The 70333-nt window shown below is 47.9% G+C and overlaps 3 protein-coding genes across 8 annotated transcripts; all 3 read left to right on the forward strand.

The window, feature by feature from the left end:
* The first annotated feature begins 16158 nt into the window (after positions 1 to 16158).
* Positions 16159 to 47696, forward strand: LOC105185010 (lachesin). 3 transcript variants are annotated; one of them, XM_025302047.1, is made up of 9 exons: positions 16160 to 16974; positions 40554 to 40669; positions 42209 to 42497; positions 43397 to 43558; positions 45778 to 45927; positions 46538 to 46691; positions 46871 to 47019; positions 47118 to 47180; positions 47443 to 47694. In XM_025302047.1, the coding sequence occupies exons 1-9, from the start codon at positions 16839 to 16841 to the stop codon at positions 47565 to 47567; spliced, it is 1344 nt and encodes a 447-aa protein (XP_025157832.1). In that variant the 5' UTR covers positions 16160 to 16838; the 3' UTR covers positions 47568 to 47694. The 3 variants fall into 3 exon arrangements, with proteins under 3 accessions (XP_025157834.1, XP_025157832.1, XP_025157833.1); XM_025302048.1 differs by lacking the exon at positions 16160 to 16974 and adding an exon at positions 25954 to 26172 and having other exon boundaries at positions 47443 to 47696; XM_025302049.1 differs by lacking the exon at positions 43397 to 43558 and having other exon boundaries at positions 16159 to 16974; positions 47443 to 47696.
* Positions 47697 to 52285: 4589 nt separating this feature from the next.
* On the forward strand, positions 52286 to 54338 carry LOC105185009 (SAP domain-containing ribonucleoprotein). 2 transcript variants are annotated; one of them, XM_025302067.1, is made up of 8 exons: positions 52286 to 52492; positions 52963 to 53059; positions 53146 to 53207; positions 53363 to 53447; positions 53547 to 53602; positions 53768 to 53896; positions 54001 to 54072; positions 54144 to 54338. In XM_025302067.1, the coding sequence occupies exons 1-8, from the start codon at positions 52442 to 52444 to the stop codon at positions 54240 to 54242; spliced, it is 651 nt and encodes a 216-aa protein (XP_025157852.1). In that variant the 5' UTR covers positions 52286 to 52441; the 3' UTR covers positions 54243 to 54338. The 2 variants fall into 2 exon arrangements, with proteins under 2 accessions (XP_025157852.1, XP_011142494.1); XM_011144192.3 differs by having other exon boundaries at positions 53363 to 53602.
* A 576-nt stretch (positions 54339 to 54914) lies between these two features.
* LOC105185035 (chloride channel CLIC-like protein 1) lies at positions 54915 to 58555 on the forward strand. Of its 3 annotated transcripts, XM_025302065.1 has the most exons (11): positions 54918 to 55044; positions 55192 to 55233; positions 55677 to 55739; positions 55847 to 55988; positions 56109 to 56342; positions 56467 to 56613; positions 56769 to 56877; positions 56962 to 57120; positions 57208 to 57398; positions 57662 to 57725; positions 57833 to 58555. In XM_025302065.1, exons 4-11 carry the CDS (start codon positions 55866 to 55868, stop codon positions 57931 to 57933), a joined length of 1128 nt encoding a protein of 375 aa, XP_025157850.1. In that variant the 5' UTR covers positions 54918 to 55044; positions 55192 to 55233; positions 55677 to 55739; positions 55847 to 55865; the 3' UTR covers positions 57934 to 58555. The 3 variants fall into 3 exon arrangements, with proteins under 3 accessions (XP_011142550.1, XP_025157850.1, XP_025157851.1); XM_011144248.2 differs by having other exon boundaries at positions 54915 to 55233; XM_025302066.1 differs by lacking the exon at positions 54918 to 55044 and having other exon boundaries at positions 55177 to 55233; positions 55677 to 55758.
* Positions 58556 to 70333: the final 11778 nt, after the last annotated feature.

Below are 70333 nucleotides of genomic sequence, written 5' to 3' on the forward strand. Positions count from 1 at the left end.
ATTTTAATTAACGCCGGTGCATCACGCCGGTCGATCATAAGTTTCGCGAACTTTGTAAATACATTAGAAGCCTCTAATTGGATTAATTAAATCCAATCTTACCGATATAAGCGGCACAAGGAGAAGGAGAAAGGGGAAAGCGAGAGGGACACCTTTTGCCTTCCTTCCTTCCTCTTCCTCGCCTCGTCTCTGTTTATTTTACTTCTGCGCCGCATTTTACTCTCGCATCGTCTGTTTCTCTCGTCTTTCGAGATCGTCAAATTAATGTCGCCCGAGATCGTCCGTCGAACAACCGGCCACTCTCGGTCCTTCGTCTCGTTTTCGTATCGGCCCTCGTCTCCTACAAGGGTTTGGCCATCGATAGGGGTCGCAACAGCGGAGTGTTTCGCGCCCCGATATCGACGGTAATGGCTTTTCGGACGTCGCGGGAAACGACATTGCGGGATAATAATTTATATTCCGCGCGAGCTATCGCGGATGTATATCGTCCCCGTGCCACGCCTGGTGGCGTTATTTTTTCCTCTTGCAAAATAGTTGGGATAGTTTGGGGTTGAGCCCGGGTGGGGGGGAAGAGAAGAGAGAAGAGAAGCGAAGCTAGAGGAGGAGGAGGAGGAGGAGGAGCAGTAGGAGTAGGAGGCGAATAAACGATCGTATCGTCCGGGGGTGGCTTTCCGACGGCGCGGAAGATACATTCAGCGGTGAGCGTGAAGAAATACGTCGATCGATACATCGGCCCGGCCGGCTTCCGCTTCGAAAACGCCGCGTTCCCTTTGATCGCGGTTGAATCTGACCGACCGATACGAGTGCCGCGGGAAGGGAATCGGAATGCTTTAAAGCTTTCTCGTCTTGCTTGAGGAACAGCCGGGGCATTGCCACCATTGTTATCGAAGTGACTGTACACAGAACGCGAGGTTCTAATATATTTCTCTCTCTCTCTCTCTCTCTCTCCCTCTCTCTCTCTCTCTCTCTCTCTCTCTCTCTCTCTCTCTCTCTCTCTCTCTTTCCTTCTCCGCTTGCTCTCCTCACTTTGACTCCTTCGGTCTTATCCTTCTCGCTCTCCTCCTTGACGCGTTAATACATCTTTTATGTTCCCGAGATTTTTCAGCTTTCCGAGTCTCTCGGCAGCTCCGAAATCTTACTCGCTTTCTTCGCGCCCGCGTCTTTCCTCTCTTTCTCTTCCCTCTCATCTCTCTCTCTCTCTCTCTCTCTCATCTCTCTCTCTCTCTCTCTCTCTCTATTTCCTTCTTACCGAGGAACGGTCAAAATATCGCCGCGCTTATGATCTCGGTCTTCCTCGACGCAACGCGATTCCCCTGATCGTACATCTTCCTCCGTTCTGTCATTTCCTTCATTTCGAGCTTCGTTTCGCACGTTTCGCCGGCCTTATTCCGGTCACTCCCTCGGTCGTTTCTTTCTCTCTTTCTCCTTCTCCTCGCTTTCTCGATTTTTGCCAAATATTCCTCCTTCGCGACTCACTCCTCGAGAGACAACGCAGCCTTTTAATCGCGTTGCTCTAGCGCTCGCTCGCGCTACGTTCGTCCGTTACTTGCCGGTTCCTCCGACTTTCTTACTGTTCGTTTCCTCCTTCCGTATCCGCCGCTTGCTTTCCACTCTCGTCGTACCCCGCCACTCTCCCCCTATCCACTCGGCGAGTTATACTCCGTAAATCGTGGTAGTTTGTTGGTCACGGTGTGCAATCTCACAGAGGACCAGACGAAGCGTGACTCTACCTACCTACCCTACCCACCGCCCTCCTCTCACCAGCGGCCCCTGTTACCTCCCCTTACTCCACCGAGCACCGCCATATGCGTCTGCGGAAAATGCACACACAGGTGGGAAAAGCGCGTCTGGCTACGTCGCTGTGAGACAAAAGAAAGACATGAGCTTATATCGTCATTACGGTGAACGCGATATTTCGCGCGCAAACATCAAGCGGCTCCTTTTTACGTCGTTTAGAAAATTCGACTCTCTTTTCCTCTCCTTCTCTCCTTGCCCTTGCTCTCTTCCTCCCTCCCTCTCTCTCTCTCTCTCTCTCTCTTTCTCTCTCGCACACTTCGTGTTATTAATATTTTAACTTCAACGAGTATCGATCGCACTCGGAAGATTAACGAAACTATTTACCAAGAGGATTATGCAGGGACACGGGAAGGGAGAGAAAGCGAGAGAAAGGGACAAAGAATAAAAGTATATAAATACAAATAATCACAGGTAAACAAAGTGACAGGTAGATATGTGGAACCCGTGCTAAAAAGGTGAATTTAAGAGATAAAACGGGAGCACCGAATATACATCTTCTTTTCCTTAAAATATTTCATTCGGATAATGACAGTTACCGTGAATATTCGCGCGCGCGCACTTTCTGATCTCGTATTCGTTCCATACTTATCAAATCTTACGGTCATATTGGTCAATAGCCGATGATAAAATTACGCGGAGTATATATCTGTCGAATTTTTCGCCATCGATCGTAAGACCTTTGACGAGTCGAGAAGCGACGTTCGAAGCTGACGTTAAAATTATGATTGTGTAACACAAAGCGTAACGCTTCTCTCTTCTCTGCCCGATTTTTCTCCGCTGCTGCTGCGAATAAGTCATCGGGACGGTGGCGGCGGTGTGACTCACGAGACAAATGAAATAATCGGAATGAATTCGCGGGGAGCACCGGCAAGAAGAACGAGGTCGAGCAGGTAGAAAGAACGAGAGTCCTATCTACCTGTTGACGCCGAGCGTTTGTGACGTCCGCCGGTCTCTTCATATTGCGATAATCCCGCAACGGCCAGGCTCCACCTGCAATATTCACTTTCGAGGGCGAACAGAAACCTCTACTCTTTCTCACTCTCTCCCTTTTTCCCTGTCCCGTCCACTTGAACCTTTCACGAAGATTATCACGTATCCATTAATCGCCGATGCGTACCTAATTTACGCCGCGAGATTAACGATCGGCTTAACGGGTTAAACGCGAAATTTCGTTGGCGCGCGTGATACATGGTCTTCTATCGTATCTATTTAATTCTCTGGACGATATCTTTTCGCCATCGCTATCGTCGTCGTCGTCGTCATCCTCGTCCTCGTCATCGTCGTCCTCGTCGTCGTTCTTGTCGTCGTCCTCGTCCTCGTCCTCGTCCTCGTCGTCGTCGTCGTCGTCGTCGTCGTCGTCCTCGTCCTCGTCCTCGTCGTCGTCGTCGTCGTCGTCGTCGTCGTCGTCGTCGTCGTCGTCGTCGTCGTCGTCATCGTCGTCGTCCTCGTCCTCGTCGTCGTCGTCGTCGTCGTCGTCGTCGTCGTCGTCGTCGTCGTCGTCGTCGTCGTCGTCGTCGTCGTCATTGTCGTCATCGTCCTCGTCCTCGTTCTCGTCGTCGTCGTCGTCGTCGTCGTCGTCGTTTTTGTGCCGTGCGTCTAATTTGCGTGATTAACGATCGGCTTAACCGCGGCGCGTGGTACGTCAAACGCGAAATCCCGTTCATGTTCGCGCGCGCCGCTCTCCGGACGCGCGTCTGATCGGAAACGTAACGCGCTCGTTTCGGCAGATTTTTCCCCGCGATATTCGGAGGACATTACGTACCGCATAGCGCGCGTGAGTTAATCCACTCGGCTCGCCGGATTTACCACCGCGAGAGCCTGGGCAAACGGAGCCGGTTCGATTGCTCGATACGCCGGCGAGATTCGCCGGCCGCGGTGCGCGACTTCCCGCCGCTCTCCTGTTTTTAGGTCAGCCCGGCGCTTTTTTCCGCCCTCCTCTGTACAAACAGAGGGTCGGGGAGAAGGATAGAAAAAGAGAGAGAGAGAGAGAGAAAAAGAGAGCAGCAGGGAGAGAAGGAGGACCGGCTGCGGAAATAGCGCCCGGGAAGTGGAGGATCGTCGACGATTACATTTAGCAGCGTCGCGAGAATACACGGCGCGGATAAAACGACGACGCAAAAATATCCGCGAGTGTTTAAGGTTACCGGACCCGAGGCACGCATCGACGAAAAATCACACGATGTGAATCTTTCCCCGTCCCTCCGAGAAACGAGAGCAACCTCCATCGGCCGGACGTGAATCCCGCGTCGTTTGACGGGCGGCAAAATGTGGCTCGAGCAAAACGCCCGGAGCCTTCCGGCGTTTTTGCGCCGAGATGAGCCTCAGCGCGCTCAGGAAAACGTTGTCGCGTTTTCCTGAGCGCGCGTCGCTATCGAATTATTCTCACGAGCGTTTCTTCGTCCACTAACATACGTACGCGTGCGACGTGTGCGTACATCACGGCGAGAATGTTTCGCGTTACTTCGCGGGGAATAGTCGAGATTGCATCCATCCACCCCGCGGTGGGCTCGAACGGCGACGGACGCGGTCACGGCACGGTGTGTCTCGCCTAATTAAAACGGACGGCGACCGGTTCTCGCCTCGCGCCTCCCCGGTTTGCTCTTTGCCTTGCGGTGTTTGCGGATCGCATTCGCGCGGCTCGTAGATATCAATTTTTCCTTTCACCAACAGAGCCGCCGCCGGGCCGCAGCACTCGCGGCCTCGCGACGCGCTGAAATCGCGCTTGTTCGCGCGGCCGCGCTACACACGCATTGCTTCCTCAAACTCGCCCCGCCGCGTCGCTTGATTGTGTTTACCGTCGTTAGAGTCGAAATTTGCGTCCTTTCCGCGCCCTCCCGCCGCGGATTTTACGCCCGTCATCGAGCACGTTAATTCGTTGGCCGCGCAAGCGGGCCGGGCACACTCTCCGAGGTCTTTTTTCCAGTCGGCTGGCCCGCTAATTTCAATCCAATTTCCCGGCTGCTCTTCATTTTTCCTTGCCGTTCGCGAGCTCGCGAGCGATGCGCGACTTTTCGTATGATTACGCACGTCGTACATATCGTAACAACATTGCGAGCCGGGGGTGAGGAGAGGCGAGAGGAAGAAGGGAGAGTGAAAATAAAGATAGCTTCGTAAGCGTGTACACACAAATACAACGAGAAGCGGGAATAGGAGGAGGAGAAGCCCGCATCGAGAAAAGCTCCTTCGCTGTGTCGTCGTCGTAGTAAACAGCAAATTTTCCGCTACCTCCGTTACGTCCAGATGGCTCCTTTGATGGCGATGCGCATATCAGCAGTCGTATAGCGTAGTCTCTCGTTTGTGTTCGCGTTCGAGTTCGAGTTCGAGTTCGAGTTCACGAGGTCGAGCTTTCACAGGGGATGCGCGGAGACCAGATCGAACCGCGAGACGACTCGCTTCATCGCGGAGCTCTTCGCTGTTCGACGCCGGGATGCTTTCACGGCTCTCTACGGCTGTATATCGTGACGAAGCCGTGGTAGCATAATCGCAGTTCGCAGGGAATTGACCTAAAACGCACCGACTACGTTGATTCGCATGGTTACGGTTTCGGCCTCCGCGAACGCGAACGCGGGCGGAGATGAATTTACTCGGAAGCGAATGCCGACCAGAGAGCCGGCTCATTCGCCGATTGAACGAAAATGAAAGCCAGCGCTGCGGTGTCTCGTCAATGAGAATCGTCGACCGAAAATACAATGTAACGCGCGGCTAAACTCATTGTCGAAAAAAAGGTATTGTCAATCGCGGCGACGAACCCACCGGCGGTTTGCGTGCCCCGACGAGCTAGATGGATCACGATATATCGTGCGAGCGTTCCCTCCCTCTCTCTCTCTCTCTCTCTCTCTCTTTCTCTCCCTCTCTCACAGATCGCCGGAGAGCATCGAATATCCCGCCAATGAGATCACCCCGCGAGTGCACAGTGTCTCGTTTTATCGTCTCGCTCGTCGACGATTTGTAGTCGCGATAATTGACCTCCAAACTATTTGCAGCGCGCGCTCAGCGACCCTCTGACGCATTCTCTCCCTTCGTCTGCTCTTTCGGACAACAGCCCTTGTTCGCGCTCGTACATTTCGGCCGAAAATAGCGCGGATAAGAAACGGACGGCCGCGGACGGTCATATTGTAAGAAATTCGACATCGGGAACTTTTAACGAGACTCCCGAACAGATGTCGGTCGAACATTATACGTGTGTATGAGGGATCGAGGGGACGGCCGGTAACAGTTAAAACGGCGGAGGCGGCACGTATACGGAAAGTGAAGCGTCCTAAATCTTGCAAAGGGGTCACCTCTCGCAGGATGAAAACGCGCGACGGTCGACTGGAGATATTCGCCTTACCGCGCGTCTTCTTCTTCTGCGCTCTCGTTCGCATCTCTTGGCAGTATTTGCGAAGCGGCGGAGTTTGCGTATTAGCGCGCACATTGGCTTAGCGAATTGGCACGCGTTGGCTCGCCGTCGTCGGCCACGTTCAATTTCTCGCGAAAGTCCAGCTTGAAAGCGAAGTTCGCGGAGTCCCTTCGGATCTTCGCTTCGCTTCCCGCGAAGTTGAGCCAAGGAAGATAGGGCGGAGGGGGGGGGGGAGAGGCTGCGATTATCCGACATTCACCCCGAAATTCCGGGGTGGTTTGAAACCGCGGTGAGGACGAGGTTTAGGTTCGTTCGTTCGGTCGGTCGATCGATCGGTCGGTCGGTCGGTCGGTCGCGCGATCGGTCGGCGACTCTTGTCGATAAATCGAAGAATGGAACTCATTTTCGCGGTGGCGAGGAGACGACCGAGGAAAACCAAGCTTGGTTTCCCTCAGCGACCAGCCGCTTTCCGTGGCCGATGGATAGCGACGGCTGTGAGAGTAAGAGCGAGCGAGAGAGAGAGAGAGAGGGAAAGAGAGGGAAAGAACCTTAAAGCCTGTTTCGATCCTTGAAGATGTGGGGCCCTCCTTCTCCTTGTGCGTATGTTGTCCCTTTGTTCAGTGTCCAGAATACGTGCGTGTTTTATTCTTTAGACGCGTTATTTCTGTCATTCGTCCCGACACGTGTCTGAAACATAAAACAGGGACTCGTGTTGCGCGCGATTCACTCTATAATCAATAACTGCGATAATTGCCGGAGCGAATAGACGGCTCTCGACGCAAAGTGCGCTCCCGTTCGCTCCGCGAAGAAACCTCCCCGTAAGAAACGAAGGGCGAACGTAAGAAGATCGAAAGACGATGCATCCGAGAGTCGAGAAGCGCTGAAAATAGTTTAGAGGCCAATTACCGTTGGAATTTTTACGGGCGATTTAACGCCGTTCGCTTTCGTTCTACGGCGAGTCTTCGTAGTGCTCTCTTCACGGTCATTGACCGAGGAGGGGAGGGAAATGGCGAGAAAATGAAGCGGGAGCGAGAGAGTGAGAGAGAGAGAGAGCGAGAAAAGGAGAAACAGAGAGAGAGAGAGAGAGAGAGAGAGAGAGAGAGAGAGAGAGAGAAAGAGGCGGAGCGAGAGCGCGAGGAAAAAAATTAACTCGAAATTAGCTTGGCGAAGTCGTATCTCGTTATTTCCATGTGAACTCCCGCCGCAGGATTTAGTGGCGACTTAGAACTCGCGGGTAAAAAAGAGAGAAGCAGATAGGAACTGTTCTCGCGACATACGGAAATCCATGACGGATGAAACGCAATTTCCAGAATAAAGCATAGAGTGGAAAATTTAAGCATTGGAAAGCGGATAAACGTCGGCTGGGTATTTTATTAAAAGAACGCGTCGTCAGAGTTGCCGACAATTCGATCGCACGCGCGCGTGCGCGCGCGAATTCCTTTAGAGGAGCCGGGGAATGATCGGGGGACCGCTCGGGCTTCTGCAGATCGTTTTCGAGCAGCGTAGCGGTGTATAACATTTATAAATTTCCACGTGCGCGGAAGGCGGAAGAAAGTCGCGGAGACGAGAAACGGCAATGCAAAGCCGTCTCGACAAGTCGCGCGGTGAATGTTTCACGAGAAATAGGGTTAAAGCTGGTGTAATGTAACGTAAACGTAACCCGGATGGACAGGAACGAGGGATGCATTAGACATAGAGGATGAGAAAAAATTAATCTCGGTCCCGCGAGAGTGTGTCCCGGAGACTCTGCCGGGCGTTTCTATGCGGGCTCTCTCGATGCGTGCTGTTTCGAGGAAGAAGAGGACGAGGATACCGCGCCGTCTCCGGAGCGGAGAATGAGCCCGACGATGGTGCTGGTGACTTGGCTCGGCGACTTACTTACTTACTTACTTACCTTCCGGTGTGGGGAGAAAAAAATGCGGGCTTACTCGATACTGGAAAATATAGTAAGACAAAACAGCGATGTAAATGGTGCGATTCCACGACGCCGCGCGTCGAGGTTCGCTTCGCCATCCTCTCGATCCCGATCTGTCGTGCGAGCTCTTATTAGAGGAATCCAGAAAGGAAGCGAGCGAGAGAGCGCAACGCTCTAGAGGAACGGGCGAAGTTGAGCTTCGCTTCTTCGTCTGCGAAGCCCAAAGAAATTCGACTAAGCGGGGGAGGAGGAGGAGGAGGAGGAGGAGGAGGAGGAAGAGGAAGAAGAGGTAGAGGAATAAGACGAGGGAGAACGTGAGCGAAGGAGAGCTCGGTCGCGTCGGAAACGTAATAGATAATTTAAGGCGAGTAAACGCGCGGGGAATAAAAACGAACGTGAATCGGACGGGGCTGGCCGGCCGGTCGAGTGGAGTTCGGTCGCCAAGGTCATGCCCCGAAGAGAATGACGAGAACGAGGACCGGTGCACCGCCGGAGGGACGAACGACGTCGGACTTGTCAGCATCCGGGACGTTTTCGCTCGACGAACAAGAGATCGACGGTTTTCACTATCGCCGCCGCTGCCAACGCCGCCGCCGCCGCCGCTGCCGCCGCCGACGCCGACGAGATTATCCGGGAAACCGCCCTCGATAGGATTCACCACGTAACGGCGGAAAATCGTTCGCCGCGTTACCTCGAGAACGCCCGCGGTGTCGGGAATTAAAGGGGATTTGTATACGTAACATCGGTGGTCCAAGGCTTTGAATGGATGCTGATGAATCAATAATTTTCATGAATAGTGAACACGTCAGACGTTTCTTTAAACTCCGCTGTCCTCGCGGGATGACTTAAGTTTGTAACGCGAGCGTCGTCGTCGTCGTCGTCGTCGTCGTCGCCTCCTCGTTACGAATTCTCGAGCGCATTTCTGAAGATCGAGCTACCGCTCGAGCGGCGTGTATTATCGCGCGTTCGATAGTTTTTCGATTCGTTCACCCCGACCGTGCGCCGCGAATACGAAAAAAGCAAGTTATTTGTGGAGAATCGACGGAGACGGCGGCGGCGCAAAGCCGGTGTAACGCGACATCGAAATTTCATTTCGCCCGGCGTGCGATTAACGCGCGAGCGAGCGCTCGCTCGCGAGAAAACGATTTGGCGCGGGTTGCTTTTTTATAGAATTACGGAATTATTATGTCGCGAAATATAGAATCGCGCGCGGACGAATGGAAATCGAAGGACGACGAATTGCGCGTCGCCGTCGCGCCCGTTTCACGCCCAACCGCGCGATTTTTTGCGCCGACTCTCCTTCTCCGCTCGCCCTCCATTTCGCGCACAGATCCATGAAATTTGGCGAAAACCGCAGGCCTCGATCGTTCCAGTCTTGTTCTGCTGTCCCCCGCTCGTCGCTCTTCGTCCTCGCGATCGTAATTGTAAATATGTTTGTCAGAAGCGCATGATTCACCGCGACGGCGACGGCGACGGCGACGGCGACGGTGAGCGACAATGCCGAGAGGGGACGATCTCTCGAGTCGACTTGAATTTTAAAGGACGTTCGCGTACCTTCGGCAAAGGAGGATCTCACCTCCGTTCCTTTCAGAGCTCGAAACGAGAGAGTCCGATCGGCATGGGGAGAAACCAAGCCTTGAGCGCTCTGTCGCGCTCACCCGCTCGACAATGACTTCCAATCTTCGATTTACCGACGAGAGTCCGCCGCCTTTCCACCTCGGTCCGGTCCTTTTTCACCGAACGCTCCCGCCCTCCTCGGCTTCCGTTTTTCTCGCACACCGGTCCTCCGTTTACGCGGTTCCGATTATCCCAATATAATAATCCTTCCTGCTTTTAAAATTGCGCCGGCACACGCTCGAGAAGTTTGGGAAGTTTGTCCCACCGCAAAAATAATGCCGCGGATCGAATCCCTGAGTAACTCTCGTCTTCTTTTTCCCTGACATTTATTCCCCCCTCCCCCTCGCCTGCAATGTATATAATCCATAATATCTAGTTGACGTGTGTCATTAAATATATTCGCCACATGTATTTTTCATAAAGAGTCGGGGCTCGGTCCCGATTATCAAACGGCGACCCTTCTCGCAAGTGTTCCGAAGCGGGCGGAGAAGAGAAAAAGAAATAAAGAAAGACGAACGTTTATTGTTCCCGTCGGTGAAGTTATTCGTGAGCCGAGTCGATATAGTAACGCACAACGTATACACAGGCGGGGGATTGTAAACGGAGCGCGTAATTACGCGCAATGCCGAGGATCGACTATGCGACCTGCGTCGGCTATAGAAGCCACGTCTATCCGTTGTCCCCGAGACTAGCCAGAATTCGATTAGAGCTTAAGTGGATTATAAACGACGTACTTGCAAATCAGTTCTGCCCGCCAATAATTAACCCGCGGGTAGAAGGAGTCCCGCTTTAAGCCGCCGTACATCGCGCCTCACGTATTTTGTCGTTCGCCCGCTCGCTCGCGCGCGCGCGCGATTCTCGTTTTCGTCCTCGTTTTGCGTCTCGCAGTAACGACCGTTAACTGATTTCCTTTCCTTTTTTTCTCCGAGGGCCGCTACTGAAAATAAACTTCACTACCGTACTCGTATCGATCGTTCCGCAGTCCGCGCGAGCGAAATTTTATTACTTCTCTCGCGCGATTTCGGTGGGACGCTTGATCGCTCTCACTCGTCGCCATGAGATCCAATGTTTCCTTCGAGCGTCGCGTAAATTATTCTTCGCGCGTCAGCGGAAAACAACGTCACTCGAGATGTCGTCGCGGATTTCGCCGCGAATTATTAATCAAGCAATTAACGAACTGACCGAAAGCGCGCGTGCGACGCGCCGCGACGGCGGCGGCGGCCGTTCGGGCCATAAATGAACGAATCTTTGTAAAATTAGTAGCGACGTCTCCCCCACCGTCTCGTTCTCCTCGGACGCTCATTAACGTCGCACGCTGTTGTACATTAATCATTCGGCGCTTTCTCACTTTGTTATCGCGACGGGAGTGCGTCGGCCGCGTCGGAATCCGGCCGTCCGGAGAGAAGACGGATTAACAATCAACCGCGCGCGAATCTTTTACGAGCCGGCCACGATTTCCGCGTTTGAGCGGCCGCGCGCCGTGCGCTCCGTGTCGCCTCGTGAATTATTAATGTCGTCCTACTAACGCAGCTCACGCACGCGCGTTCCTGTACGGCCGGCTCCTCTGCTTTTTCGACACGGCACGTCGCGTTCGAATTGTACGGAAAGTTCTTGAGCGCGTCTGCCGACGCGACGTGACGCGACGCGGCATTAACTCCCTCCCCGAATCGCCCGGCAGATACACGCGAGCAAACGAAGAATTAATTAAAGGCGCAAACACGGACGCGCGCGAACGGACGGTCGATCGAAAACCGCGGGGGAAGTTGGCGGTCGGGCGAACGTCGGCGTAACAATACGCCTCCTTCGTGTCTCTATCGGCTCGCCAAACCCGGCGCGCTCCATCCAGTTTGCGGAGTCGCGGAGCACTTTTGCAGCGTGGCGCGAACACGGTTAATCAGGCCGTTTTGCCGGTAGCGCGTGACGCTCGCAATTAATTGCTTTCGCACGTGGCCGCGGCTTCATCTGTTAATTATATGGCCGAAATATCGCCCGAATGTGCATACAATCGCTTTTGCAGCGACCGGTCGTGCGCGCGTGCACGCTCGCATCCGGTCAACCACGTTGCCGTCCAGGAATGCGACAGCGGCGTTTAATTCATCGGCCTCACGTGCACACACGCATTCGCACACACTCGAAAACTGCTTCTCTCCGCTCTGAGCGCGAGGGCTTGTGTTCACTTTTCCCAAATCCACATATATTTCGAACCGGCAAGGAAAAAGGAAGAACAGAAACAAAAAGAAACACCCGCGCTGTACTTTGAAATTCACAAAATACGTTTTCTATCAAGCGTTTCTCTCTCTCTCTCTCTCTCTCTCTCTCTCTCTCTCTCTCTCTCTCTCTCTCTCTCTATCTATCTATCTATCCGTCTATCTATCTGTCTATCTATCTATCTATCTGTCTATCTCCTCCCATCCCTCCCCTCTCTCTCTCTCCCTCCCGCTCCCTCTTTCTCTTCCTTTCTCTCGCGCGCATAGCTTCACTCGCGCGCGGCATCTTAACACCTCGGGTATTATGTTCATCCCGTAAGCTTATTAACGTTTCCCACATTCGACGAGCTGACCGGGCGCGCACTTTTATCACCGAGTCGCTGCTGATGTTTTCTCCGCGTCTCCAGCTGCGTCGGCCGCGCTCGTAACGAGCGCAAATCGCAAAGCGCTGTCGCTCTAACCCGCTTAGCGGCTTATTTTTCGGTCGGTGTTTTACGATACGCGCGGCACGGTAATAACTCGTCCGTCACGTAAATATGTAACAGGACGAGCCTCGTGCAATCGGGATGCGCCGATGGCGGCGGTGATAGCCGCGGCGGGGCTTAATCTGAGATCATTAAAAGTTAATCAGCGACGGGCTAGCCCGCTCGCGCTCGCGCGCGACGATGCGGGGAGTTAACGATGGCTCGTCGTAATTTCGGAACAATCGCTCGCCATCGGCCTTAATTCGCCGCTCCCTATCGCCCTTCTCTACTAGTCAGTCGTCTTAGCGGAAGCTCGCGCGCCCTATTGTAATGAAACTCGTTAACACCGATCATCTGAGATCGACGCGAACTTCGTTGTTGCATATTACAACGCGCATATAGATAGAAAGCCCGAAGTAAATTCTCAAATCGCTTTGCTCTCTCTCTCTCTCTCTCTCCCTCTCTCCCCCTTCCCCTTTCTCTCTCTCGTGCCCTCGACTCTCGGTGCTCTCGCACGGCCGGTGCACACCGGTCGTCATTTCGCTGCCTTGAACGCGCGCGTGCGCTTGTTCGCGATATATGCGATATCATTAGTACACGTTCAGGGCGTTATGTCGTTATGTCGAGGCAACGGTGAGTCGCGTTTATTCGTGAGTAATAATGCGCGATACGAGTCACCTGGTCGCGATTAGTTAGCCGCCGCGACGCCGCGCTGCCGATCGATTAATCGTCCTTAACTGTCCGCGGATTAATACGGGCTGCGTGTTGTCATGCTGTCGTCTTCGTAGCGCCGCTACCGTATACTGTTGTTTTCTTCGGAACGTCGGAACTTATCGTTCGGTCGGCCTCCCGAATGCCGTCGGCCGCTTTGAAATTAGCCTGTTGACGACCAGCAATAGCGCGTATCCGCACGTATTAAGCACAGTTGGCAAATATATCCTTCGTCCGTTGAGATTCCGCTCGGGAATTATTGCTGCGCGACGAAGAAGCGCGACAAATATTGACGGTTCGACGCACCCGAGATTTGTTCCACGATCGGTCCGGGCGAATCTCAAAGTTAATTACTCGATTACTCAATTGCCCCCCCTTTCTCTCTCTCTCTCTCTCTCTCTCTCTCTCTCTCTTTCTCCCTCGGGTCTCCCTCCTTTTTTGTTCGTACAACACGTAGACGCGAGGCGGCGGCAGCTCGAATCTGCTAACGACGCCGGAGATCGTACCTCGTAATTTCAGGACAATCACTTCCATCATTCTAAATTCCACCTCCCGTATTCTCATAGCGTCAGCTCAGATCTGTCTCGACCACCCAGCCACCTTCCTTCCTTCCTTCCTGCGCAGTCATCCTCGTCGCTCCTCGACGCTCCTCGCGCGAACGGCTGGTAGGTGTAGGTCGTCGCTAGTAGGTCGTGATCTCCTCGGAGCGCGTTTAAGTTCTCGCAAGCGGGCCAGCGTGTCAGTGATCGGCAACGCGGCCACACGTTGGCCACACGTTGGGTGAGGCCGGGCTGATCTCCCCGATGGAACGAGACTGAACGAGTCGCGACGAAGTATTGATATCTTGCGTGCTACGTGGCGAAGAGTACTTTACGCGCGTAGCGATTTGAAATGCAACGTCCTGGCGCGACCAGTTACCGAATAAATCAAGTTTTTCGCAAACGAAAAGATGTGTTTAAGATACCGCAATTTTCCCACCGCTTGAGTCTAGTAAAAGTCACGTAGGAGGGGACGAAGTTTAACAAACGAAATGATAAATGTGCCGCCATAAGGAGCGGACTGTCGTCATATCTTTCCTTCAAACAGAAAATTCGACGAAAACGTTCGATATCGTCGCTCTGTTTTCTCCGCACGGTTTTCCTTGCCAAAAATAGCAGCAGAACTTCGATTTAATGATGACAACCGCAGGATTTTTCCTACGGGCATTTGCGCGAGTACTCCATATACTCGTGGAAACGTACGGTCCGAAATTATTCCGTACGAGCTGTTTTCGCACGCGCGGATTCGTTCGGCTCATGTAGCATTCGCCGCGGTTACAACGCGCGAAATATATTGACTCGAGATAAACACGCACACGTACGCGCACATGCGCCCGCACATGCATCCGCACATGCACCCGCGCACACACATGCAACGCCCGTGCGCGTATGTTTTTATTAAATCGGCGATGTGATAACGAATTTGCTGGACGGAAATGCCGTTTCGCGACCGTTCGTATCGTTTCTAATGCTGTCCTCTGAGTTCTTCTTCCGTTCTACCGGCACGGAAATCGTTCTCATGGGAACGCGATGGAGACAGCTCCATTGGCCTCGAAGCGAGATTTATTTTTTATTCCCGTGGAATATGATATCTATATTATGCAGATATCACGAAGAGAGAGGAGAGAAAGCTGGAGAAAAAGAGGGGAAGAAAGAAACGGAGAAGAAGAGAAAGAGAGAAGGGGAGGGAGAGAGAGAGAGAGAGAGGGACTCATGTATCGCGCCGCATCGGCGGTGTTTTTTTTCGTTGCTCGCGGCCACGGTTAATCAGTTCTCGTACAACTTAATCGCCCTGTGCGCACATGATTGGGTCGCGTAAATCGTTTTTCCGTGCGATAAATGGGTCACGCCGCGGCGCGATCAGCGCTGGATGAGTAAGGCGATGCTTAATCTAGCGAGAGAGCGTCACTCGCGCGTGACATACGTTACTCGCGCGACCATCGTAACTCTTAACTCCGGGAACAATATCTGGAATTAAGTGGTATCTCAGAGCGAAGGCGTCGCGGGAGAGAGACTCGGCCGGGTGACATTTATCCCCGCGAGCTCCCGGCTGAGCATCCGGCCGGTCCCGTTCCGCTAATAACGATCGTATCCGCTAAACAGTCAGTCGCGATCGCGTCCGTTGTCTTCGATTTGCCGAGCGGTGATTCGTGCCGATGGTCATCGACGCTAACCTCGATGATCCGCGACGCACTTAGCCGATACCGGAACGGGGTAGATTCCGAAGAGAAGAGGAGGCGGGGACGAGGTATAGCAGTGGATCCCGAGACGGCGGCGTGCGCGTCCTGGCGAGCGGCAGGACCGTTCGAGGGAAGAAATTCGGAGAGTCGAGAGAGAGAGAGAGAGAGAGAGAGAGAGGGCGAAAAAGAAAGAGGGAGAAGCGCGGGAGGTCGCGGGAGCTACTGTAAGGTCTCCCGCGCGCGAAGGGCCACCGATGAGGAGAGGGAAAGAATAGCCGGCGTGAGCGCGACGGTGGAGAGAGAGAGAGAGAGAGAGAGAGAGAGAGAGAGAGAGAGAGAGAGAGAGAGAGAGAGAGAGAGAGAGAGAGAGAGAGAGAGAGAGAGAGAGAGAGAGAGACAGCGAAAGGGGGCGAGGGGGAGAAAGAGCGAGAGCGAGAGCGAGAGAGAGAGAGAGAGAGAGAGAGAGAGAGAGAGAGAGAGAGAGAGAGAAAGGGAGACAGACAGATGGAAGAGAGATTCGCCAAGGTACGAGAAAGCGGTGGTAGAGGCAGAGGTAGAGGCAGAGGCACAGGCAGCAGCAGTGGCAGCGGCAGTGCCCGGGCATCAGGGCACGGTTGGGACGGCGCAAGCGCCAGCTAGATATTCCTGGTGCGGGCTGCACGACGAAGAGGGAGGAAGCGAGAGGGAGAGAAAGAGAGAGGGAGAGGGAGAGAGAGTATCGGAGGGTGCCCGTAGGAAGTTTATCGGCGGCGAGTCGCGGGACGGGCGAACGGAGTGTCGGGGGTGGTCGCGCGGCGCAGAGGCAGCGGAGGTGGACGAGGAGGAGGAAGAGTAGGAGGAGGAGGAGGAGGAGGAGGAGGAGGAGGAAGAGGAGGAGGTACGAGCGTACTCCGTACTCCGAGGGTTTCCAGGCAGCAGTCTACGGCCCGGGACAGAGGGACCAGGACCAGGCCTCGGCAGAAGGGGTTGCAAACGCTCTCTCGTCGCGGATCCTCTCTCGTGGAGCGGAGTGTCTTTTCACGCGGGGTTGTTCGGGTTTACCCACCAGCGGTCCTTCTCTCGTTCGATCACGCTCTCTCTCTTTCTCTCTCTCCCTCTCTCTCTCTCTCTGTCTCTCTCTGTCTCTCTCTCTCTCTCTCTCTCTCTGTTTCTCCCTCTTTCTCCACCCCCTCTGTCTGCTCGTCTACCTTGTAGCACGTAGATTCGCGGTGTTGGTGACCTTGAGCCTCGCCGATGCGTACCGCCGACCCGTCGCTCTTCTTCCGGATTACCGCGCGCCGTGCTCGCGGTGCGACACCTCCGCTCGTCCAGCACAGGAGAGTGTTGCCTCGCGCTACGCGCACGAACGCACGGAGATGAGCGGAGCCGCCGCTCGTCGGCCGGGAGCTGCTGCTCGGAGCACGTGCCAGGCGCGCAGCAGAAGGCGCTCCAGGCGACACCGCCAGGTGCGCTAATCGTGGACCAATCGCGAGGGAAGAGCGATCGCGGGTGATATAGGACATTGCACCCGGGGAGAAAAGCGCGAGGATCGGGGAGATCATCGCGAGAGTGCGCGACGAGGAACACAGGGATGACGCCGCGGGCCCGCGGTGCGAGTGCCGCGCGTTCCAGGACAGTCCCGATGTTCGCCGCCTTGGCACCGCTTCTCATTTTCGTGGGGATCGACGGCGTCGTGCACGGGGTCGCGCGCTCCGCGCTTCATCAGGGTAAGAATTTGCCAACTGTTTGTCTTTCGCTCTTACTTTCTTTCTCCCCTCGCTCGTTCGTTTCTCTCTCTCTCTCTCTCTCTCTCTCTCTCTCTCTCTCTCTCTCTCTCTCTCTCTCACACCCCCCTTTCTGCCTCTCGTCTCGCCTTCCCTCCAATGTACTCGCGTTTCTTCGTATATTCTCGATCGAGCCAAATAGCCTTGATATTTCGGTTCATTTCACCTGAGGAGAACTACTGGTGCGCTGTATAGTAAGTGATATATAAGCTTGCGTTAATGTATAAGCCATGATTCTCGTCTCCGTTTCTCGTACGTGTATCTGTCGCGTGCATCTTTCCGCGTCTCCTTCTGTTTGTAATAAGATGTAAAGAATCTGATAACATCGAACACGTAACTTTGGCGCGCGCGCTCCAAGTCGCGACGTAACGTCGGAAGTTTCGTCGAGAGTTTCAAGAACGGAAAGAATTCCACGGTAGCACACTCGCGCGCTCGGTGCAACGCCGTGGATTTCAAACGTTGTTTCCACATTCGTGCCAATTTCGCTCGCAAACGGGAATGTACGAGGTTTCGCGCGACGAAAGCTTACCGAGATGAATTTTATTGCCTGTTCTTCGCCTCGATTTCGCGACGGTACTTTTCCTGCCTTCGGTCTCCTCGCGTTCCTCCCCCCTCCGCCGGCTCGCATAGGTACTTTTGTCTCTCGAAAGAAAAGCTGTCTTGGCGGTGACATATACAACATCGAGGCGCCTCTTCTCCTCTCTTTGACTTCTCTCTTTCTCTCCTCTCCTCTCCATTCCTATGCTTTCCTCTTCCCTCTCCTTTGCACATCTCTCTTCTCGTTCTGTCTCGTCGATGTAAATCTTGTTTCGTTCGCTTTATCGTTCCTGCGCTTCTCCCTTTTCGCGTCTGTTGTCTCGCGACTTTGAGGAGTTCTGCAAAAGAATTCCGGAGCCGAGCGGCGGGAATCCTCGCGCGACGTTGAAAAGCGACAGGACTCTCTTCTATTCGCTCCTCGCTCGTTCTCCCCTTAAATCGTTAAGGACCACGCGAGACAGCTTTACGGCGTTGCAGAAATTGCCTCTCGGATAATTGCAGCCGTACGAGCCGCATACGGTATCTCGACGAGTTAAATTCGATTTTGCCGGGCGCCGGGGGACGGGATCGTGGCGTAGCGATCGCGCGATGATCTTAACGGGAGTTTGGATCTCGGCAAATCCGTTGTTGGGACGCGCCAAGTTATTACGAGACGGCGCGTCGCGGAGGATTTTGTTCGAGGATTTGCATCGATTTACGCTCGCCGGTGGAACTTAGCGAATTAATTGCGCGGCCATACAGCTCTCTCGTCCCGTCTCTCCCCTTTCTGGTCTCTCTCGCTAACCGCGAGGCGAAGTCGTTAAGTCTACCGTAAGTAGATTTCGCGGTAAAGGTCGTCCCGCCGAGCATTCCATTTTCGGACAAACGTCCTCTCTCTCTCTCTCTCTCTCTCTCTCTCCCATTTCAACGCGGCACATCGCAACGCATTCCACGTTTTTTCGTCGCACGCGATCGCCGCTCGCAATCGTAGACGGATAAAGTGCATACGTTAACGCGTATCGACAGGTGGAAAGCGCGAGAATCAATTTTTGACGGATTATCGGTAACTGTCTATCGCCACTCGAGACGCGCGACAGTTTTTCGATGGTCTTGCAAAAGTGAAATCAGGTAAACGCGCGCGCGGCCGCCTTCTCCTCTCTATCTCCTCTGCCGTTCTTTCGCTGCTTCACCTGGTAATCCCACCGCGCTTGGATTGCGCCACTACGGTACATACATTATACAGCGTAGAAGCGCGCGCGACATCGCGCGCTAATGGATGACGCGGACATTCATTAAGCGTAATAAGTTTGAGACGCGAGTGCGTGGCGCGAAACATTTTACGGGCACGCGCCGTCGCGCGGGCTTGCACGTTCGTGTGCACGTGCGAAGTACGACGTGTTTTATCTGCCGTGCGTCGATGGCACTCTTCGAACTCTTTCTACGTAGCCGTTTAATCCGCGCGTGACGGACGAACTAATGACGTTTGCATTGTTACCGGTCCGCGCGCGGAAGGCGAAGTTCCTGGCGCTGTGAGATTCGTCAAAAATTGCAGACACGCTCGTTAGCGTCTCGTCGTCGTCGCGGTGCATCGGGTGCGCCGAAAGCAGAAAAAGCAAGTGGCGAGTGGAGGCTAAAAAGCCGCGCTGTCGTTAAATTAAATGAAAATCTAACCGGAGGGCGAGAGAAAGAAAGAGGGGGGGGGTAGAGAGAGAGAGAGAGAGAGAGAGAGAATCAACTTAACGAACCGTTTAAACGCGAAACGCCAACTTGAGCGCGAAGGGAAAAACCGAAAACGTAAGCAGCCTTCTCTTTCATCTCCTTCTTTTTCTTCTCTTCCTCCTCCTCCTCCTCCGATTCCTCCAACCCCGTCTCTTTTCCTGTTCCCGAGGCGATCGCTTCGACTATTCGCCGTTTAACCTTCTCGCCGGTAAAACGCCGTTTCCCCTGGTGACACTTTTTATCAGGATAAGACGTACCATGTGCCGCTATTAAGTGCGCTTTGCACCGACAATAAGTCCGTGTGCTCACCCTCCGCGTCGCCTTCTTTCGCCTACTTTCGTCTCTTCTTTTGTCGTTACACGCGGTGAGATGAAAAAAAGTGAACGCGCGCGCGCGTACCGCGTGTCATCGACAATTACTACAGACAATTTCTCTCGCTTTCTCTCTCTCTCTCTCTCTCTCTCTCTCTTTTTTGGAATATTTATTCAGTTAATAATCGTGATTTTTTTTCATTTATCATGTAACGCATAACCGAGCGATTAATAGACTGCGAGCGCGATATCATACGCGTTTATTTAAAAAATTAATCGGTCATACCGTTCCGCCGATGAATCTCAAATACGGGCTTAAAAACGACGATGTCGGAAAATACGCGCGAGCCGTTTTCCGAATTTTCAGTTACCGCTCCGATGTGAAACGGGATCGCGTGCTCGGCGTATCGATCGGTCATCGCACAATCCGAATGTTATACACGAGAAAGTACTCTCCGCTGTATTTGACGTCTCTAATTCACTGTCACATTTTGAGTGTTATCGTGTCGTCAGTGAAAACGTCTCGAATCGATCGATCGTGGAAAAAAACGGAGTGCTCGACGGTGTCCCGCGGAGTGGCGCGGTTGTTTCCTTAATAGTCGTGTAAATAACAAAATCGTCGCGATTTTGCAATTTATTCAACGAAGGGGAAAAAGCCAACAACGCACGAGGCATCTCGCGCACGCACACGCGCTCCTCGCGCGCTCGGCGAATTAATGTTACATCGTCAATTCGCGACGATTCGTAATTAAGTCGCTCAGTTTATTACACGTAGCAATAAACAGGCGAGTCAATTAAACATTTAATAGGCCGAATTATATATTTAAATATTATTTAATTAAGTGTGCGGATATTTTCAGAATTGCCCTGCGTATCCCGCGCTTCGCGATAATGCATTGTTATTAGCGTCGATATCGGAACAGATGTTTACGACATTATAATTCCGCGCTGATATTACGACTCTCTTTCTCCCTCCCCTTTTCTTTCTCTCTCTCTCTCTCTCTCTCTCTCTCTCTCTCTCTCTCCCCCTTACTCTCTTTCTCTCTTCAATCCTATCCCTCGGAATTCGAATATCTCCAGGATTTTCCATCTGACTGTGCTACGTTCGGCGCGAGAAATCGTCCCGCATCCGAATGATGAGACGCGTGCGCGCGCCGTAACCGATTTCATTCGTCGCGCATGCACGCATGCACGCGGCTCGAAGCGACGCGACACATTCTTTTTTCCGCAGTCTCGCCTTGATATACGAGAAAACTTTTCATCGTGTGCCACCGTCACCGCCACTTCCGCCGCCGCCGTCACCGCCGCCGCCGCCGCCGCCGCCGCCGCCGCCACCGCCGCCGCCGCCGCCGTCGCCGCCGCCGTTGGCGCGTCGCTACGCGAGAGTAGTCACGTGCATACGGAACACTTTAGCGCTGTGCAGACACGTGGGGGTCTCCTTTTCATCCCTCTTGGAGCCGCGAGCGAAAGAGATCCGGACGCGGGGCGAAATAAACGAAGTAAGAGTATAGCGCTCCAAGTCAAAGCGAAGTAACCTGCCGGGTCGAGCCCGCGCGTCGTACTCGCACAGTACTTCGCCATCGATCCTCTTATTAAAACTCGGTGCGAGGTCTCCGCGGCGTTAAGGACTGTAATTCACTCTCTCTCCCTCTCTCTCTTTACCTACCTATTTTGAAATTATGTCCCAAAGGAGGAGAAACTCCGATACGAAGCCGCTTGCATAGATATACGCGAGGGAATTTCTCGCGCGCGCGTTCTCTCCCTCTCCCTCTTTCTCTCTCTCTCGCGCCGGAAATGGAGATACGACCTAGGAAATCGCGCGGCGCCACACGACCTACTTCGAGGGGGAAACAGCCGGAATTCGGGATTCCGTTATTAAGAAAACTTCGACACCCCCGTGAGGGCACCCCCCCCCCCGTGTGCATGCGCGGGCACAGGCGAGCCGGTGACAGCGACGGCCGGGTATGAATTTTGCAACCGCTCGAACACGACGGCGGAACTGGCATTGGAGCAACTGCCGGATCTATTTCCGTCAGCGTGTATTCCATCCCGGCGTTCTATCGCGTGTATTCGTCGCGGGCTCTTCGATCTCGGTCGATCGGCGCACGGGTCGATCGATCACATCCTTCTTACGCCGGACGCGGAGGAATAATTGCGATATCGACGCGCATCTTCCATTCTCGTCGACTTCCATTCTGTAGACGACAACTAGGCTTGTTATAGGGGACACGCGGAGGGTAAACGTACTTTATTTATTGAATCGCGCCTTAGTCTTATCGCTCCTGTCAGAGCGTAGAGACTCCTCTGCTGCGTTAATAATGCAGATTATATGCAAGTATAGAGGAATATATAACTTTAGGTCAACACCAAACTGTAAAAAATGTGCGGAGAATTGTGTGTTTGAAAAAAAAAAAAAAAAAAAAGAAATTATCATGTAGGTGGATGGAAGGAATTATATTGCAGCCGCGCCGTTATCGCTCGCACTCGGATGTACCGTCGCGCAGGCGATAATAGCTTCGTTATAATAATTCCGCCGAATAATATCGCCGCGACTGAAAATAATCCGGCGTGTCGAAATTCGAGCGATTCCCGGCACATTTGGCGTGTGGAAAAAGAGCCGGGGCGTTTTATGCGTGAGTCCAGCAAGTCCTATATTTTCGGCGAGATTTAAATAATATAACGCTGTTGATAAATTTATTGTGGCCGAGGACAAGAATAATTAACGCCCACGCTCTCTACGTGGAACGTCGCGGGCACGTTAATTAGCTGTATCGCGTCCGTGTTAACGTAACACTCATGCAAAAACGCGAAATATTAACCATGAAAACGCCCGTGTCTGACAAAAGCGAGCAAAAAGAGAAAGAGAGAGAGAGAGAAGGAGAGGGAGGGAGGGGGAGAAGAGACAGGAGAACGAAACGTTACAACGTTATTATCATGACCGGTGAAGTCACCTCATCGCGCCTAATTGCACCGGTAAAAGCGAACGTTTATAGCGCTGATTAGCAGCTTCGACAGAACCGACCATCGTAATCGAATTCGGCAAATAAAAACGCGCTACGTTAATTCTTTTTTGTTGTTCGTGCCCCCGAATAGCTTCTGCGTGAACGAATCGCGGGGGACCGAGGACAGAGGTGAGGTTAAAATGAGGTGGAGGAGGAGGAGCAGGAGGAGCAGCGGCCCCCTTCGGCGCCCTGCGATAATTACGCGTCGGGCGATAATAAACACGCATAGCTATAATTTTATTGTAGCAGAAGTTACGGTAATTACGGTTTATTTGAATGTCCAATTATGCCCGGGCTCGATAATGTCGACGGCGTTAAGCGGTAAAATAAAGGACAATTACCGTTATCTCCGGCGCGTTCTTGTCGCTTTGCATGTAAATTGAACGGGCGTATTATTTCTCCATCGTGTAACCGAAGATATATGTATATTCTTATACATGTATATGCGTATGCACACACACATACACACACACATGTGCGCGCGCGACATGCGTTTCGTGTAACCGTGTACCTGATTCGCGTGCTCGCACGCTCACGACGAATTTATCACCCACGCGGAGATTTATCGGCGAGGAAATAATTTTCCGTCTGTCATATTCTCTCTGTGTGTCTCTCTCTCTCTCTCTCTCTCTCTCTCTCTCTCTCTCTCTCTCTCTCTCTCTCTCTCCCCCCCCCCCTCTCTCTTTCTTTGTCTTTCCCTGTCCCTCTCTCCTTCTCCTTCTCCCTCTCTCTCTCTTTCTCGTTCGCTCGCTCTCTCGCTCGCCCTCTCGCTCTTCGTAAAACTGCGGGCGCGATGCTCGCCCGAACGTACGCTCGGAAAGTTTATCTCTGGCTGATTTCGCGACATGCAAGAGACCCGCTTAGCGCAGGCATTACCAACGTCAATTTTCATTAAAAGAATACCGGAGGTACGCGACAGCTGAAATTCTCGCTCGTGTAACCAAAAGTTACTCGGCAATGTCACGTAAATCAGCGGAGCCTAAAAGCCACGCGCAGCGCGCGTCGACGTACGCTGATTTTTATTTTTTTTATGTTTTATTTTTTATGCCTCGTCAACGCTGGCTCGTCGAGTATGCGCTCCGCAGGTGGAGTGTGCTTCGCTCTGTCGACTGATACCGAGATTAATATTAATCACTATCGTAACCGGGAAGCACAAAACGACGATGTACGTGCATATGTATATATATATACATCCATACATATATATACGTGTATATATACATATTTTATTAATGAATACTTGTGTATAGACTATAGTTAGATTATAGCTAGAGATTAATCGCTGGTCTGTACGTTTCTGTCGTTTTTATGGAGGGTAAATATTTTATTTTATTTCATTTTATTCCGTTTCATTTCATTTTATTTGATTCGCCAATTGAAACTGGGTAACTTATATACGATGATTTTTTCAAATAGTACGCGCCCGGGATAGGATTGGTCTTTAATTTTCCGCGTCCTCTTTTCGACTGGATTAAAAACAGAATAGATAATTACGTTAAATTTAAATTTTCGAAGGAATGGCGCAATTCCATCTTCGAGAAAATTATGGAAAATGAGACATAAGAACTGGAATATTATGAATCGACATAGTTTAAAGGAAACAGCATCATCTCCGAGATTTTACGGGTATCGAGCAAGTCGCAGCGCTGATAACGACTTTCGCAGAATTATTGACAATATGGAAATTAAAAATATCGCAGTGGAAAATATCGATGACAATATCGGCTATTAATTCACAAAGCGGTCGTGCATAATTATCGTCGAGATGCGAATAGAGTAGAGAGGCTGAACGGAATCGGTAATTCTGTTCAGATTGACAAAGTAAAGCGTGATTCAAAAATATCTGTCAGTACAGAATATCGGAATAATTGTCTCTATACGGGTGCCCTTTTTTTTTACGCTACGCTAATCTGGAACATTTATTCCTAAGAAACGATTATTCCTCGTTATCCCGATTGTACTGCGAAAAGAACGAATCTTATTACGAGTTTCATTGTAGAGGCGAGTTAATTTGACACGGCGAAGCTGCTCTCCCTCTCTCTCTCCCCTCCCTCTCTCTTTTTCTCTCTCCCGCGAAATATACCCGCGAGCGTAACGATCAAGAGGTCGTTACACGTCGCTATAGATCCCGCGCGTAGTCGATTCGAAATAAAAAAAAAAAAATAAAAAAAGATAGAGAGAGAGAGAGAGAGAGAGAGAGAGAGAGAGAGAGAAAAAGAGAGGAAAAAAAGATAGACCAAGTCCGTCAATCGAAACGCTCCACAAATCTCGATTGCAATTTTTCTCTCCGTTTCCGCAAAAATCTCGTTTCGCATCACGAACAAACAGCGGCCACCCGATCGGTACATACATTTTCGTTTTGAAGCCGGTGCAATGCGAGGAGGAGGATGAGGAGGATGAGGAGGAGGAGGAGGAGGAGGCGCAGGAGGAGGTGGAGCAGGAGGATGTATTTGGAAGAGGGATAGGAAAAACGGCGCGGGGACAGAGACGAAGGGGTGAAGGTGGAGAGAGGGAGCCGAGGGGACGAAAAAAATTGGTTCGAGTCTCTGTTTCGCGCGGCGCGGTACAATTTTTCCGGCTCGATGTGAGGACCGAACGTGATGTTTCGTCCTGCGTAACGTTTCGTTTTTCTCTCCTTCTGCGTGGCTCTGGTCGTCGACGCGCAACTATCAGCGGCGGGATACCGCCGACTGATTTGGGTTACAGGACGATAGCAATATCGCGAACACTCGTATTCGACGGGCTCGTATCGAGGAGGTAACTTTATTAGAACGCGTGCAACACACAACTATGTGCGCTACGCGCGCGTGTACTGCCGGAGAGAGAAACGTGGCAAAAATATTTGCTCTCGTTCGCGCCTTTATCACGAGCCGCGCGCGTTAATCCCCAGAGTCGAGACGTACGGATGAAAGCCTCTGCTGATAATCGCTCTCTTTCTCTCTCTCTCTCTCTCTCTCTCTCTCTCATACATGCACATGTTCCTCTTCTTCCTCCCTCTCTCTCTCTCTCTCTCTCTCTCTCTCTCGGGCCTTTATATCGCGCGACTCACATATCGTGGATGTATTTGGGGGTAAGCCTAGGTCGGAGAGCTCAACCTACGAGGAGCAACCTCAAAATTAATTTCGCGTCTTGGGAGTTTAGCGCAAACGTTTGAAGGAGCGGCCCGAATTACGGCTCATCTTCGAGAGTCACGTGCAAATTAATCTCCTCCTATTACCCCGTCCCCGTTACTTAATGCGTTGAGTAATTCCGCCGCCTCCGATCCGATTTCTCCACAGATAAATATCGTCCGCTCTTCTTTTCGTCCGAAAATCCGTGCCCGAGTACGATAATAAGGTCGGCTTACCGTGTGCTCGCGCGATCGCGCTCTGCGCCGCGCTGCCGTGGCAGTAATGTAACGGCACGACGCGACGGTGAGAGAAAGAGCTGCTGTTCGGGGGCAAGGGAACCTTTGAAAATGCAGGCTTTCCGTGGCAACGCGGCACCTACGTGCTCTCACGGACAATCCGAGAGCCGCCGGGAGCCGGCGGAGCCCGAAGAAGTTGAAATACGAGACAGGTGGTCGCCCCTATCAGATGCTCCCGTGCTCTACGGTAAGCCCTCGATGTCTACACCAGGACCCGTCTAATTCCTTCCTGAGAGATTCCCCGATACGGCCCGTAAGACTCGGCCACGCGAACGAGTTAATGGAAAGCACCGTTAAACGTTTCTCCGCCTTCGCGCGTCGCCTTTTCCTCTTCTCTCTCTTTCTCTCTCTCTCTCTCTCTCTCTCTCTGTTTTTTTTATTTCTTTCTGCAGCGCACTCGTCACACCGCTCGTTTCTATCTTCGTTAAATACATTTTCCGCGCGTCATGCACGACCTATTTAACTTGAGCAGCGGTTATTACATATCGCGGTTATGCCGAATGTTCAGCAGTCGGTGTCATTTGTGGATATTCATTTGTCGCGATTATCGATTACTCGAGGACGAATATTCGAGATTCCTGCGATGTGAGTATTCAGAAACATCGCGCTCGAGTGCCGAGACCGCTGTCGACTTGGTCCAGCGACTGGAATCGTAGGTGTACGTCGAGGCATACGGCGCGATACACGACTTTCAATCTCAGCTGCTCTCAGCACTCGTCTCATTTTCATCCCGAAGAGTATTCTCGCGGTCCTCCTATCGTTCGGGGCCAGTTGACGGTATGACGGTAAGGTCGGCATGGCACAGGGGAGAAAAGGAGGGGAGCTTATCCTCCGGGACAAAAGGACTTCTCGTTAGTTAGGTGGCCCCCTCTAACCGTTTCGCTAAACTCTCGTGACATCTCGAGCTTAAAGTCCCGTCGGGCTGCTTGTCACTTCAGCGTCACCGTCGCTGCGCGCCGTCCGCGTCAGTCTGTTTTCGCTCCTCGTTACCCTCCGCTCGTCGCGCCCACACACACACACACACACACACACTCCATTTCGGTAATTGAGAAATCCTCGGAGTAACCCTTCGCGCCTTCCCGCGGTATCCCGGATGTTCGTTTCAATCTCCATAATATATCCGTTGCGCGTCCGCGATCTTTCGCGCCGCCGCCGCCGCCGCCGCTGCCGCCACTGTTACCATCACCTGACGTAATTGCGTCCGCTCCCTCCTCGGCTCTCTTGGTCCGCGACGGCTCGCACAGGCGTCGGAAGTTAAAGTTAAAGTTTAACGCGTTTGAAAATCTGACGAGTTGCTGACGCAGCGTAAACGAGCGAGGGAGAGAGTGAGGGTGAAGCCCACCTTCCTTTACCGCGTCGCTGCGCGATCGCGCTAACTGCCGGCCTGATACGCCGCGTAATTGATTTTGCTTTGTAAGCACGAGGGGGTAATTCAACGGTAACTCGCCGGTCTCGCGAGGCTCTCGCCGACTCGCGGCAACTGACAAAATCGTCGTGCTCGCGCCCGACTCTCGAAACCGCGTGGGATTCTACGATCGACCCTATGTCGTCAGGTCATTACTACTACGTGCCGACCTTTCGAATATCAGCCTGCCAGTGTTGACGTTATCATCTAACATCCATTGGATTACAGCGGAGCGATAACTCCTGCCCAACGTCGGCTGAATCTTGACTGCACATTCGCGAATGTACACATTGGCTAAGAGCGAATTTCTCTCGTAGTACTCGACGTCGAGTGTGACACATATATATATATATGTACATATATATATATATATATATATATATAAATCGGTCGTACATCGAAAAATGCAATACCAGTCGCAGATGTTGAAATCACGCGTGCACCATTTGGCAAGGGTGACGGATTACACGGAATCTCGGGGGCGAAGTACGCGCGAAAATTCGTATTCTTGTCGCGATAAAAAATTGCGATACTCTCCATTTCGATATCCAATTATACTCTTTATGCAACTAATTTGTAATCTGCTTTGCCACGCGATATATCGCGCTAGTCACGTGTCGTAATTACACAAGTGTTGACGACGAGAGTCTACGCGGCGGGTACGAGCGGATACGGCGCGAGATGCCGAGAGGATTGGCGTTGGTTTCACGTTCGTACATTGATTTTTCGTCGAGATACAGCCGTTTAAAGTTTCGGCGGCGGCGCCGCCGGTCTGCCTTTCGGCACGGCAGCGCGGCGTTGCGCGTAACACATTACAGTACGCGTTCACGTGACGGATTTTCACACCTCTTCCAAGTCAAGCGGCGATGCGCTCGACTAAAAGGAGCAGCATGTAACATTGTCGGCGACCTGAGTCCCTGTCAAACGATTTCGCCGCTCGCCGATTTCTCCGTGTAGAAAAGTCGTAGCGACGCGCGCTAAATTGCATTGCATCAAAGATGAGACCGTTCCCGCTTCTGATGAGCTAATTTTGCTCCGTGCGACCTTGATTAATCTCGTGCTATTAGTGTACCGCTAAATCCGGCTTCTGATTTTTTATTCAGATCTTAAGTTGAACTGTTTTAAATTTATATTTCTGATTTAGATTTTTCAATCAACATCGACTGACTTGTCCCCGAAATGAAATTTGAATGAAAGTGGAATTATTCTTAAAAATATGATTTTAAATTAAATTAAATCCTAGCCAGTTGGAGAGAGAAATGAAGCCAATCGCGTGGCAAAAAGAGATTGTAGATGATATAATTTTCCGATTGTTATAGGATAAAAGTAAATTATAATTTAATTATTACATGCGTGAGTGGGCTCCAATTATTTGACAATAATTGCCCACGATTGCACGAGTTCTTGGTCAATGGTTGACAACGTAGACCTATCAAGCGTCGATTTTGTTGCATCGTCCAATTATTCTGCGCGAATGAATGCGTGCCGAGCGACGAGATCGACGTGTACATTTCGACCGACTTCAGGTTGCAACATTCTTCTTCAAGCTATGTGTATCCCAGGAAAATGAGAAGTCATTTTGAAAATAGGAAAATAGTGCTAGACGTACTGACTTACGTACCGGCTTCCATCGTAACGTCGCGACGATGCAGTACGTTATCTATAAGCATGTGTGAGGGGAACGAAGAGAGAGGAGAGGAAAAGAGAGAAACAATTCTGATTGACCAGGAGCGCGGAGCACGATATGCGAGACGTAAATTTTTCGCTGTCGCTTAACCCACGTGTCCTGGACGTATAAGAAATTATTTCCTCCCACCGATCTACATATATATATATATATATATGTATATATGTGTATATATATGTGTGTGTGTGTGTGTGTGTGTGTGTGTGTGTGTGTGTGTGTGTGTGTGTGTGTGTGTATATTTCGTGTGCGCCGGATCTCTATACGGCATCCCTTGATACATCGTCGGAGCGTCCTATCGATGAACCGATGTTGAAATTGCGAGTTCGATCGGCGCGCAATCCTTCAATTTCCCGCGCCCTTCGTGTATCTTCTTTTCTCCCTTCCGCACGCGCGTGGTCTGGACCCTTGGCGCATCGCGGGGATAAAAAGTAAAAATCGGCGAGACACACGAGAGCTATCGATTTGACAAATATTTGCGCGTCGTACGCTACTCATGAAATATGACAATTCCACGTTCTCGAGCGGAACGTAATCTACTGTTTAAAAAGTCGAATGTCCCCTGATTTACACGCTCGTTCTTGTATTCCCCGGGGAAGGACACACCGGCGCTCCCGTGCTCGTCTCGTATTCCTCTCCTCTCTCGTTTGCGCGCACGCTTGCTCGCCCGCTCGCTCGCTCTCGTGCGGCGAGAAGATTTGCGACGAGAGAAACTTTCCCAGGGAAAAGATTAAGGTGCTGGCATCCACTCCTCCATATCTTTAAACTCACTCGTCGCTTCCCGGCCTTTACAGCCCCTTAAAAAGATACTTTCCGAATACTCCTCTCTCTTTCCCTCCCTCCCCCGCTCTCTCTCTCTCTCTCCCCCTCTCCCTCCCTCTCGCGCGCGTGCACGCCCGCGCGTTCGCCTCGACCGGCCCCGAAACTTTGTGATTAAACTTTTACGAGAATCTAAAATTAATTACCCGGGCCGAACTTATTTTTAACGTAATTAAGTGCAGTCAGCGTAAAAAGACTAGCTAGAAAGCGAGAAAGAGAGACAAACAGAAAGGGGGGAGGGAGAGAGAGAGAGAGAGAGAGAGAGAGCCAAAGCGAGAGAGAGAGAGAGAGAGAGAGAGAGAGAGCCAGAGCGGGAGAGCGTTTTGCGTTGGAGAGTCGACCGACCGCTATTTTCCCCGACTGTGAAGTAGCTGGGAACGTTCCCACGAAAATGTCGAATATTACGAAATCGCGTTACCGGTCTCGTCGCAAATCGCATTCCCATTATGACAGGTCCGTTCCGGCACTCGTCGCTTCCCCCCTCCCTCCCCTCACCTCTCGCGAACGTGAGAATACCGTATCGATTTTTATCGCACGCCTACACCGGTAACGCGCGTTAAGTCGCTTCCGTCGGCGTCGAGAGACGTCGTCACGACGTCATCGTGATCTTCGTGGGTGATTATTTTTCCACGAGATACGCCTCCGTCTTCGCCTTTGCCGTCGCCGTCGCACGCAAATCTACTTCTCCGCTCGTTAATACGCGTTTTACGGCACGCATTTTCGCGCTACACGCTTTTGCTTTTTATTCTCGCGGCGGTCGTCGGGAATTTTTATATTCGCCCACATAAACGCGCCTATACCGCCGCTCTGGCTACCGCCGCCACCGCCGTTGGCACTGCCGACTCCGTTGCCGTTCGATGCGGTACGCCAGCACGTACGCATACGCTAAATCGAGTCCGCAGGCAGGCCATTCGGCGTTTTCTCGCCTTTGAACCTCCCGTCACGTCCTGCGTCTCGATAATCCCCCGCCGAATGATATTTTTTCTCGTTTTCCCCTCTCTTTCTCTCTGTGCGCTCTCTCTTTCTCTTCTCCACCCCCCTCTCTCCCTCATTCTCTCATTCTCTCTCTCTCTCTCTCTCTCTCTCTCTCTCTCTCTCTCTCTCTCTCTCTCTCTCTCTCTCTCTCTCTCTCTCTCTCTCTGTGCCTCGCCCGGTGTGTTTTTTGTTTTATTCATAATTTCGGCAAATTAATTTAGACGCGACGCGGCGTAAAACGGACGACTGGGACGACTGGGAATTGCGTTGCGTCCCGCAAGTTTATCCGTTTTGCGCGGGACAGCGATGCGAGTGTATACGCTTGTGCGTGTGGTTTTTTTTTTTTTTTTTTACGGCAGAATAGCGTTAAAATTTACGACGGCGAGACCGCGATATTTGCACAGTCAACTGAGGATGCGCGCGCATTAAACTACCGGCACGTATTAAAAATGGATTAAAAAGCAGCGTTTTAAACGGCTTTATCAATCGATCGCGAATACCGTAAAAATTGGAGCACGATGAATCGCGGGGTCTCATTAAACCGTCGCCGGTGCGATTGATAACAAAACTGATCCGGCGAGGCGCTGCGACATGCCGTGCCGTGCCGTGCCGCGACATTCGTCACTGATTTTATCCGCTCTTCTTCTCTCTCTCTCTCTCTCTCTCTCTCTCTCTCCCTTCCTCTACTTTTTCTTCTTTCTCCACTCGTACGTGTAAATCAGCTTGAAATATATAAATAGACCGCCACTCGAGCACTATGCTCGAGTGCATCGTGAGAAAGCACTTTTTATGCACGCTGCGACCGGGCGGAAGGCACGGGCGCGATTTTGATTTAAAATCCGCCACGACGACGCCGAGCGCACCCGATGAGATATTAATTTGACGGTGTCGAAATCGCGCGCGAATAAATTTGTCGACTCTCGCCGTGCCTCACGCTTCAATATCGTCGGCTACTGGAAGCGTCGCTGCTCATTCCGCCGACTTTCTATCTCTCGCTCTCACGCGTGCGCGCGTTAAGCTCTTCTTTCTCATTATTATGCAAAATTGATTGAGACGATGCGTTTCCTCGATATCCGTCGAATCTCGTGGCCCTGCCTGACAGGCATCAGCGGGAGGAGGGGGACGGCAGGTAGCGATCCGCGAAAAATTCCCTCGAATGATCGTTATACATTTAAATCGGATTCGTCGGGGTGGAAGACGCGGAAAGATTATCCCGCAACAAGGGTCGCCGTTGGAGGATGCTTCACGCGCTTCCTCTCTCTTTTCTCTTTTTCTTTGTCGAGGATTGAAGAGGCTGACACTTTTCGACATATCCACTGGCTCAAATGTAAATAGATACGCCACGCGACTCAAGTGTGCATCGTCGAGCTGAAGCGCGCTTTCGAGCAGTCGAGACTCTCAATTCCTCAATTGTCGCGCTCGCGCATTTCCCTTTTTCTACCTTTTTCTCCGCTTATTGTCTCTCGACGGCGTTTCAGCGGATACGGCTCGCGACGGCGTGTATGTGAGATCCTTATCAAAGTGTAGCCGGCCCAATTGGTCGCGGAATCGATACGCGATACGCGATACTGCAAAACGCGAACGACGCTGGCTGCTGTTGCGCGATCTCCTCGTCGTCCCGTGTTTTATTCCGCGCACTAAAGATATGTAACGGAGCGCACGTGTGTGTCCGTATAAAGAGCGTGTGCATAACCCCGAGCGATAACTTATAACGGTATTTTCGGTGTCGCCGTATCGAAATTGCGGATAACCGCGATAACCGGAATAATCGCGGAGCGTTTCTTCTCCGGCACTTGCTCGTGCCCTCGGCGGAGAATTCCATTCATCCACGTAGCTCTCTGATTGAAAGGGAATCGTGCGAATCCCGAGTGTAAAATATCATACGAGTGTGTCGGGTGAAACTGTGCGCGCGTTTAGCACACGAGAAAAGAGAAAGAGAAGGGATGAGAGAGAGAGAGAGAGAGAGAGAGAGAGAGAGAGAGAGAGAGAGAGGAGCAGGAGAGAAAGAGAAAGAGAAAGAGAGGAAGGGAGAGGGTTAGAGGGAGATTCCAGCTTTTTCCAGACTCTCGAATCTGAATCGCGCTCGATGGAATTGCGGCGGTCGCGATCCGTCCGAATCCGTTGAATGACAGCGTTTGTCGCGAGTTTCCGCATGAGTGACACGTGCGCGAAATAATATGTACACGGGTGAAACGTGTGCGCGGAATCAAATTTCAAGTCCGCTCTTTTTCTCCGATTCTCTGTCTGCCTTTCTCTCGCTCTCCCTCCCTCTCTCTCTCTCTCTCTCTCTCTCTCTCTCTCTCTCTCTCTCTCTCCCTCTCTCCCTCTCGTTCTCTTTCGATTGCAGTGGAATGGAACTTGCTGCGCCCGACGCGCTACTTTTTTTCGCGAGAATATAAGTCGCCGCCGGGCGAGTACATTTGCGTTCGATGTCGCCCGGCGAAAATATTGCGTTTCGCCGGAGTTGGGCAGTTTTGGGCGCGGCTTGTAGTGTAACCGGCTTGTAGTAAGCAGGAAATTTTATTTGGGCCGAAGGCAGACTTATATTCGGAGGCGGCATCGAATCGCGTCCCTTTCCTTCCGCTCGCCACCCTGCCTCTCACGACGACCCCGTAACGTTCTGTTTCGTGCGCATATCTGCCGTCGGTGCCGCCGCCGCCGCCGCCGCCGCCGCCGCCTCGAACTTTGCTAATTTCTTGAAACTCAGAAACTTTCACGGCGTTGGCGCGGCGCGGCTGGTGGGGGCGGGATGGTTGTGAGGCAGGTGGGAGGACGGCAGGGGAGCAGGGAGGGAGGGAGGGAGGGAGGGAGGGTTACTCGATACTCTTAATTCACTTCCACGAGTTTAAACATCCCCTCGTATTTAACCGCAGTACGACGTAGCAATTCAATAAACAAGTTCCGCGGTACAAGCCGCGCGTTCTATCCTTTGATTCCTTGCGCTTCCGCGAGCTCCTGGCAGGGAGGCTCGGGGGTTAATTAAGCACACGGATCTCGATGTACGTCGACGTCGTTACCGGGCGCAGATTGCATCGACGTTCGCGGGCGCCGCGGCTTCGTGAGAACGAGGAGATAGGACAGACAAGCTGTACTCGTCGGCGGCGTCTGAGCTCGCCGCCGGCATCCGCGGGTCAAAAGGGTACTCGCGAAAATAAAATAACAGAAAAAAGGAGGAGAAAGGAGAGAAAGAGTGGGAGTGAGGAAAACAGGAGAAATGCAAAGGCGAGAAAAAAACGAATCGAATTAATCGCGCGAAACGTTTAACTCCGCCGCTCACGTTATTACATTAAGCGCTACGAGTCCGTTAATGATATATAATACGTAATCGGTTTGACGCACCGAGCTTGTTGATTCGTTCCCGTTCGATCAAATCTGACGGTGGCGAGAACGTTGGTACGCGAAGGTTAATACGTCGCATAATCGAAGCCGCGGTTAATCGAAAATTAATTGCTAATAATTGCGGCTAATGGAAAATCTATGAAACGTTCCTCACGTTAGGGAGCGAGTGAGAGAGGAAGAGAACCGCTGATGGCGGTGTCGCGAAGGGGGCGGGGGGAGGGGATGTCGGGGACAAGGAAAGGCGGAGGGAGGTCGCGGATTGTGTGCGCGGATTTCTAATCTCTCGCCGGAGAAAATTTACTGTTTCACGCCGTCGCGCCGCCTCCCCGTCTCCCTGCCCCAGCGCGTTGTTCGCGCGCGAATACCTTATTCGTTCGCTCTGTAATTCAATCGAGAGCTTAAGCAGCCTGTAATTGCCGCGAGACGCGCTCTTTTTGTTTACAAACGTCTTTTCTCATCCTTCCCAACCCTCTTCCGTCCTCTCTTTTTCCCTCCTCGCCCGAGGGAGAGAACGACCTCGAAACTTTTGCCGGATACAGAGAAACAGAGAGAGCGAGAGCGAGAGAGAGAGAGAGAGAGAGAGCGAGAGAGCGAGAGAGAAAGAGAGAGACCAGTCGACTGAAAGTTCCACTTTCCAGTGTTTCGTCGTGCTCTGTTGTTTCCGAGTCGTCGCCTCTGCGATATCGCGAGTTCTTTCCGGGTGTTCCGACATTGTTGGCGGATTTATTAAGACGATTGCCCGTTTGCTTTTCAGTTTGCCGGCGCAGAACGCGGCGCGTCGACAAAGAACGTATCCGTTCCTAGCCGTGACAAGTTGTACTCCGTTCAGAGTTAATTTCGGTCGTTAATTTCTCACCGTACATTTTACGTTTCCGCGTCCGCTTGTGCGTGCGCTCCGTGCAGCCGCGAATCGAGGATCAACTTCCGCGTTTGGTCATCCCTCCGCAGTCTGTGTTTTCAATCGACGCTCGATCGATCATCGAGCGCGGGTTGAATCTGCTCGCTCGACCCTCGTGAGACTTCGCTTCTCCGTGACGTGGGGCGCATTGCGTCCCGCGAAAACCGAGAGAAACTTGGAACGCGCTGAGGAGAACCTGTTGCGAACGCAGCCCAGGCCCCTTGCTCCCTTGCTCTCCCCCCCCCTCTCTCTCTCTCTCTCTCTCTCTCTCTCTCTCGACGCATGTACATATGACGCCCACGTACACGGAATCGCGAGCCACCACTCGCTTTCCAGACGCGAGAGCATTGTTAACGTTCAGTAACCGTGGGAGAAGTCGGGGGTGGCCGCATCGTTACCGACAAGTATGCGATTAGATTGGGATTTTCCCGACGGTTCAATCCCTCCGTCCCATCGTCGAGAGAAAGCGCGTCGCGCTCGTTTCGCCCGTTTGAGAGATTGGAATTGTAAATGAGAGGGAAACGGCGTGAGGGGGAGAGGAGGGCGAAATCGCGGCGGCACCATTCTGTTGCCCGGCCCGGAGTCGCGGGCTGGAATTCCGCCGCGGACCGCGAACGACCCGTTTGACTTTTTTGCGAATCGATATCGATAGGATGATAGAGAGGATGATAGTGGGCGGCGTGGTGGAGAGAGGGAGAGCGGAGAAGGGGAAAGGCCGACTATCAGGCTTTCCGCGATTCTCGCGACCGTCCCTTTTGTTATTTGCCCCGGCCGTCGGCGGGGCGCGGCCGGAGATTACATCTTTCGAGAGACGAATCTAATCTCTGCGGCTGAGAGTAGTCGGCGAAGAGCGGCGAATTACTCGGCAATTGGCATAATAATCGGAAGTCCCATCCAAGTTCCAAGTCGAACTGTGTTCGCCGCGGCGCGGCGCGGCGCGTCCGTTGCAATCCGTTTATACCTGTCTGCGAATCGGTGTATATCGTCGTTCGGGAAACTAGAAGTGCGACTATCAATTCAGGCATCACCGTTCAAGGACACGCTGCCCGCCGCGCTTCATCCATCCGTGCGGTTTCGCGTCGCTAAACTGATTGTATCGATAATTCGCCGAACGCTCCTCTTGCTTCTGCCGCTCCTCCTCCTCCTCCTCCTCTTTCTCCTGCTCGCTAGACGGACTTAGACGGGGGCATGTTTAAGGAGGAGGGATGTTTAATTAATACGGTCCGAGAGAGATGAATACTTGACTAAACGCTCGTGATTTTTGTAACGCTCGCCTCTTTAAAAAGTCGCTTCTATCGTCGTGTGAAATACCTTTCCGATTTGTGTTAATTAAACGCTTTCATCCGTTTCTTCGATTTTGCCGTAACGCTCGGTTTTCACATTTATCGATTCTCGGAATACATTTCACATTAACGCGTTGCAAAGCGAGCCGAGTGATTTACCCTTCGTAAAATTCGCTTCTCTGCTTTTCGCCTCACCAGCGAGATTTTCCGCACATTTACACGTTTCTTAATAAAAGACTCTGCGTGCATTCGCTAGGATTTGTATTTTGTTCGCGTACGGGCACGTAGCGTGTGTACGCGGGTGAAAGTAAAAATTTGTTATGTATATACATGTGTATATATATATATATATATATGCATATATTCATATATGTACACATATGTACACGCATACATATATTACACATGTACATATATGCACAGCTAGAGAAAGATCCCGCTCGCGTGCCGGTCTCGCTCAGGAGAATTTCATATCTAGAGCCTTGCTCGCCTCTCCGCGGTGTGCACGGAGATTGGAATATTCTTGAGATGTCTGGAGTTTCGCGAGAAGTTTATACGCGTACTTGAACATGCGCATGCATATATATCGGGACACGAGCGAGAGGGTGAGATTTATAGTTCTCGCGTCCTTCATTAGCTCGGAAATCACTGCGCGACGTTTAATAATAACTTCCGCCGCGCACATTGCGCGCACTCGGAATCGTATATCTCCGCCGCAGCGATTTATAGCGGATGTTTGAAAACTTATCGCGCGCTCTCGCACTTTTCGATTCCCGCCGGAGTTTCTTCCAGCACCACGCGCGATCCTTCGTGCGCTCAGTTAGAGAGACACACTCGGCGAAATCGTCCAGAGGCACACTCGCGCGCCTTCATTTCGCGCTCCACTCACGATCGCGAATTCCGCGTGATCGTCTCCATCGTGATAATTCGATTTTGACAAACCGACACCGTGAGCAGCGTCCATAATCTCTCTCTCTCTCTCTCTCTCTCTCTCACACACACACACACACACACACGTATATACATGTATTTGGAGAAAAACTCTTTGCCGAAAAGCCCGGAGGAATCACGCCACGGCGATTTTCCGCGACGCGACGCGATTGCCTCGAGAGATGGCGTTTATGCTTTTGTCCTGTTTGTTCCTCGAGGGCTCCACCATTCTGGATTTATACCCCCGCGATCTTTCAATGGGAATACCCCGGCTCGGCCTCGCGAAGCGAAGCGACGAATCGATCGATCGTGGGCGGGAAACAAGAAATTCCCGAAAGGGGATTTCCTCTACCTCTTCTTCGTCCTGGGCTGCGCCGCGTCATGGAAAGTGGCCTTCGCCGGCCAGGCGTTAGAAAAGAGGAGGTATAAAAAATCGCACGTACATCGCTCGCACGTACATCGACGTGTCCTCCCGCCGTAATCCCCTCGTATCAATATGTATTTATCGAGATACACGCTCGCGCGCCCGCGGAATTTGATTCCGACGCTCTCACCGTCAGCCCTCCTTTGAGGCGAGAAAATGATTGCGCCGCGCGCGGCGACCGTATTGATTCCATACGCGTTAACTTTACTTTGAAATACTCGAGATAAGAAGTGATGTAAGAACGAAGGAAAGGGAGAGAGAGAGAGAGAGAGAGAGAGAGGAGATGGGACGAGAACGAGAGAGGAAATTACAGAATGTCGAAGATGATTGATTATTTTCTCTCGGTTATCGGCGAGCGCGACGCCGCGCCGGGGCGAAAAAGCGCGACAGCGACGCGTTATTATTCGCCTAGCTGTGCTTTCTCGCGCGGACGACAGATAACCTCGGAATTGTAGTCTCGTTATCAGTCAAACAGATGCGCGACGAGGAAGCGACATATCCCCGTACCCGTGGAATCTCGGGGCGAGACAAGCCACGGCGAAACAGGCCACGTGCGCCGAAAATCGCGATCAACGAATCATCACGACTACTAGAATCGAGGCAGGGGAGGGAAACGGCTTGCCGACTCCTTCGATCGTATTACAGAGTCGCGAAGTTACGAAGGGAAGTCTCGGTTCCGCGAGTAAGCTACGTGTAATAAAAATGCAAAGGACGTCTGGCCGTTGATTGCCTTGAATACGGATAGGGTGGGCCGTAGCCTCGATTCTCCGAGTCGTCGTGCCAGGAGGAAGGAGGTGATACTCCGAGAAACGAAAGTGGAGCGTGACACGGACGACGGTTGCTTCGTTACTGGCTAATCGTCCCCGGGCGATAACAGTGATCGAGCGACGACGGTGCGTCGAGTCGCGAGACGTCGCGACGCTCTGGATATTTCGAGATAACGCCAGCGATAAGAAAATTTGAGTTTCTTCGTCGTGTTAACGTACTCTTTCCCCCACTCTCTCTCTCTCTCTCTTTCATTTATCCCATCCCCGCCGAGGAGAATCTGAGTCGTTTGCTGAGACTCCGCGAAGAAGGGTGCGAGTTTCCACACCGGCTAGACGCGGTGCGGCGCGGCGCGGCGATGCTATTGCCCGGCCTCCTTTTTTCTCTTTTTACGGCGGCGAGGGACGTTGCAGCTACTGTCTAATCTGGCAGCTCGTTTCATTTCCCCGGCGATTTGTCCCGCGGTGCCATCTCGGGAACGTTAAATCCGCGGAGGCAATTTGGATATTGCCTACGTCGGGCCGAGACGTTGCAGTCGGTCGCGTGGAATTGTCATGTAGCAACGGCAAGTCGAAGCAATGGAGGAGGAGGAGGAGGAAGAGGAGGACAAAGAGAAGGATGAAGAGAGGAAGGAAGGAAGGAAGGAAGGAAGGAAGGCTGAAAGGGAGAAACGACGATTGCGACGGGAGAGAGACGGGGAAATAAGGCGCGGGAAAAGCGCGGAATAAAGACGATCGTTACAATGTTTGAGCAGCGGCGTTCGCCTCCTCCCTTAATCCGAGATTATATTTCCGTGAGTTGCATCTCTCCTGCCGCGCGCGCGCGCGCATTCGTGAGCGCGCGTTATGACAAAGCGTGTCAGCCAGGATGACAGAGTACGGTCGTAATACTTTTGTTAAGAGACAGCTATCCACCCACTACGCAGAAAGGTCGACGGGAGAGATGCTTATTTATCGAGTATTCGTGCCGCGTCACGTTCTCTCTCGGTGTGGCGTCAAATAAAAAGATCGGTACGCCGGCGGGTGGTGGAGCGGATGAGCGGGCGAAGGGGAGGACAAACGCGCGAGACGCCGTATCTCGAACAAGAATTTCACGCGCGGAGCGGGTTCCCCCGGTCAAAGTTCGCCGGGAGCTTCGCCACCAAGTTCGCCGCAACTCCGAGCCACTTGACATTATCTGTTTAGGGACGTCGTAATCCACCAACAGGCGTGAATAAGCAGCGATAATTAGCTACCCTTGACAGTGCTTAAGAAACTTCGCGACATGCACTTATTACCCTCCTCCGCCATGAAGAGGCGAACGCGCGCGCGCGCGTCGCTCGTCGAGATATTTTCAAAGGAAATTTCACTGTCACCCTAATGAATGGGATAACGATGGAATTTCCGCCTTCCGATATTTTTCCATTAATCTCTCGTCGTCGTCGTCGCGCGGACGAACGGACGGACTAAAAATAGCGGGCGATAATGGCATCGAATTATTATTTTTTTATCAGCCGACTGGCGCGGTAAGCTATCGGTTTGTATTTCGCGGGAATTTATGCGCGTGAGGAGGAGGATGTATGTGTGTGCGTCTAAAAATGGAAATATCTTGCGCAGATATAATGCACGTGGGCGCGCTAAAAAATTACCCCCATCCCCTACCTCGCCGCAATGCCCCGCGTCGCGAGGTTGACGTGTCCGGATAGCGGGACTTTAAAATTCATTCCGTCGGCTTTTTGCGAACTGCGCTATATATCGGTTTCCTCTCTGTTTCGGTTTCTTCTCCGTGTCATTGTCAGATCTCGTTTCAGTCGTTTCGAGCGTCAATCGCCCCAACCAAAGAGCACTCCCAAGTGTTTAGAGCGAAAAATGTCCGATCGTCGTTGTGATAGACGATAGTTATCGAAATTATCGCGTGCACATTCTTTTAGGGCTCTCTCAAGAGTCTCTCTTGCCCTGGCCCTTTGTCTCTTTCTCTCTTCCTCTGACTGGTCTCTCTAACTTGAATTTTACACCGCGCCAGCCCGCAGCTGAGATTTCTCTCACTCGGTCGAAATATATGTTGCAGACTCAACGAACACTGCCACAGGCCCGATCTTCGTAGCTCCAGTTGGGAATCAAACCGCCGCGATTGGTCGCGAGGTCGTCTTCTCGTGCAGCGTTCGCAACATCGGCAAGTACAAGGTAATGATGTCGAGCGTAAACGGCCGAGCGTAAACATGAATGGGCCATGCCGATTAAATTCACACGCATTCGCCGTGTTGATGGCATTTTATTCCTTAATGGGATCTCAACTGCGCCGAGTGGTCGTCCTCGGAATACCGGAGGAGTCGTTTTTACGGCCGTTTGACTCTTTCGCAATTCCTTCCGCGGCGAATCGCGCAAATTCCCCCCTCCCCCCATCTAGCGCCGCGACGAAGGGGATTTTCTGGGCTGGCTGGTGGTGGTGCGACCGAAAGTCGCACGTTCGGTGACCGGCCCGCGACCGTTCGGGGAATATTCGCCGTCGCGACGGCGAGGAACAAGAGAAGAGGAAGCGCGACGAGATGACAAAACGCGACGTAACAACAAATGCCGAACATTCCGAAATCGCGGGCGTTAAAGGTCACGTAGCCGCTCGCTGGATACGTGCCACGCGGCAATATTGAATCGCCGCGAGTGAGAAATTCGCCGTGAAAATGCCTCTCTCTATCTCTCTCACGCTTTCGCTCTGCCAACGTGCGCGCTTAATCTTCATACGGCGTCGCGCGTCTCCATCGTCGACGGAGGTGAAACAAATCGCGGTCGGGTCGAGGCGAGGCGAGGCGAGACGAGTCGTGGGCCTCCGCTCGCAAGCTCGGAGCTTGTGCCTTTGCCGCGAAGGAGATGGGGAAAAAATCATTTCCCGCCGACACACGGGAGATCCTTAATCCGGACAAGAGAGGAAAAGTAAGTCGTAGGGTTGAATAAAAAGAGAGGACGGGCGGGGGGGGGGAGGGGGAGACAAGTGTCTCAGAGATACGGCAGCGGCATCCGACGACGGTTGTCATGCGCGTGCAATCTCTCTCCCTAAAATAAAACTGCAAAATATGCGCGCGCGGAGAGTTGAGATGTGTCCCGGGAAAACACATTTACACTTTGGTTGTTAACACGGCGCTTTACTCACTGTTTTATCCTTTATATTTAACACTTTTATAATTAAAAGCGTATACGTTAATAATAACGACGATAATAATAATATTTATTTTACCGCCGCTAGACGAGCAGCGCGCATCTAGTAACACATGCGAGATGCATGTATTAATGACCATGAAATATTGTAGTAAAGATTAACATTACAAAAGCATGTTTTATACGCGTCGAAATGATGCGTTATATTGCATCAAAATATTACTCGTCGCTGGCAACGCATTAACGAGTAAAGTTCGCGTTATTCACCGCGGAATATCCCGCAGGCATGCCGCGTTTATACGATTCCTTCTATTCGCGTATCCGGAAACAATAGAAAAATTAGATACCGAGCGGGCGCGCGGTTGTATTGAAATCGGGTGAAAAACGAGACAATCTCTCTCTCTCTCTCTCTCTCTCTCTCTCTCGGCGACGAATCGAAGTCGGAATTCCGCGTGCGCTCGCACCCTCGAAGAGTGCTCCAAGTGCGCGTATCTCGCGAGAAGGGGCCGCGAGAGGCTGCCGCCGACGCCGGCAGCTTCTCTGCATTCCTCGCGTGGCGTCGCGATTTTCCAGGTCGGCTGGCTACGCGCGTCGGATCAGACGATCCTCTCGGTGCACACGAGGACCGTGACGCACAATGCGCGTATCTCGGTGTCGTACGAGAGCGGCGGAAGTTCCGGCTCCGGCGGCGCATCCGCAGGCGTCTTCGGGGTCACCGGTAGCAGCCAAACCGCGGAGGAAATCGTCAACGGCACGTGGCGGTTGCACATTCGCCAGCTGAAGGAGTCCGACAGAGATTGTTACATGTGCCAGATCAACACCGACCCGATGATATCCGAGCTCGGCTGCCTCGACATACACGGTGAGTATGTCGCACCTTGTGTCCCCTTATCTCCTCCTGCTGCTTCCCCTCCTCCTCTCCTGCGCCATTGTCCTGTGACGCGCGCGATGTGTACATTCATCTCATCGCGATTACGCCGGTGATCGGTATCAGCGCGAGCTTATCAGTGTCGCCTTTTAGCTTTCATCTCGCGCGACCCGCACCTATTCTCATTCTCCTCTTCGCTCGCCCGGCCGCCCGCCCGCTCGCGAGAGGAATCGATTGTAATTGCGACGCGCTTAAACGACCAGGTCAGCCACCGTCGTAAAGTGATGCATAACGCAAGGTACCTTTAAATATTTATCTATCCCGCGGATCATGCAAATCTCTCGCGCGCGCGAGATACGCGCGGGAGAGATAACCGGAGAAACGGTTATGCCGCACGCGCCGGGCTTTTGACTTTGCCCGAACGAACAACCGGAAAATGCGTGCAGCTACGTACAAAAGATTCCCTCCGTAAAATGACTCTCCTCCCACCTCCGTCGTCTCTCCTTCTCTTCCTGCTGCACCTACCCCCTCCCCCTTCTTCACCACCTATTGCGTTTCTCCTCTCGAACATTCCACTTAAGTGTACCTATTCTCGCTCCTCGCCTTCTACCTACGCTACGCCGTAAACGCTTCTCGAGGATACTCGTTCTTTCGGAGACGGCCGACAAAGTGGCGGTTTTGCGTAATGACTTTCATAAAGTACCCGCACGGGAGAAGAGAGACGTTACCCAGTTACTCGGAGACGACGACCCGGAGCGAGAAGATGATGAAGAGGCGGAGGAGGAGGAGGAGGAGGAGGAGGAGGAGAGGAGAGGAGAGGACGAGGACGAGGACGAGAGGTCGTCCGTTCGACAGGCGGATGGCCGTTACGTATTTATCGTTTGTCCCCGCAGTGCCGCCCGACATCGTCTACGGCGGGGATACCAGCGCGGATCTCGCAGTGGCGGAAGGCGACAACGCGACCCTGAGCTGTCGGGCGACGGGACGTCCACCGCCGAGAGTGTCCTGGCGCAGGGAGGACGGCGAGCCGATCGTCATCAGAACCTCCACGGCAGGTACGTGGGACTCGATCGGGGCTCGTTCGAACGATCGCGACATAAAGCGATAATAACGCGCCCCGGACGCGGACGAACGCAGCGCCGTAAATAATAATAACGCGATGGTAATTAATAATAAATAAGACAATTCAGCGGATGATGGAATAATGATAATGACAACAATAATAATGATAAAATAACGAATGAAACGCGCGGAAACAATAGCGCGGCAATAGCGGACGGCGCGGGAAATGAATGTCATATCGCGCGGCGGCGGCGGCGGCGGTGGCGGCGGCATTACGCGCGCTACGTGTTAACTCGTGTTAATGGCTCGATACCGATAGGATAATTAAGCGCCACCGATATATCTCGGTTAGCTCCTCGCAGTCGCGGGGCGAGATAGTCACCGCGACGTGTCAAACCGCTATCTATTATCGGCGACCGGGACGAGAGAGATCCTTTCCCGACCGATCGCACTTAGCGTTATTGTGTCGCTTCGCGGAGAGAATCGATCGCGTCATGTTAGAAGCTCGAAATCACGACTCAAAATCGCGCTTTTCCGCCTTGCGACCCGCGCGCTCCGTAGCTCCCTTAGAAATCGATTCGGTAACTCACGTGTAATCACACGAAAGCGCTCGTTCTTCGCAGACTTTCTCAGCTCGATTTAAAAGCGCGAGGATTTTCGAGAGCTTCCATTAACGAAGAATCGACGTGAAGTTTCGTTACGGAGAGTTATGGTTGTTCATCGATGTTTTTCTTCTCCTCCGGCTCGTCGTTGACGTCGTTGTTCCGTAACGATATCTTGAGGACGACGATGGCGACGACACTCGCGTTTCCGTAGATCGAAGGTGCACATAGAGAGAAAGTGGTTGCACAGAGGGAGACAGAGGGTGGGAGCGAGGAGGAGGGAGAGGGAGAGGGAGGGAGGGAGGGGGAGAGAGAGAGAGAGAGAGAGAGAGAGAGAGAGAGAACCGATGAGAAGTCAAGAGAGGGAAGGAGAAAGAGAGAGAGAGAGAGAGAGAGAGAGAGAGAGAGAGAGAGAGAGAGAGAGAGAGAGAGAGAGAGAGAGAGAGAGAGAGAGAGAGAGAGAGAGAGAGAGAGAGAGAGAGAGAGAGAGAGAGAGAGAGATGGACTCCTCGAATTCGCATCCTGGTAGATATATAGATTGAGTGTAAGGACGCGGACGAGAGGAAGTAACGAGTAAGCTCGTTGAAACAAGTTCCTCTTTGTAAACTGGTCTCGAAGGATGAAATGAGAGAGAGAGAAAGAGAGGGAGGGAAGCAGAGAGGAAAAGAACGACAACGAGAGAAAGAGAGAGAGAGAAGTACTCGCAACTCACACCGACCAAGAGAGGGAGAGAGAGGATGCGAGGATTTTCTCTCGACGATATCTCGACCTGTGCGCGCGTGCATTACACTCATACACATACACACACACACACACATCAATTCACATGTACACACATTACACACACGCGCACATATATATACATGCAGAGAGGTCGAGCTGCGCCCGCGTAAATTGGCGCATTCGCAATCGCCAGTCTCCTAAGTTAGCGAAACTAGTAGTCGGCATAAATATCTGTGCGCGATCGGCTATCCTCGAATAGTCAAGTCTAGTCGAGCTACCACTGCGATCCTTCGGGATCCTTATCAGCGTTCAGCTTGTTAGATACCGACAACCGCGCTCGCGCGCGGCTCTCCTCAGGAGAACTCGGCAAACTCGTTAGCGTTCGTTCACTCACTCACTCACTCACTCACTCACTCATTCACTCACTCACTTACTCACTTGCTTGGCCAACTACCTAAGTAATCCAAGAATCAAGCGTGTATATTTTCTCGCACGCTCTCTTCAGAGCATCCTCTGTCTCTCCCGTCCGCTTCCGGATCTACGTGCGTTCCTGACCTGACGAAACTTTCAGCGTATTTCGTTTCGTCGCCTCTCTAACAACTATCTTTCTTTCTCTCCTCTCCCCGCCTTCTCTCTCTTTTTCTCCACTGGCTTTGTAATCGGGAAATGGAATAGTTCGGACGTAACGGAGTCGAACTTGCTTGTTTTTCCCTTGTTGGGACGAGCGAAAAGCCAAGAACGGGATCGTGATCGATCGATCGCTCTTTTCTCCCTCTCCCTCTCTTCTCTTCTTCTTCCTCTCCCCTTTTCTGTTTTTTTTTTTCTATTTTCTTTCGGGCAGCGGCAGGACATGCAGCGGGGTAAAGTGTGTTGTCCCGTGTACGCAGGTGGTAGCACTTTCGAGAAGCACGACCACTACAACGGCTCGCTGCTGCATTTCCACCGTGTCGAGAGGCGGCAAATGGGGGCGTATCTCTGCATCGCCAGCAACGACGTGCCGCCGGCGGTTAGCAAGCGGGTGACGCTCGCTGTCAATTGTAAGCCCGATTCTCTCACCCGATATTATCCAACTGGTCGATCCGATCCGCCAATTATCCCTTTGGAAAATAACATGCCGATAGCTTCGCGAGGAAATAACGGCCGTGGTAACGATCGCCTAAGTGCTAAGTTGTCGGTCACCTCTCGAGGTGAGGAAAACGCGAAAGAGGGAAAAAGAAATATATTTCAAACATGTTCAGAAATGGCTCTCGTGTGTGTACTGCTTACAGAATCTATACTTGGAATAATATATAATTCAAGTATATGAGTTATTCAGAAATCAAATTCGTCGATTAAGTTATTCAATATTGAAAAGTTCAATTTTATAATTATACTTGCTATGATGTTAAAGTTGAAAGGTTAAAGGAAACGCGGTTTGGGGCTTCTAAGGACTTCTTTGATGTTTATGCTTGCAGTTCTATATGTATTTATAGCTTGACGCATATTTTAATAGAACATCTATGTAAATTCTGGCGTGATAAATAATAATAATAATACTGTACTAGTACCAATACTATTTATACATTTGTCTTTTCCTTAAATATGTAAATATCTACGAGAAATCGCGTATACTTTTCTACTGACTACTGACTCTGCCGTTCTCCGTAGTCGCACCCGTTGTAAAAGCACCCAACCAGCTGCTGGGTGCTCCTCTGGGCACGGATGTGCAGATGGAGTGCTACGTCGAGGCGTTCCCGAACACGATCAATTATTGGGTGAAGAATCAGCACGAGGGTACGGAGGACGAAATGTTATTGGAGGGGTGAGTGCGCGTTCATCTCGTTATATTTTTCTAAATGCAAATAATCCATTTGCGGCGTAACGGCAAACTTGTGAAAAAAGAGTAAAAAGAGTACTAAAAAGATGTTTAAGAGTCGTTCGCTCGATGGCTCGTTCGCTTCGCCATATAAGTGTCTTCTTTCTTGTTGTTGTAATGCGCAGACCGAAGTACAGAGTACGAGAGGAACGTACGGGATACACGGTCCTGATGTGGCTCCTAATCAAAAGGTTCACGGAGAAGGACGTCGGTAGCTACAAATGCGTCTCAACGAATAGTCTAGGAAAAGCGGACGGAACTCTCAGACTGTACGGTGAGTTTGCATTTGCCGTCAGCGCTAGTAGACGAGTTTCGCTCTAATTTTACGGCTCAGGATCCTCGAGATCTCCCTCGCGCGCTCTTTATTTCCAGAGATTAAAATCGGCTCCGACAGAGGGGGGTCGCGCGGAAAGGATCACGTGTCCATTATCGGTGGTAAGTGTAGCGTATATTATCTCTCTCCATCTTTTGCGGATATTCGGACATCCACATGCAAATACTTCAATCAGCCTGTGGCGCTGTCATCAATTTTATGATTCCGAGATATAATTTGATCACCTCGGCGCGCCAATTTCATGAAGAAGAAAAAAGAAAGAGAGAGAAGGGAAAGTGTCTGATTCCATGGACGAAATCTCACGTTCATCGATCGCGGTGTTCTCTCAAAGGAGCAATTTCGGCAAGGATACGATTTTCGTAGGTTTAGCCGAGGCCGCTCAAAGTTCCGGCGGCAGCAACGGCGGCGGAGCGTTCTGCGGAAGCGGTAGCAGCTTGTCGCACATCCTATCAATGTTTCTCTTCATACCGATACTCTGGCCACGGTGAAGAAGGCATCTACTGCTGGTCATCGCTAAGCTACTTAGTGCCGGATGACTTTGTGCCAAAAGACAAGAATGTAGAGAGAGAAAGAGAAGGAGAGAGAGAGAGAGAGAGAGAGAGAGAGAGAGAGAGAGAGAGAGAGGGAGAGAGAGAGAGAGTGTGTGTATGTGTGTGTGTGTCCGTCCGCGTGTGTGTGTGTGTGTGTGTCCGCTTGCATGTGCTTGTGCGCGAATATGTACGAGCATGAGAGAGAGAAAGAAAAAGCGTATATATGTGAGAGAGTACAGAGAGATGAAGAGAGAACAATGTGGCAGGGCGACGGTGAGAATGGGAGAGAATGAGAGAGTGAAAGAAAGAGAGAATGAGAAAGTGAGAGAGAGGGATAGGGAGAGAGAGAGAATGTGAGAGAAAGACAGAGAAAATGAGATAATAAATCGGAGGCTTCGGTACTCCAGATTCTTCCTACTTTCCTTTCCTACTCCGAAGAGAGTGTTGAGGACATTTTTAGATCAATGGATGTTGTGTCAATGTACGCGCCGCTTTAGAAACTCGCGTTTCGCGTAGATCGACCGCCATGCGAACTGTCGATACGCGAATCGACGAATTCCGGACGAAAAATGAGGGAGGGTGATTGCCGTCGCGGAGATGCTTAACGAATCGATAATAATAATCAACGGTCATTTTGTCATTGGTTTATTATGCGCTGCTGACTGACTTTGGACGTCGGAGAACTTTGATGTTTCGAAATAAAAGTAACAATCGAACGTTGTATATGTTGTCAGTCTCTTATCTTGTCATTTTATCACCATTTATTTAAAATTCTTAAATGAATCAAAGTTACTGATTATATTTTAATAGACAATGTATTAGGTTATATACAGAATCGTTGAGAAAATATGAAAACAACTTGATTTATTATTCAGAATGTTTATTAGTACATAACATTGTATATAAAAATTAAAGTATTACTTTTTTGATTATAAGAAATGGGCAAAATTCAGCGTATTGTAACTTTTGCAAAAATAATGATGATAAAGTGGTTTATGAGGCATTTTAATATTACAAGTTAGATTACGGTGCAGTTTCTTTTCGCCGTTATTTAATCTTGAAATAAAATCTTGCCTTAAATCTTTCACAGAAAATAAACAAATCAATATATAACATTTGCTAAAACATAAATAAAAAGCTTAAAGTTTCCTATTATATTTAAATGCACTTATATTTTTCATTTACGTACAATTTTTCGATGTAAAATCTCAACTAAAATATAATATTGAAAATTAAATAAATGCCACTTTTCATTTAATTTGATACATCTTTGCAAAAAACGATAATAACATTATAATTTTTAACATACAAAAAATTAGTTTTAAGCTATAAAATGCGTTATAAACGATCTCATTTTTACCGAAGATATAACCTGTTAAATTTTGCCTATTTTTTATAAAGGAGTCGAAGAATTTTTTATCTGCCACTGATTTATATAATTTAAAAAATAAAAGTATCTAATTAAAGAGGGATGAGTGATGTTGAAGAAAATAATCGGCTCCCAGAGAATCGATTAAAAAATGTCTTAGTTTTTTTAATCGAAAAAATTTGAAAATTATCAATAATAATTGATATGAATTTTTTTTTGGTAATAAACTTTACCTACTTATGGTTTGAAGGTAAGTCGATTAATAATTTGACAAGTATATTTATTTTATATCGTATTGGTGTTCTAAGAAATACATATCGACTAATTGAAATTTATCCTTCACGTTTTTAGATTTTGCGAGTATTATTTATTTCTTAATATACATGCAGCAATTATATATGGTTAAATTTTCATCATATGATATATAAAATGTCTTAGGACGCATCTAAGATTATATCTAAGATATACATATAAGAGTACTTAAGAAAAATATTTAAAACCGCTGATTAAATTGAATTACTTTGTATTTACTTGTGTATCTCTCCTTATATACCCTAATATATCCTTAAATTAAAACGATTTGATATTTTTGTTGAAAGCAAAAAATGTTTTTGTTTTGCTAGAGTATATTTTCTCTCCATGGTAAAAAATAAACAAATTTAAATGGATTGTAACTTCCATCAAATAATAAAGAAAGAGATGATACTAGAATTATTTTACAACTAAAAATTTCTATATTACTCTTGTATTTTCGATACTTATAATAAAATTTACTTATTTCTCACGACTTAACACAAATAAAAATCGAGATTCACTGAATGATAAGAAAATTAAAAATATAAAGTTTTCTCTTTAAAACATATTTCATAATATTTTTAATAAACTTTAATTTTCAATATTAGAATTAATAAAAAATGAAATAAAAATTTTATCATCATTCCTTATTTAATTGAATATGTCTTAATAATAAATCATAATAATGTTACAAATTTATACAATAGTAAATATGACAAATAGAGATTTCAAGCATTAAAATGCTTTTCACACCATCTCATCGCTATTTTTGCTGAAGTTAAAGTCTAATCTTGAATTTCATCTATATTTCGTAATACAGTAAAAAGATCTGACTTACAGTTGGGTAGGTATATTTGAAAAACGAAGTATTCCAACTTTATTTATTTTTAAGTTATATTTCGATTTCAAATACTCAAATCACATCAATGTGATAGCTGCCCTTTTTAAAACTGCATTTGATAGTTTGCTTGTCAAGACAATTGTCTGGTAATTATAGAAAGTTAGACGAGGTGTTATTCTAAAAATTCATAAAAACGCTTGCTTTATATTTCGTTTCTTTTTATAGGCCTATAAAATTAGACGAACACTAAACCAGGTTTTGTATGAACTTTTAAAATTGTATTTAATAATGCATTTTAAGACAAAGAAACTAACATCGCACTTGACTTTCTACGACCACTAGAACTACTTGAAAATTAGTGTAACATGTTAAACAATAAGAAAACAATTTATTTCGAGTACTTCCGGTGGCCGTAAAAAGTCGATCGAGGTATCATTTTCTTTGTTTTGAAGTGCACTACTAAATGCAATTCTAAAAGTTCACAAAAGACATCTAGTTTACATTTTGCCTAATTTCATGGGCTTATAAAAAGAAGCAAAATCTAAACTAGACTTTTTTTATGAACATCTAGAATTGCATTTGGTAGAGCGTTTCGAGATAAAGAAAATGATACCATCCTCGACTTTCTACGACCACCGTAAATGTCAGAAATAAATTGTTTTCTTATTGTTAAACATGTTGCACTAATTTTCAAGCACTTCCAATAATCGTAGAAAGTCGGGTATGGTGTCTTTTCTTTGTTTCGAAGAGTACTGTCAAATACGATTTTAAAAGTTCATAAAAAACGTTTGGTTTAGTTTTCGCTTAATTCCATGGGCCTATAAAACTAAGCGAAATTTAAACTAGGCTTTTTGGTAAACTTTTAGAATTGCATTCGATAGTGTTCGTTGAGACAAAGAAAATGATACCTTGCCCAATTTTTTACAATCGCTGGAAGTGCTTAAGCATTAGTACAACGTGTTTAACAATAAAAAGCAATTTGTTTCGGGAATAAAGGCCTTCACACACAAATAAACGTAAGCAGTAAGATGTAAAGCAGTAAGCAGTAAGATGTAAAGATGTAAGCAGTAAAGAAACTGACCAATCACAATCAATTATTCTCGTAAGTTTTAAAATGGCGTCCTTAAATTTCGATTGTGATTGTAGGATTTCTTTACGGTTTACATATTACGTGTTAAGTAGATTCGTGTGTGAAGGCCTTTAGGGTTCTTAAAATGTGGCAACGCTTGCCGCACAGCGGAAGTTGGTTAGGGAATACCGCGGTATCCAATCAACATCCCACATACCGCGTGTTTTGTAACTATTATTTCCGGGTAAGCGAGATCAGAGAGAAGAAGGAGAGAGGTCACGGGCCACTTTTAGCCGAGCCCAGTGTGAGGCGCCCTCTGCACAACCGTGCACATCAACTACGATGCCAATGACTGCGTTCAGCAGAACCAAAGTCATCAGTGAGCGCTTAGTGATTCTTGCTCCTGATTGGTAAATACTTCTGGGTCTATGAAGAATCTCCAATCACAGATAATAATTACTAAGCGCTCACTGATCATTTTGTACTGAACGCAGCCATTGTCCACGACACTTTTCTGATTTCCCTCACCACGCACGCACACATTGACTGCGTTTGCCACGCAGCGGATATTGGTTAGGGAATATTTCAATAGCCAATCAACGTTCCAAATGTCGCGTGTTCGTAAATACTATTTTTGGGCAAGCAAGATGCTGAATGGCTACCGCAGTATTCCCTAGCCAACTTCCGCTGCGCGGCATTCATGCCGCGTTCTGTATGCAAGCGGCCTATGTCCTGTGTGCAACTGGTCTTCGGAGTATTACGTGCGACAATAAATAGCTGGATGTATATCGAATAATAAATGTAGCTAAAATTGAGTTTGCAATCAGAAATATGAATACGCAATAAGTATAATAATAAATACTACATTAAATTATTGATAATAAAATACATATTTTACTTTGCGTTTTAACGAAAAATTGTTTTGACGAATAGTTATGTCGGTTAAAAGTTAGACTTTCTGGTTATGATATATATATATATATATCTTTTTCTCTCATTTCCGGTTTTACCCCATACGACGCGAGCCAATCAGCAATCGTTCACCCATCGGCCGATCTCTGTTTAAGGATCTCTACGTAAGACCAACAGTCTTTATAGTATTTTGTCGATGGTTGGTTGTTTAATGGAATAATTGAGTTGCCGAGAAGTGGCGCGTCCTAACATTGAGTTTTGTATGGAGCACTATAAATGGAGAAAGTGAGGTGTTAGTTAATTATTGATAACTGACACGACTTGATACTCAATACGGTGGATACAGAATGGCAGATTCGTCTTACGAAAAGGGACTTAGCGAACTGTCGAAGATGAAGGTGTGTATTGCAAGTTACCCGGTATCCGTAATGGTGTGTATTACTTCGTTAACTAACCTCCAAGTTGTTTGCGGGGATCAACCAAAGCACTCGTGCTGTGATTTGAAATACTTTGTTATATCTATTTCCGCCGTTAGTTAGAAAGTTCCATTTTATTAATCAATTCCTGCACAGTAATAAAATCTTCATATATTTGATTGCAACCAAATATCGCTTAGTATCGAGCGATATAGCTTATAGGTGAAAAAATTTTTTCTTTTTACACGGGTTTATTAATATTCATCTATTAATTAATATTACTAATACAATGTAAATAAAATGTAAGAAACTCAAGATATTTGAAATTATAGGAGGTATGTATATCTGTATTGTTACTGACTGAACAATTTAGTAAAAACAAACTTGTATGATGAAATTTCATTGCATGTGAATTTTTTTTCTTATATTAAACTTAATATGTTCTTTACTAGGTAGCTGATTTAAGAGCCGAATTAAAGCAAAGAGGACTTCCCAGTACAGGCAATAAAAATGAATTAGTTGAGAGACTTCAATTAGCGATGCATGGTGGTCTGTTTTTTTCTTTATTCTTCTTAATAGAAATAAATTAGGTTATATTGATAATTGTTTATATAATTTTATAATTTGTGTCTTAGATTCTACATTATCCTTAGATGAAACTGCAGAAGAGATTTTAGATGAAGATGAAGTCCTTGGAGTAAGTAATAGATATGATATGGTGTTAACGACTATATATGAATATTGTATATATAGCATATATATAATTTTATTAGTTAGTATAATACAGATAATGCAGTAATTATATCTATTTGTTTCAAATAATACAAAAGATTCACTGCTAAATTATTATAGGATGAAGAAATAGAAGAACTGTCTAGTAAGCCAGATTCACAAGAACTTCCTGAAAAACGGAAATTGTCCACAGATAGCAACAATGGTAATGCAAAAAAGATAGTATTAAATCGCAAATCTGTACTGGAGGAAATCAAGAATGATCAAGTTGAAAAGAATGAAAATAAAAGTGTAAAATCTCCAGAGGCTGTACCATCTGAGAAGAAGATCATTAAATTATCAGAGCTTGGTGTGAAAGAGGTAATAAAAAATTACATAGTTTGTATTTGTGCTTGGACTATAAAACCACTTAAATCTATACTTGAAATATACAATACAATAGATATATAATACACATTTCTTAATATTATATTGTCAATTGTATATTGTGATAATTGTATGTTAATAATGTTAATTTTTTGACAGAGACTAGAGATGAGAGCAAAGAAATTTGGAGTACCATTATCTGAAGCTGCAAAGAAGGAAGCTAGATTAGCTCGATTCAATGTAAACAATCAAAATAATAAATCAGCAGCATCTATAAAAACACCTGTGGTGAGAAGTTAATACTTTATTACATGGATCCGTGTATAAATGCTATTTGAATGAAATATTAATTTCAGGGATTATGTAAGTTAAAACTTTAATTTTGTTTCTAGCATACTACTTATGAGGTATTGAAGAAACGCGCAGAAAGATTTGGCACATCAGTGTCTACTCTAATGGAAAAGGTAAATGAATGACTTATTTTTTCTTTCTATTATAATTTATTACAATTATAAGTAAACAATTTTTTTTCTAGGCTGAATTAGCAGAACGACTAGAGAAAAGAAAAGCCAGATTTGGCGAAGTAAAACCTGAAGATAAAGTGTTTCACAATAAATACAAGATTGTTAAATGATACTCAGTATTGTATACCAAAACATCATTCTAGATTTTGATTTCTAACTTAATTTACTTATTTTGAAGATAAAATATATGTATAAAAAAATATATATATACATGAGAGAAACAATTAATTATTATGTATGTATCATGCGTTTATAATTTGCTTTGTGATATTGTCAATTAGTATTAAAGCATTAATAATATTTTTTCTTTTTGATTCCTCTTGTTTAACAATCAAATTGCATTTTGGTTTATTGTAATAAAAAAGAAGTATCTATTCATAAAGGTATAAATGTATGTATTTCAGCAATAACTATTATATAATATATAGCAGTCATTACATATATAACTTAAAAATAAATTTTCTCTTATCTATCATTGAGTTGTTTATTTGAAGATAATATTGTTTCACCTGTCACTGAGCTATTCAATGGCAGAGATTCAGAGGAATATTATTTGTTTCTTTGTTGGAAAATATGCATGATTATATATATATATATATATATATATATATATATGTTATATGTTTTATTATTTAAACATATGTTATATGTTTAAATAATTCCAAATAAGAATGATTAAAAATTTTCAGATATTGAGAAAATAATCGATCTTTAACGAGAAAAAAGAAAAGTTCAATATCGATTTATTAGTCGATTATCGTTTGTCTCTAACCTATAATTTCAGGGGCTTCACCAGTGTCGAACTAGCCAACATTGAGAGAGGGAGAGAGAGAGAGACCAGTGTCGACTATCGAACAATGGAGTTGGAGAATCTGTTTTATTAGGTGTTTGAAGCTAGAATTGAAAGAGAGAGTGAGAGATTCACCAATGTTTTTTAGAATGTAGTAATTGTTTATATTCTTGCGACATTTTCGAAGAGCGTGAAGACAATCCATGGATCATGCAGTTTCTTAAAACACTAATATATCTTGTAATATTATTATGTACATTCCTTTTTAGTGTTTATTGTGAGGAAGTAGACGTAATCGATGATGTCACGCAGTAAGTATTTTGATGCACAATATGAAATAATTAGCCGGTAAAAAGAAATATTTGGAATATGAGACGTTTTTAAACTTGATCTTATATATATAATATTTCTAGCGTTCTATGTTCTTAAATAGATAATATCTGTTTCTTATGTGAACAGACCAAATATTACAAATATCTAAATTAATATATATGTACCATTTGATCATATTGTACCATATTGATATATAATATGTACCATTTTACTTATTACCATTTAGTTATTACCATAAATGAAACCACATTAAATAAAGTTGTGTTGGTTCATTAATGCAATAATAGTGTAGGACCATGCTTGTAATTATTGAATCAATGAAACATTAATAGAACATAGTGTATATGTTCTATCTACTATATAAAACTAAGAAACAATATTATATAAATATATAAACTGTATAAATATATTATTATTTCAGATCAACTGATGATCTTGAAAAAATAAACTTTTTCTTTTATAAGTCCCAAGAAGAATTAAATAGGTATACAATTTTCTATACGGTAAAGTATATGATATAAGATAAAATATATATGCTGTATAATGTTATTAAATAAATTAGCAAATAACTTTTATTGTTTAAAATTTTAGTCCTTTGGAACAAAAAACTATGAATAATCATCTCAAAATAGCACAGCGATGCAACTGCAAAGAATTGGATGGACGTAATACCCAGGAAGCAGTATTTTACAAACGTATGATTGCTGTATTATTGTCAAATTTAGTTGTACAGGTAAGTTTATTATACCTATTATAAAATCTAATTAAATCTGAGATTGCAGATTTATTATTTTATACCAATATCATATATTTACAATTCTTTACATAAAATAATAATTGACATTATTTATAGGAGGTTAATGACAATCTAATAGGCACACTCAGCATGGAAGCATCTTCTTCACAATTCAAGTATCTACAAGATTTTGTAAAAGGACAGGGTTCTATAAAGGAAGTTGACAGAATACTCGATAGTGTGATAAAACAATCAAATTATCCAGGGAGTTACTATGTAACTCAAACATCTTATTATTTCAGCATATTGTCAGAATCATTAATTCAATATGCATTGATTATAAAAGAACATGTAAGAATCAATAACATTTGGAATTTGGTTATTCAAAGTATAAAATGCAACCTAATTGTGATTTAGATAATATATAACAATTTTTAGATATGCAATCTAATTGATCTTCGATATACATTTGCAGTGGGATATAACTATAATCTTATTTATAGTTGTATGCAGCTTTATTGTACTGAAAAGACAACGATGGTCTCGGGGTTTGGTTATCTTTTTGCTGTTTGATGTTATATTTGTGACAAGTTTCTTCATAACTTGGTGGCGACTTATACAAGTAATTTGTGTTTTGTTTCATTAAAAATGCATATCTCTTTGTGCATATCAAGTATAGCTAAGATCTACAGTGATATGTATGTGTTAGAACTTTGTATATATATCTTCGAATGAGATTGGCAATGATTTTTAATCTTAAATATTGTTGCTTTCTAGGAGGCAGAAATCAAATTAATGGCAGCACAAGCGCAATTTGCCGAAATGCCGATAGCTTGTCAGCCACACAAGATGGGTATATGGGATAAGATAGTTGTGTGGTTTTCGCGTGAGTTTTGTAATATTAAGATATATTCATGATCTCTCTAGTCTCATGTCTATTTTGATCATATATGTATTATTTATTTCGTAGGTACAAACGATTGTGAAAAATACTACGAAACACTTATGGCCAATCCAAGGCTACAAGTAACACCTGCGTTTGCATTAACACATTTCCTCAGTGCAGTTATTTTTCATCCTTTGTCATATCTCGGGCTTATTATGTCTGAATTTATAGATAACGCTACCAGTAAGTGAAATGTCTCGCAATCAATAATATACTTGAATACAAGCATTATATGGAACAAAAGTAGTTAACTGTAGCTTTGTTTCACAGGTAAGATGAATGGCATATATGCATTCCCTGTTACAATCATTCTTTCCATAAGTTTCTGCGTATGCATAATATTATTACCACTCTTCTTAATTGGCGGATCTTTCAATCTCGGTATCGGACCGTTCTTCAGGTTTGGAATAAAGGGCAGAGGAAACCAAGTAAATCAAGAACGCATTGATCGAATTTACGAGGTATGAAGTGCTTTCTTGTTCTGTTAGATATGTTAATTCTTTATATTTACTTTTCCATGATTCAAGGATATGTTACATATATAAAATATAATTCTTTTCTTATCGAATTGAAGCTGTTATAAAAATAATTATTGCGTGATTATTTTATGTAAAAAAATTCTAAGTACTGTCACGATTATTTCCATTGATACATGTTTATAATATTTTATTTAAATATATACACATAATATAAATCTTCTATGTAATGTATTTTTGTGTTGTAGGATACTGTGCTGAGGAAACAATTGAAAGGTTCAGAAAGAATGAAGCAGATCACGTTGGAGCAAGGTAATTCTAAGAGAGAAATACATGATATGTCTATAGCAACATACCTTTACATGAATAGCGCAATTTTTTTTTATGAACAAAATGATAGTATTATTTTTATGCATCAGATCCTGCTAGCGGTGATGCCGGTGTTGACAAGCATTATCCTGATGAAAAACCAGAAGTTATGGAAAGTGATGAAAAAAAAGAAGGGGACAGCCATTGCTAACGATTACTTTTTTTTCTATATTATTATCTTTTCTATGTTCATTCTATTTTTATTTCGTTATTACGTACTTAGTATATTGCTAAATTAATAATTATGGTACTATTATCGCCTTGTTTTTAAAATTGGTGATAATAAGCATTTTCCTATTTTATTTTCGAGGTTATAACAATATTATTTGGATACTTATTTTTAACATAAAAAAGGAATCAGCGTAATTAGGATTCACATTGTAATCGATTAATTTATTACTCAGTATCAAATTTTTCAACATCTTTTGAAAAAAAGAAAATGATGTATATCATTGTTTCAAAGTGTACTTAGTATTTTGGCGATGATGTGTTCGATTTTTAGAAATCTCACTGTCCATATTGTAAATTATGAATGTTAGACCTTGGATTACTAACGTCGCGTACTTCAACGGTTTTATTTTTATATTAATCTTGCTGGTCGCTATGATAAATGTTAGATCTAATTAATATGATTGCGTAAGATAATAATAATGATAATGATATTGATAATAATAATAATGTTCGCGCTGAAGTACGTTGTGTAAGCGCGATCGTTATTTTAATCTATATAGTACGATCCGAATACCTCATTAAACACAGCATTGACTAATTAACATGATGTTTTATTACTAATGCCAGCGCATATACCGATTCCGTCTAGCCTATATAGGGCGGAAATGCCGTTCGTGCGCGTAAATTAGGTTCGCGGTGACGAATAAACGGCAGAAACGGCGGTAATGAAAACATTCCGTTCTTCGGTCGGCAGTCGGTGGCGCGGCTGCGCTTATTATGTCAATTCAGCTTAATGATCGGTGAGCAAGCAAGGATTTGTCAAATTTGCTAAATGTAACGGGTCTCTCTCTCTCTCTCTCTCTCTCTCTCTCTCTCTCTCTCTCCTCCCGTCCCCCCTCCTTCTTTCTGCCGCTGCTCCTCGTAATTCCTACTCATCGTGTTTGTACTCGCGAGCGAACACGGTCGAAACGTAATTGGATGAAGATAGTCTTTCGTCTCACGACGACGACGCCGCAGAATTGCGAAATTCGGAAAGACGGAAGATGAAATATGTTGTTCCTGTTCGCAAGAAAAAAATCGCGCGTATTGCTAAAGTTTTTCTTGTAAAAAAGTGAAGTGATTTCATTTTTGTTTTTGGGATAACGTAATCGCGGAAATACTTCTATTTGTCGGCGCAGACTCGGTTAACTTACACCGATGCGTTAATTTGCAACAATGCATAGTGTATGCATTTTATTAATTATGTTTGAAAAAACATCGTTTTTACTCGATCCGTTTACTCGACGAGTTTCATGTCAGAAGGTGTTTTGGAATTCGTTAATTATCGTTCGAATATTGGCGAGTGGCGCAAAGAATACACTAATTAGCGTCGAAGGTCATGTAGACGAGCGGTTTCTTTTGCGCCAGCGGCCGGTAGGAAAAAGCTCGGAAAATAGGAGTGCGCGCGTGTGCTTCTATTTATTCTGCTTTCTCATTAATTTCTTCCGTCAGCTGCTAATTTTTCACGGCTAATTTTCGACTGACCGCAGACACGAACCGCTACGATGCCTGTGCCGAAGTTAAGCTCGCTGATATTTTTTTTTTCTGCCCTGTGAATTCGAAACGTTGAAAGCTGCTTTCGTTCGCGTACTTTCTCTCTCTCTCTTTCTCTCTCTCTCTCTCTCTCTCTCTCTCTCCCTCTCTACACGTGAAAAACACATGTATCTTTAAAAATCGTTGGGTTTTGATCCGTTAATGAGTCGTGAGGGAGATTATTTTATTTCCATCGAAAATACATTTTATTCATCGAAAATGGAAAAACACGTCGCGGCATTAAAAAAAATATATATATGTTGCGAAAAAGTAAATGCAAAATCCAAAAAAGAAGAAAGGGAAGATTACTTTGGGAATAGATTCAGTTATTGTTGAAATGTTTCCAATTAGCTTTGTTATTCGGGTCAGCCAAATTCTCTCTCTCTCTCTCTCTCTCTCTCTCTCTCGCGCAATTTCCCGGACCTTAGTGCCGGCGCATAATTTCTAAATAAATGCACAATACAATGTGTGCGTGCGCGCGATGCTATTTCACAATCACCTGCGCGTATTCCCCACTTGCAATATTGCAAAAAAACAGGTACATAATCCAGAAAAAAGGAAAAGAAGAAACCACTTTGGGAATATTAATAGTGCAATAGTGCTTTAGTTATCGTTGAAGTGATTATCTTTGTTATTGAAGCTGACCGCGATACTGTCCGGATTTCAACGCTGGCATATAATTCCCGAATAAATTCACAATGCAATAGAACGCGATCTTGCGATTCTCGACGATATTTTCCACAGCCTCGGTGGACTCTCTTATGCCTCGCCGGAAGAATTTATATATCGCTCGCGTTCCATCAAATATTTGTTCTCGTTGTCCCTGTTGGTACCACAGCGGTATTTGCGTGGAAATGATGCACCTTTTGATTCTCGTCGTCGTCAGGGTCTGGCAAGCTCCATTACATGCCCGAAGTAATGCTGAAGAGAGGAAGAGAGAGAGAGAGAGTGAGAGGGAGAGCGAGAGAGGCTCGACGGTACCTGGTTGTTGTGTGTTGCGTCTAGTTTTGCCGTTTGCGAAGCGGCGCCCGCTGCACGAAAGTGCGGCGTGTGTTAGTCAGTTTAGGGAGTTCGCGTGTTGTTCGCGCAACTGCCGGCTAGCCCTAAGTTTCTCGTAATTCCGTGCGCAACTCCCCGGGAAAAGTCGCCGAGAACAGGATGTGAAACCCCTCTCATCGCCGCGCGACCTTTGCCACCTGCAACGTGTCTTCTTCCTCGGTAACGGTAAGTTGCTTTTTCTTAGTCTTCCTAAGTAATCCGATCGTCCGACGTCTCGTCGTAATCGAATAATGATGTCGCGTCATATTACGTGAACAATGAAACTAACTACTTACATATTTTTTATCCAAAATTCCTTCGCGAGTATCGGTTCAGTGAAAATGTCTGGTTCGGTTCGGTTCGGTGTCTTCGACGGTAAGCCGTTCCACGATGAAACTGTGCGAATGCTGTCAACATTTTGATCGATTGAACGTTATTATTTAGTCTAAAACAATCCCCCAAGAACATAGAAAAGTTACAATAAAAGGAATACAAATATTTGTATCTTTAACATCAGATTTTATGTTTATTTCTATAAACGTCAAATGATGAAATTTTTATGTTTCGGCACAAAACAATCCTCTCTTCGGCTCTCTCTCTCTCTCTCTCTCTCTCTCTCTCTCTCTCTCTCTCTCTCTCCCTCTCCCTCTCCCTCTCCCTCTCTCTCTCTCTCTCTCGAGTCGAATATTTTGCATCCACGTTGTCGTGTTATTACATTTATTAAATAACATGTGTCTCATAACATTTACAAGAGTATGTCATGATTTCATTATGTTTTAAGACCAAATTATCAAACGGCTCGAACGGAAACTTCAACATGATCCGCGCGGCACAGAACGCATCAAGATCGGAGCGAACTTTCGACTGACCCACTGCACAAGCGAAAACTGACTAAATAAGAATACAAAGGCAACCGAGAGGTAACCCCACTATTCGCAAGCTCACCAAGTGAATCCTCGTCGAATCTGTCGCGCCCGGTCGCTACGAAGACACGAAACAGATTCGCCCGGCGAATAAAGAACGGGGAGGATCGCGCGCGGTCAAAATATTTCCGTGCGCCCTATCGTGCTCGCGATCACCGCGGACACGTTCGAAAGGGTTCACGGGGCCGTGAAAGCCGCCTCTTCTGCCCCCGGTGTGTATATCCACAATCTATAGCGCGGAGAAAAGAGGGAAATGGTGATAGCGGCGGAGGAGAAGGAGGAGGCAGCAGGCACTCGTGCGCGGTCGAAATGGTGGTGCTGCAGCATGCGGCATAGGTGCACGGATGCATTACATGCTCGAAGTGACAGCTAAGGGCGGCGGGGGTTGGCTCCCGGTCCTTTAGTTTTCTCCGCAACAACCGCCGCCGCTGCTCCTTCGCATTATACGCGGTGGCGCTCGCCGCCGAAAGTTTCCGCTTTTTGTGTTATAACGGCAAGCCGCGCACAGTCGCGATGCGCTGACGCGGCTTATCTGCTGAAATGCATCTTCCCGGCGTGCGCGAGCGTGTAATTTAGCGAGGTGCCCGGTTACGCGATACGAAAGCGGCTGACGCGCGTCCTAAAGACCGCGAGATGTAACTTAGGTGGAGCTTAAAACGCGAGAAGTAGAACTCGCTCGTTTTTTACCATCGTTCCTCTTCCCTCCTTCTCCTCCTCCCTCTCCCTCTCTCTCTCTCTCTCTCTCTCTCTCTCTATCTCTCTCTGTCCGTCTCCCGGTGTGTCTGTCAATGTCCGACGAGATGTCAAATTCCAATTGCATAACTGAGCGTATTTTAATAAATAAGCTCGGTCGAGAGACAAGAGCGGCGCTCGCGATGAATCTTTGATCCTCGTTGCGATTAATCGTACGCGAACGCGGATTGGAGCGTGTAGAAAAAATTGGCCCGAAACAACATTTATTCTATAATCCATAGGTTTTTTCCTCGCTCGAAAAATTAAAATGAATAACGAAAGCTTCGGAAATTGTCACGCGTCGCGCTATCGAGTACGAATAATACGGCGATACATTATCGCGCGTAATCGCGCAGAATGGATCGTTGCATTAAAATAATGAAATAGCGTATTTGTAAAAATGAATAAATGCGACGCGCGAATAAATAATATGCGTTTCAACGCGGGAACTGGATAAAATCCGAGCGTGATAAAACAACAACAACGACAACAATAACAATATTGCAACCGACAAGAGCGCCGAGTCGGAGGAAATATCAGATTTCGCTGAACCTTCCACGGAAACCTTTCGGTTGCTTTCTATGTAACGCAATATACGATAATTATGAAAATTTTCGCGAATTCTCTGGCGCGTAGCGCTTTTCGCAACGCGCGCTGAATTTGCAAGCCGATTTCGATTTCGTTGTTTATTTCGACTCGGCCGGCGCAGATGCAGTTCGCACTGGGAAAAGTATCGTTCCGCTGCTAAGAAAAGCGATTACTTACTTTACCCTTCTTCCTTCATCTCTACTTGTCTTTAACTTCGATCTTAACTTATCTCCGAGTATACTTATCTTCAACAAAGAATATTTTCTTGACAACAGACAACTTACGATATACCCGTCAGAAATTTCAAGAGAGTTCATTATTATGTACTTGAAAGAATTTTCCCTTCTTAAAAAAAAAAAAAATATAAATTTTATATTTTATATAGAAAGAGGGTGAACCGAATTTATCTTTTTTATTCAATATCCTCGATTTTTTATTTAATATTCTTGATCGAAAGGGAGATACAGGGCACAGTTTCTCGTCTTAATTCTCGCCGCAATGTATTATTACGCTTCCGATCGTCTCCGATAAAGGAAGCCGCGGAAGTCCGCGGACGCGTTTTCCGATGCTCCGGTGCCTCGACTCAATTCAAGCGCGAATGTTCCGTGCGGGCGTCGTGAATGCGATGTGCGCAAGGACGCTATCAAAATAACGAACCTATCCCGCTATCCCACCTTCGAGCGCATTAATCGCGCCCGGATGCATCTCAAGTGCAGTGGGGATCTGGCGTGCATGCATCCGTGCGCGTCGGGCTCACCTGCCCCCATTGACGATGGACCCTCTTGAATTTGCGCCCCATCGGTCGAGGGTAAACCGCCGAAAATTCGAGCGAGCGCGAGCTGGAGGTCTCGGTTACAATAGCGATCGTGATCGCGCTCGTCGATTCCGCCGGGGCATCGGTGGCTCCGATTTTCAAAAAGAAGACCTCAAGTACGGAGGGCAAACGCGCGCGATCTCGTTTCAATGGCCGAATGTAATCGAGGAGTTCGTCGAGCTGACGAGGGATGCGTGCGGTTGCGGGTGTGTTGAGACCGGCTGATTTGAAGACGCTTCGGATGTCGCGTTAAATAACGTGAAAGGAAGTCTCAAGAGGTATTTGCGAGAGGTTCGCGAAGAATCAAACAATCGAAACGTGGCGGAAAGTGGTGGATTTGAATGGTGGATGTTCCGAACGTGGCGTATGTCGTTTCATTATTATTAATTAACGAAAGCAATGTAGCTGACGAATATTTGCAAACTTTCGATAACTCCTTGCGAAGCGCAAAAGTGACATGTCGGGCAAGGTAAAACGATTTTTGTCTTCTTCGACAGTAATCACTTTTTAAGAAAAGTACGTGAATGTTAATAAGATGCTGCAACGACGATAACGATTGCCCCGATGAATAATTTTCTCCCTATTGAGAGCAGAGAGGTTTGGATTCCAAAAATTCGAACTGAACTTTTTGACCGACTCTACCGCGACTTTACTCCTTGTCTCTCGTCCTTTCTTCTCAGCTTCCGGGGAGAACTCTCGGTGGAAACTTGGTAACTTTGTGACGTTACACTTTTCACTTCGACGTTTACTTTAGTCATCGTACGGAGGAAGGCTTGTTTCGCTCTACTGCCGCTGTCGTTGCAACATTCCGTTAACTGCGATATCTCGAAAGAGCAGGGAAGAATGATCCCCCCCTCTCAATTTCCCGGGGCGACACGTATTTCCGCCCGCGATCTTTCGCGACGACTTTGTCGCAACGTGCAAACGCAAATGCAGTTTTCCCTCACGCTATCACCGCCGTGGTTCAGCCGCTCTCGTTCCTCTCTCTCTCTCTCTCTCTCTCTCTCTCTCTCTCTCTCTCTCTCTCTCTCCCTCACCGCTGATTGTGGATTCAGTAACTCATGAGAGAGGATCGCGCTGGCCATCGGGAAACGTACGGTGGATGTAACGATCGGTTACCGCCACGGTAAACGTTTCGCTGTTCGCCAGGATTGCCGAATGTAAACTGTCTATTACCGCGGTCGGCGGCGATCGCGCGCGCGCTCGTTTCCATCGAGCGTGCGTTTATCAGTGTTACGTACGATCGAGACGAGGATAATGCGCCTGCATTCCCGGTATCCCGACCATGTGCGCGCAGCTTGCGCTTGTAATAAGATGATTGGCGTCGGTAATTAATGGCCGATCGCTGCGCGCCGCGTCGTCCTGATCGCAAATCGGCGGGATAGCGCGTTTAGGCGCTGGCTTACTTCACGCTGTCGCTCGACTTCAACGCTGATCCGCGCGCTTCTTTCGGTAATCGCCGCTTCGTTGTCGCGTGATTGTCGCGATCAAGGACCGTCGGGATCATGAACCCGCGTCTAGTTTTGAAGAGTTCTCCGCCGAACTGCGGAGATCGCTGCGCGACGACGCGGATGGGCGACTCATTCGGGAAGATCTAACAAGGAACATCCGCGAAGTGTGTCTCCGATTACGCCGAAACTTGGCACATTTGTAGAGTGGCCAAAAATAAGAGACATTTTTTTATCGGCAATGGCTCAAATGTAAGGGGTGAAAACCTTTCATCCTCTTTATGTTATCTCCACAATTATTGCAGACAGGAAAAAACTTTCTAAACAAAAATTGTATTTTTTTTTATCGTGCAAGAATCTTATCGATGACCTAATTATTCGAGAATTCATCGTTTTCGCTCAATGAGCGGTATAGCAAGATGATCGGTCGGTTATTATACCTTTTGCAGGCTCCAAAAAAGTTCGAACGAGCTCGTCACGTACACCGTGAATCAAATCGAGAAGAAATGCAATTCGAAGTACGTGTACCTTTCACTTTGAGTCTCTCTCTCTCTCTCTCTCTCTCTCTCTCTCTCTCATTGGCCGTACAGGTAATCTTTGACGCAATTAATTATATCCCGGCGCCGGTCACCGGCGTGACCACGACGGCGTTCAACGTGTTAATTAAAACGTGGGAAACCTATTAATAGGCTTCCTACACTGGCGTCGCCGGCAGGTGAAGTATACAACGATTCGATCTGAGAAGCATCGCCGAGACGATCGAACAGTCGCGATGAAGGAGAGGGGTCTTCGGTTTCCTCGAACCGATCGACCTGTCCGTCGGTATCCGGTAAAACGGATATCGCTACCGAAAAAAAGGACGCACCAACCATCGCCTCTGCTTGCGCACATTCCGCGGGAGGAGCTCGCCGGCTCAGGTGAGAATGTGTGCGGATGCGCGCACAGATGAGCCGCGAAGGCACGCATCGAGCGCTTGAGCACGCCGCGCGATAAGATGTAAGGCCGCGCGGCGCCGAGAGGTGGGCCCCTTGGGACCAGTTGAGGTCTTAATTACACTGCCCCCTCATCGTGGAATGCCGTGTTATCGCGTGGTTACTCTGCCCGCTTGCGCACGTTGGCCGGCATCGAATCACGCTCTGCTCTCTTTTATCGAGCAGCGACGCAATGCGAGGCAAAGCGAAGCGAGATGAGATGAAGTGAGACGAGAAGAAACGACGCACTTCTCTTCTTCGAGTTCGAAGAAACCGCGAGAGATGCACGATAACGGCGACTGCTCATTCGTAAAGCCGCCCTTTCGACCGCAAATACGCACGTTTCTTCCCTTGATATTTTCGAACGAGTATGATGAGAGTACAAAAGTATGCGTAGGGTTTTTGATATTTAAATTGTTGTCTGTTTTTATTTTATTTTATTATATTTAGTTTATTATATTTTACCACTTACGGTATATTGATATCGCTTGTCCTGTTATTGCCAGTTTTACCGTATTATTATTGGTTGATTATATAACATGATTATTATTTTTCCAAATTTCTTCTTCCACCGATTCAAACGCGCTGCGACATTTCTTCTGCGATATAATAAAGTTATAATAAAGATATAATAAAGTTATATTGATTGTACGTTGTTACGTCTGTCGAATGGCCATTCAGCCGTTTAATCGCGTCAGGAATCAAATATCACGCAGTTAAAACGATCTCAGTCACGTTTCACGCGCGATTCCAAATGAGAGGTTAATTTTACAGTCTCGGCGGATCGAGGCCGGGGCAAGCCGGTATTAGAGTAATAAAGTTGACCTTAACGTCAGGACCGACCTCACCTTGCTCGTCTCGCAGGTGTGAACGATATATTTTCCGGAATTTGGTGCGCACTAACACTTCGAGAGGCAGCTAGCTCTTGGCCGGCGTTTTATTGCGCGATTAATTTCGTCCGCTTACGTATGGGCCACGGTCAAGCGGCGCATCACTCTCCGACCCTTGCCGCTCTGTCCTGCTCTTCACAGCCACCCTTACGTCTTCCGTTCAGTAGCGTATCGCGGAAGATCCCTGAAGATCCCCGAAGTTAAAAGTCCGCGCGACACGAATTGCCGGGTGAACGCTCTCGTCGAGAAGATAAAGACAATTCCGGCGACGCGTGAATTGCACATCGCAACCTCGTCCTTTGCACGTTGGAAGCCTGTCGAGAAAAATGAAAATCCGCGACTTCGAGCGAGACAGATACGAGAGAAGTACCCAGCGCAATTTATTCAGCACAGCGCGAAACGAGCGGAATTGAATGCTTATCTGATCTCAGAGAGAGAGATCGTCACAAGTGTGCAAGGCTGTATAAAAAGTGCGACTGAGACGTGTGATTGCGGTGTGCAATTGTTCCAGAGCGCTTGCAGATTTCGCGAGATAAAGGCCGAGCGAAGTGCATCTTCGATATGGATTTTCAGAAGAGAAAAAAAAAAAAGAAAAATATTCGCGTCGACTTTTCTTCGAAGTCGCGCACGACGATCCATATGAGCCGGCGCGCGCGCTACCGAGAGATATCCCCCGAGGTGTCCTGAAAATTACGTATCACGCGAGATCCCCCTAATTTATCGCCACCCTCGTCGTGCACGTGCGAAAAGCCGCCGTGTTGTTTTAATATCGTCGAGTTCTCGCGGATTTTCCGCCGGAGCCTCAGCTCGCTCTCGTGATCCTCAGACGCACGGGTTCGGCCCTGCGGTTCTATCTCGCGGAGGATCTCCGGGATCTCCGTCACCTCTGACGACCGCGGAGAGAACGACCCCACGAAGCCACCGAGTGGCCTCGCCAGGTGCGTCGGATATCCCCGAGGATGTTTCGAGCGGCTCAACGCTAGGTAGATAAGTCGTCGCTCCCTCCCGATCGCGCGGCTGATGCTAACGTTCGGGCTAACGTATATCAGTCGTAAAAAGGAGAGGACGCGCGCGCGACTTTATTTAGGCCGTCGTTTCCCCCGAAACGAGGGATTTCGCCGTGAACATCGCCAGCCGGCGATGCTCCGCGTCGTGCCCGACGTTAGGAATTGTTTTTACGGCGCGGCGCGCCTCTCCCCGCGCGCGATATCATCATCTGCACTCCGCGGGGCGAAGTGGATGACGTTTTCCGAGCCGTTCTCCGAGCTCCGCAATGCCCCGGCGCGTGTGAAGATGTGCACGCGAAAGGATCTCCGAGGAAGGCACTTCGGCACGACTTTCGCGTTCTCTCGTCGTTGCGCTCTCGCCGCTGAATGCGGATGTCTCTCCGACACTGAGCTTTACTTTTATAACGCGCGCTCGATACCGACGCGCGACGAGATATCCGGTTTTAGCGTTAAATGCGAACCGCGCGGCGACTCTGAAATGTGTGAACATGGGGCGGCTTATTATTATTCCGAGAAGCTCTCGATGTATTTGCTGTCAATCTCGCGACGCGTTCCTTGCCGCGATATTTTAAGAGGAATTGTACAATTCGATCTTTTAGATAATAATTATGCTAGTTTATATAAAGTGCCACGGGCGCGGGCGTGGTGGAAGGAAAGATTTGAAAGTATAATCATTATTATACAACTAATACATAATAATAGACTAATGCTGGTAATAACAGGGTATTGGTAACTAATATTGTGTATAAATAATATTTAATATGTTAATAATAAGAATAATCTCGAAATATAATATTATCAGGGATAATACTAATATCATTGTATATTATTATTATTATTATTATTATTATTATTATCTCCGATGCGCTTTTATCGTACTCTACATGGTACTCTACTGTAATAAGCATGAAAGGCTGAAAGAAGCAAGAGTCGTTAAACGAACGGCCCCCGTATTGTAACGAGAACATTGGACGACTAAGCGGCTTTATTCCGAGTGGCACAGTTCGCCGGTAGATTAGGCGCGATTCGCGAAAACTATATTAATTAAGATGAGAAGTAAGATGCTGAGTGAAGAGGTAAGACGACGGCCGACAAATTAATCGAGAGAGGAGTGTTCTCTCCATAGGGTCCGAGAGTTCCTACGGTCTCTGGCCAGGAAATAAAGAGTCGGATAACGACCTCGCTACTCGGCAGTCCCGATATCTCGATTCAGCAGATTTATGCCACTTTTATCCGGCTGGGTGTTCTCTATTTCCCCGATGGTATCGCTTCCCTTAACTGTATCTCCCGCCGTATTTCCCTTCCGAATTATATCCGGCCGGTTAACTTAATATTACGTTAAGTCGCTTTTATAAGAGCCCAGCCCAAATCCACGTATAAGTATCTCCACGAAAATATCCACGCGCTCCCGCGCGATATTCCGCCGGTATTCCGTCGGCGTGTCGTTCGTCCAAGTCTCTCTCCCTCTCTGATATTCGTACCTGATTTTGACCGTGATTTTCTCCGTGAGAGGGGAACAAGGGGCGGGGGAAGGGCGTATCGAAGGTGGGAATTATGGACGCACCAAGGGTAACATCACCGAGTGATGGAAATTACTGCGACAGGATCAAAAGCGTGATTTCCGACGTGATTTCCGCTCCGGCGCATTTCGTTTTCCTCTCTCTCTCACTCTCTCTCTCTCTCTCTCTCTCTCTCTCTCTCTCTCTCTCTCTCCATATGTCTCGCAAACTCCGCCGAGTCGGAGTGACTTTGGTAATTCTTGCCTCCGCGTGTTGTTCCTCGCGCTTTTCACGCGTCCTTCACGATTCGCGTATCAAGATCACTTATTACGCCGTGCATTTATCGAGATTGCCGCGCCGTACTAGTGGTTACGTTACCCAAATTTAACTGGACGGCGGTTGACGATTAAGCATCCACTACTCGAGTTCTGCATAGCGTAATAACACCTACCCGACATAACCGATCATTAATTCGCGGCGAGGTATGCCTGCGCTCGCGGAAACGATTGTAGAAGCTGCCGGCATTCCGATGACGCGTGATTAATAGGGACCTCGCTGAAGAGAGGAAGAACGAGAGCGAGAGCAAGCGGGCGAGAAGGAGAATGAGTGAATGAGAGAGAGAGAGAGAGAGAGAGAGAGAGAGAGAGAGAGAGAGAGAGAGAGAATGAGAGAGAGAGAGAGAGAGAGAGAGAGAGAGAGAGAGAGAGAGAGAGAGAGAGAGAGAGAGAGAGAGAGAGTGAGAATGAGAGAGAAAGAGATTGGCTCTTAATGACTCAACAACGAAAAGACCGCCGCATGGCGACGTGGCCAAATGCGTTTTTAGTCACGCCAACTTGATTTCTACTCGAGCTAATGCGCCTTTCATTGGTTTTGGATAATCCGAAGGAGATCTCGCGGC

This window comes from Harpegnathos saltator, unplaced genomic scaffold (genome assembly GCF_003227715.2).
Source record: "Harpegnathos saltator strain DR-91 unplaced genomic scaffold, Hsal_v8.6 scaffold467, whole genome shotgun sequence".
Taxonomy (NCBI): domain Eukaryota; kingdom Metazoa; phylum Arthropoda; class Insecta; order Hymenoptera; family Formicidae; genus Harpegnathos; species Harpegnathos saltator.

What these genes read in the sequence shown, in the direction of transcription:
- LOC105185010 (XM_025302047.1), top strand. Translation starts at nt 16,839, where the DNA reads ATGACGCCGCGGGCCCGCGGTGCGAGTGCCGCGCGTTCCAGGACAGTC. An exon ending in CGGCTGCCTCGACATACACG is followed by an intron (nt 42,498 to 43,396) that starts GTGAGTATGTCG and finishes TTGTCCCCGCAG; the next exon opens with TGCCGCCCGACATCGTCTAC. An exon ending in GACGAAATGTTATTGGAGGG is followed by an intron (nt 46,692 to 46,870) that starts GTGAGTGCGCGT and finishes TGTAATGCGCAG; the next exon opens with ACCGAAGTACAGAGTACGAG.
- LOC105185009 (XM_011144192.3), top strand. Translation starts at nt 52,442, where the DNA reads ATGGCAGATTCGTCTTACGAAAAGGGACTTAGCGAACTGTCGAAGATG. An exon ending in CAGAGCTTGGTGTGAAAGAG is followed by an intron (nt 53,603 to 53,767) that starts GTAATAAAAAAT and finishes ATTTTTTGACAG; the next exon opens with AGACTAGAGATGAGAGCAAA. An exon ending in TGTCTACTCTAATGGAAAAG is followed by an intron (nt 54,073 to 54,143) that starts GTAAATGAATGA and finishes TTTTTTTTCTAG; the next exon opens with GCTGAATTAGCAGAACGACT.
- LOC105185035 (XM_011144248.2), top strand. Translation starts at nt 55,133, where the DNA reads ATGCAGTTTCTTAAAACACTAATATATCTTGTAATATTATTATGTACA. An exon ending in TCCCAAGAAGAATTAAATAG is followed by an intron (nt 55,740 to 55,846) that starts GTATACAATTTT and finishes TTAAAATTTTAG; the next exon opens with TCCTTTGGAACAAAAAACTA. An exon ending in ATTTATAGATAACGCTACCA is followed by an intron (nt 57,121 to 57,207) that starts GTAAGTGAAATG and finishes TTTGTTTCACAG; the next exon opens with GTAAGATGAATGGCATATAT.